Source organism: Nicotiana sylvestris, chromosome 1 (genome assembly GCF_000393655.2).
Source record: "Nicotiana sylvestris chromosome 1, ASM39365v2, whole genome shotgun sequence".
Classification (NCBI taxonomy): domain Eukaryota; kingdom Viridiplantae; phylum Streptophyta; class Magnoliopsida; order Solanales; family Solanaceae; genus Nicotiana; species Nicotiana sylvestris.
Genome location: NC_091057.1, coordinates 176,274,374 through 176,346,462, shown reverse-complemented (window position 1 = coordinate 176,346,462; position 72,089 = coordinate 176,274,374). Strand labels below are relative to the sequence as shown.

Below are 72,089 nucleotides of genomic sequence, written 5' to 3'. Positions count from 1 at the left end.
TATGGCCTTCATCAGCTCGCCATCCCTCTCTTTCAGCTCTTTGATTTTTTGCGCCAACTCTTTCTCTTTCTACTTAAGTCCGTCGCGAAACAGCTGAAAATTGCTATCCTGAGTGAAAACATCGGCCAACGCACGGTGCTTGGTGCGATACTCCTTGTACTTGGAGGCCACCTTCTTAAAAACGGTCGTCCTTCGTTCATCCCTCCAGTCGCGCTCGATCTCCATAATGAGAGTCTAACATGCAAAGGAAAGAAAGTCAACATAAGTAGGTTACGCATGCAAAACAAATTCTAACAGGAAAAGAAATACTTACTCGTAAAGCCATGCCAGAAATACTCTGCGTCACTCATCGCCTGAAGCGCCGCATTCTCAGAAGTGTTGCAGAAGGGGGCGAAGGCCGACGCTGCCTGCTCAGAGTTTTCCAAAAGATCGTAACCTACCGGAATGATTACGTGTCGGTTTAGGACCATTCGTCCTCACTTTCACGCGGGTGTTTCTCTCCAAAAAGTCCTGCACCTCTTCGGGATCGATGTCCGAACCTGAACCATCGTCCTCTAAGGGCATCGCCCCATCCACTCCGGCAGCCGATGACGCACCATCTTCAGCAGTCTGCACAGGTTCCCCCTTGGTACGTCCTCTCGACCCTAGGAGATCTCCCCGTCGTGATAGCATCCGCCATAAAAACAGTCCCTACGTCTAACATAGGTGAGGACACCCCTCTCAAAGCAACGACTTTCTTCTTTTCAACTCTGGTGGCGATGGCTTTCATAAGCTCCACCCTCCTCCTCTTCCTCGACGACGACTCCTCCCCATTATAGGACTCGTCTACGAGGTGGTAGACAGGCCGGGAAGAGATCTCGTCCCATTCATCGACATCCCGAGGAGGGGGGTCTCTTGTTGATAAAGTTTAAGTACGACCCCCGCGGGTGGACTCAGCCAAAGTAAATTGCATCCTTGCTGAGCAATAGCCTGGCAAAATGCCGACACTAGAGCTTTCTTCTTAGAAGCCCGTCAACCTGTCACCACAAAGAGGTCGTATCAATAAACGACGGTAGGCAGCCGAAGATCAAAACAAAAGAAACACTTACTAGATGGAACGTTCAGTCCAAAGCATTTGTAGAAAACCGCCCAATCTCGAATCCTCGCCATGTGAGGTAATACGCGAGCTACCGAGTACTCAATAACGACGATGGGAAAGGGTACACGCCTCTCAACTACACAAAAAAATCACAGATAAATAAAGATCATAAATGATGAAAGAAGACAACAAGTGTATGTCATCAACACCTACGATTATGATTCCACTGCTCAGGAAATCCAGCAAGGTCCGACATCAAGTGCTCTGTTTTGATAAAAAAGTACTTGTGTCAAAACTTTCGGCTTACCCTGTCGTCCATTCCAACTATCAGCCCCTTGGTCCCGTGATGTTGCAACTATATCATGGTGCCTCTGTGAAAGCTTGGTGAAAACATATGTAATAGGTGGCGGATGTCGACTTCACAACCATCCAACTTCGTGTACTTTATCAACATAAAAAAGGCTTCATACAAATATGGAGATAATTGCGCTGGGCAGACGTTGTAAAATCGACAGAACTCTTCCACCAGTGGAAGAAGAGGGAGAGTATAACCAATTATGAAAGGATAAACATAAAAAGCACAGTACCCAGGTCTATGGACCTCCACGATGTTGCCCCCGGCTGGGACCATCTCGATGTGAGGAGGAATATGGTATGTGGATCGGAGTTCATCTATATGAGATGGCCCGATTTCGGAGATCACCGAAATGGGAGAAGAAGCGGGTTCCTTGTGGAAATCGTTTCTGGATAGAGGGTTTCTGGGAAACATCTCTTCTTTGGAAGGAAAACTCTCACCCTCTTCAGTAACGAAATCCTCACCACCGGAAGGAGGGGCCACCGACAACGGAGTAGCGTCGGGAACTACGTCATGTAAGCGAAGGGTTCGGGACATCTCGACAACAAAAGGTGTGCTACTCAACCTAAAGAAAGAGGTGATGACTAAACAAGAAGGCGAGAAACGGAATCGCAGAAACAAAGCTGCTAACAAGAACTGATGAAAAAGATCGGAGGAAGCTGATGTACATCCAAGGAGAGAAATGGCGCAAACTTCTGAAAAAATGAAACCCTCATCTACTTATAGGGCTGGATGGCGCAAGAATCGAAGCGAAGGATTGTCAATGGCACTAAAACCAAAGAAACAAGCACATCGACACTATCTCGGGAAGATGAGTAATGATGACGCGCATGGCAGTGACGTCACATCACGGTAACCAGGCCAGTTATGACTCTGCTGGTAGTGTCGTTCTCTCGATCTTGGTCGACCCGACGTGATTTAATAGCCAAATTCTCCCATGACGAAAACGAATGGTGTCCGCTTATCGAGGACGTGCAGGGCTACGACCTCGACAAGCGGAGGGACTTACTGTATAGGTCCAAATTTGGTAACAACGGTAACGGAGAAGCAAGACGAAGGACGGGGTCGACCACGATATAACGACTGAATGTCATCCTCATAAAGGTCGACGCCAAAAGCGGGCAGCTGAGACATGACAGTAACGGTAACTTAGGTTCAGAAATGGACATAAAGAATATTCCTTGAGATATTCTCTATGTTGTACTTTTTAGGGTTTTGGGGGAATGTCCCTTATAAATAGGAAGAGATAAAGAACAAAAATGGGATCTGCCTTTTTGGGAACTAGAACAGATTGTAAAAGTTGAGAGAAGAATATACGAAAGAGTTGTCTTATTCGTTTTATTCAAGCACATGTTATTCAATTTTTATCCATAAATCTCAAGATCTCATATATATTTTGACCTCTTGCCTTTCCACGTCGTCGTCATCAGAGAAAGGAAACACACAATCACTGGGTGATAATTCCTTTACACTATAACCCTTGTCATTTCTTACATTTATTATACATTTATAATACTACATATTTTGTCAATCATATCATATTAAGGTCACTATTTAATGCTCCTGAACTCTACTCGTTATACAAGAGTTTGTTTTATTTGATCTAGAATTTATTAAGTTTAATTGAGATTCACCCTATTAACTTATTATTAATTGGTTTAGCATTTATTTGCTCAAACACTTCTCAGACATACAATTAAGATCAGTTATGAATTCCATTAATCACATTACTCCATTTGAACTCATCCTACCCTAATATTGTATAACATAAAAAGTAACAATAAAAATAAAAAGTACTCACTAGAAGTTACTTATGTTTTCTACTATTGATGTTCAAAATTAAACTTATTCATATTTGTATGACGCGTCATTAAAACTTCCTATCCCAAACAGCTAGCAGCTTAAAGTTTTGTACTTACAGCTAGCAGCTTACCCCTACCTCACAAAGATTCGGGTAATATTTGCGTATACACTACCCTCTCAAACCTCACAGTATGGGATAATTCTGGGTATGTTGTTGTTGTAAGTATCGATTTTCTTTTTCACCCAATAACCGTTGAAGTCATAATGTTAGTGTCACGACCCAAACCGAAGGGACACGACGGTCACCCGGTGCCTTACTCAACCGAGTACCAACGTAACATATCTTTCTTATCATGTTATCATGAGTAAATGAGCCAGAAAACCCGTCCTGAGATAACAAGAATAAAACATAAGGGAATAGTCAACATATGAAGACCCAACATGATATACAAACTAATATATGTGACATACGGGCCTATAAGGCCGACATGACCATTAGTAAACTCGAAACATAGGCCGACAAGGCCATACAATTATCCATACACCTGACATATGTCTACAAGCCTCTAAGAGTACATAAAATCATAAAGGTCGGGACAGGGCCCCGCCATATCAATCAATACATATCCAAAGCATACTGACCAAATAGGCAACTCCGGAGCAAGTGGAGTGCACCAACACCTTCGCTGAGCTGATAGCCTACTAGGAGGACTGTCAACCTATCAATCGGGACCTGCGGGCATGAAATGCAGCGTCCCCAGGCAAAAGGGACGTCAGTACGAATAAAGTACCGAGTATGTTAGGCAGGAAAGCATAAACAAGAACAGTAATGTAAAGAGAGAGATAGAGGAGATACAACCTGTAACATCAGAGTGCCTCTGGGGGTTACTGATATGAAATGCATAATACATATATATACATAAACTTTTTAAAACATTCGCCTCTGTGGGCATCATCATCATCATATCGTACCCGGCCTCAAAGAGGACTCGGTAAAAGCGTACCCGACCATCATAAGGTTCGGTAGAATCGTACCCGGCCACGTGGAGCTCGGTAAACCCAACTGATCAGTGGTTGCACAATAGGTGCCGTACCCGGCCGACTATAGAGCGGCTCGGTAGAGTAAAATAGATACTATATATAATGCATGCTAGACTCATGGAATCACATTCTAAATCTTTTGAAGTGACTTAAGAACACTATGGACATCCATACCCTCAATATGAACCTTAGTAGGATTCAAGGATCATACACGCTTGCTTAGAATAATTTTATAAGGAAAGAACAACATGGACAACCTTAGTTGCTAGGAGTAGATCCGTTATGAAGTAGCGTATTCATTTCACTTTAGATCATGCCAAAAGAAAGAAGAAAGTGTCTTAACATACCTTAAACCCGTTGAGTCCTTAATCCCTTCCAAGCAACTCTTCAAACAAGTCAACTCAATCTATCATAGTATAAGGAGATTCAAAATCAGTGCTGAGCAAAGGCTAAGTCTATAACTTAAGCTAGTAGCTCGTTTACGTAAATTTGGGCAGCATCTCCCTTGTAACAAGGGCCTCCTCCAATACCATATACCAACAACAATTACCAGAGCAATCCATCAATACATAATTATCAATATCAAGACACCATATAACAACAACAAGTCACAACTACATTACGACGAGCGGCAAGCTCCGATTGGAATCCGTATACCCCTTATCAATCCTTATAGACTTCTTACTTCAACATAAAAGTATCATTAACATGATAATGAAGTCATTAATCAATGATTCCAGCCTTAAACCATATATTTATAACAACGAAAATAATCCACAACTTCAACTATCCTCAATTAGCAACTTTATTCACTAGTTCATGTCTAGCCCATCCATTTAACTTAATCAACATCAAGATAACCTTAGGCACAAGCAAGATCACAATATACATACCTTATACAGTAACTTCAAGTCAAAATCCAAGTTATATTCAGTTTACAACAACCCTTAATAGCAATACAACACCATAGAAGTGACTTAAGCTAATCCAAGTATTATCTTGTAGTTTATCATCCTAACAACTTAACCAACATACAAGCAAGATTAAGCACAATTAGTAGGCTGTTATACTCACCTTAGACAAGCAGCAAAAACTTGGAATTTCATCCAAATACAGCCCACAACAATCCTCAATGACAACACAACCTCAAAGAGGTGTTGTTCTTCACTAGAACTAAGTTTTGATGTGGAAATATGGTGTAATCACTTTGGAATCACTTCAAAACCTTGTGGTATATGTTTAGGAGGGTTAGGAGAAGTTTGGAGACGAAGTTTAGTTGAAAAATGAGCAAAAATAGGCGTCCAAATCGTTTATAAATTGAAGTAGGTCAACCACCGCCTAAGTGGGTCCCATTGGGAGCTGCTTGCGCGGTCTCGTGAAAACGCGAATATCTCTCTACTCCGATGTCGTATTAACGAACGGTTTAATGCGTTAGAAACTAAACTCGTAGACCTTCAATTTGGTAGGTAGAACACCCCATGATTCCAAGTATATTTGGAGAAATTCTCAGATACATTTGACCTAAATTTCAGCAAATTTATGAATGTAACTTGTGATGACCTTTGCCAACTCTTGTTCCACAACTTGCTTGCCTTCAAAATGTAGAAAATGAATATCATACGACTAAAATAACTCATAGAATAACCTCCTTATCATGTTAATAACCCTAGTCTCACCCCAAAGTACATGTTATAACATTCGAAACTTGTCGACTTTCGACGAAACTTATTTTCTTCAATTGGTTTAGCTTCTAAGATTTCCAACCCTCTTGGTACTCGTTATTCATGATCTTAAATATTTGTAACCTCCAAGGTAACATGATTAACTTACTTTATTTGCTTCCAAATAGAATCTCATTTCCGAGCTTACATCAATGACTTACGATGTACTCTCACGTATGAAAACTTGGGGTGTAACAGTTAGTTCCTTTGCATTGCATGCCCAAATTGCGTAAAATAAACATTTTCCCGATTAAAAAAACAAACATGGCATTTCCATGTTCTCAACAGACTAACCAACTGAAGGGCAAAGAATGGCGGAGAGATGCATTTTAACTCTGATTTTTGCTTTACAATTCAAGTAGAAGTGAATTGAAAACTCTGGCAACTAACTGAACTGAACTCTTACTTAGGTTTCTTCTGCTTTTTGTTTTTGGCTGCAACTTCTTTTTTCCAGATTTTTCACATATGAGTCAGCTCCATTTCTTCTTCTTTCCCATGATGGCTCATGGTCACATGATTCCTACGCTTGATATGGCCAAGCTTGTCGCTTTGCGTGGTGTTAAGGCCACCATAATCACCACTCCTCTCAATGAATCTGTTTTCTCAAAAGCAATTCAAAGAAACAAGAATTTAGGAATCGAAATTGACATCCGTTTGATCAAATTCCAAGCTGTTGAACACGGCTTGCATGAAGAATGCGAGCGCCTCGATCTCATACCTTCCGATGACTTGCTCCTAAACTTCTTCAAGGCTACAGTTATGATGCAAGAACCACTAGAGCACCTTATTCAAGAATGTCGTCCCAATTGTCTTGTTTCTGATATATTCTTTCCTTGGACAATTGATACTGCAGCCAAATTTAACATTCCAAGATTGGCTATTCATGGCACAAGCTTCTTTGCCCTTTGTGCTGGGGAGAGCATCAGGCTTCATAAGCCTTTTATGAATGTCGCCTCTGATTCTGAATCTTTTGTTGTACCGAATTTACCTCACCAGATCAAGCTGACTAAATCACAGTTATCACCGTTTGATCGAATTGAGGAAGAGAAAAATATTCCCCTGATGGTAAAAACAGTCAGGGAATCGGGCTTGAAGGGCTATGGAGTTATCTTCAACAGCTTCTACGAGCTTGAACAAGATTATGTTGAACATTATACCAAGGTTCTAGGTAGAAAAGCTTGGGCTATTGGCCCGCTTTCATTGTGCAATAGGGACATTGAAGATAAAGCTGAAAGGGGGAAGCAATCCTCTATCGATAAACACGACTGCATGAAATGGCTTGATTCAAAAAAATCAAGTTCCATTATTTACATTTGCTTTGGGAGCATAGCAAATTTCACCACATTACAAATGCGAGAACTAGCTATGGGAATTGAAGCTTCTAGACAAGAATTTATTTGGGTTATTAGAAAAGACAAAGAGGTACAAGACAACGAAGATGAGTTGCCTAAAGGATTCGAAGAAAGAATGAAAGAAAAAGGATTAATAATAAGAGGATGGGCACCCCAAGTACTAATTCTTGATCACGAATCTGTGGGAGCTTTTGTTACACATTGTGGATGGAATTCTACGTTGGAAGGAATATCAGCAGGGGTGCCAATGGTGACATGGCCTGTATTTGCGGAACAATTCTGTAATGAAAAGTTGGTAACTGAAGTCTTGAGAACTGGGGTTGGCGTTGGTTCTGTGAAATGGCAAAAAACATATACCGAGGGAGTGAAAAAAGAAGAAATAGCAAAGGCAATAAGGAGGGTAATGGTGGGTGAAGAAGCAGAAGGATTCAGAAGCAGAGCTAAAGCGTACAAGGAAATGGCAAGGAAAGCTGTTGAAATAGGAGGATCATCTTGCTCTAATTTGACTACTTTGCTGGAAGATATAAGTATATTTAGTTCCACTAGTGATTAACGATTTATCCACTACTAGAATAAGGATGTTAGTACTTAGTCTGATTTTAAAAATCAGACTGAGTTCGAAGTTAAAGTTAATACTAGTTCCTTCCCGTGCCCAATTTATGAAATATAAGCTTTGTATAAAAAACAGGAAACTATAGAATATCAATTAGGCCCTTTAAGGCAACTGCTATGCTATGAGTTAAGTAAAGTGATTTTTTTTTTTTTTTTTTTTTATGAAACGACAACCTACTTTCTTTAAGACGTGAAGAAAAAAGCTGAAAACATAGGTCCACATCTTAGACGTGGATAATGACAATACAGACAAAATTGCAAACTAGTGGCTATGAAGTATGAAGAAAGTTGATACACTAGCTTAGGTCTATTGTACCACAAGACTGACAATTTTCCTCTATCCTCCTTACAGTGACAATTATCATCATCATCAGTCACCAAAATTCCACTTCTGACTAGCAACTAATTTAAAAATCCCGTGCTTGGGGATATTTGAGAAGGATGTTTGATTTCTTTCTTTAACAAATATAGAGAAGAAAGATTTGTAATTGCTATAATTTCTACTAATGAAATTGCACATAAAATGAATATCGAACTCGAATTTCGTAAGAAACTTGTAATATATAGGAAGTAATAATTTGATGCGAATGTTGATAATGAAATCTCAAAATCTTTCGAAGAGTTCTTTAGAGTTGATTACTTTTATACGTAATAGACAAGACTATTTTTTCACTTCAAAATAGATTTGAACAATTTGAAGCATATGAAAATATTTTTGGTTTTCTATTTGGCAGTAAAAACTAAGATCACTAGATGTTGGAAATTTAAAAAAATATTATCTTAATCTTGAATGTCCTTTAAAGCATAATAATTAATTTGATATTGATGGTTTAGATTTATTTTCTGAATTAAAAGTATTAAGGAAAATAGTACAATTAGAAGATAACAGTTTAATTGATAGACTTAATCAAATAAAAAAATTTAATTCTTTTGCAAATGCCTAAATTGCTTATGGAATCATGTTCATAACTTATGTTATTGCTTCACCTAAAAGAAGTTTTCAAAATTAAAAATGATAAAATCTTATCTAAGAACAATCATATCACAAGACAGGTTAAATGGATTAGTTATATTGTCAATTGAGAAATATGTATTAGGAGTTATTGATTATAAGAAAACTAGTCAAATATCCCGCGCTTCGCGCGGTTGTAAAAGATTAATGAATTTTGAAATAATCTTTATAATTTAATCAAGATATAAGATCTTATGAGTATCCATACAACTAAAATTCTATATCTTTGTGATGCGACAAATAAAATATTTTTATTAGATAAGACAACTTAGTTGACATGTTTTCATACAATTTTTTATTTTATTTTTTGAAATAAAAAAAAAGAACTTAAAAGGAAAATTTCACCTTTTGATACATATATATACGCGGTCCTAATACACGATTTTCAAAGTCTAATATATATTAAACGTAGATAATTATTTTGTTCCTTTTTTCCATCTCTTTCACTTGAAACAAAAACAAAAATCACAGCATTTTAGAATTTTTCAACAAACCGATCGTGGATGACATTTTGAAAATCGCATGATTAGTTTAGTTGACATATTTTATTATTTGTCACCTCAAACTTTTATTTCTTGTCTTAAATAAATGGCTTCCAATTAGCAAAAAAAGAGTTCTCAATCTTAATCTCCTCAACCATGATCTATCAACCTTGGCGCAAGTATAATGTTGTAATTGTAGTATCCATAACTTGTTAATTACTAAAACTCATCATCTGATCGTTTTTCTCATATACTCTCCCAGTCTTCCTTTTTTGTACTCAAGATTTCTATCTTTTACTGTGATCTTCACGTGCTCATTCCCAAGTATTGGCACCTCGTACTGGATCTTGTAGCTCTTGTCATCATCCTTATATCTACCTATAGGTTATGAGGGGTTCACGTTATTCTATTATTTATTTTGACAAATAGCATGAAAAAACACAATCTGATCACTAAACTTTTATTTTACGTTTGATAGTCATAGCATTGTAGCCCTTGTCAATGCTGATTTTCAAAAGATTTTTAGTGACCAGATCTTGTCATGAAACATCTCTTTTCTCTTTCAATATTTTTGGACGAACTGAAGGTAGTTAGTGGCGCGATTGTTACAATATATCAAAAGAAAGTTCTCTCAATGTAGTTAAGACGAACTAATTTGGGGACTGAAATTTCTCCTGAAACGAAAACCCCTTGTTTTATTTCCCGTCTAATGAACCATTCAGGTGAAATTTTTATTTAATTTGCTAATTCTATATGTGATTATGCATTTGTCGGATTTGGAATGAAACTTGGCTGGCTGCTTCTACCAACCATGCAACTACTTAATTGTTATGAAATAATCATCATCATGGCAAGAGTAAGATCGTGTATGTACCTGTTATAGAAGAAGAAACAGAACTCAAAACATATATAGAGAGGGATTTTATGAAAGGAAAATAGAGGAATTTCTAGGAAAGAGTACCCTCAAACAACCTATTGATGTTTTGTACATACTGTTACTTTCTTTTTTATTCATTTTCTTATTTTACTTTTTATCCCTCTTCCCAATGGTTACTCTTTGCATTTGCCTCATTCAATTTAATATTTTTGTCCTTACATTTCGTTTTCTTTCTTATAATTTGTCTCTTTATATTAAAATAAATATAACTTCTTAATGATTCCAAATGTTTAATAGAAAAAGAAGAACAGGAAGAAACATACAAAATAATCTCAGAATAAAAAGAAGAAGAAAAAAATGAAATGGGTAAACTGACTATTATAATTAACAACAGAAAGTAACAATGACCCACAAGATAGGAAGATGGAATTCACTTTAAAGTACTGAGCTCTAATTAACGTAGAACTATGAGAAGATAAGATAACAAACATAATCAAGTCAGTAATTTTCAAATTCAATTCACAAAATACGAACCTAAACATAGTTTCTAAGGAACAAAAGCAAAATATACTCCATTACGATCATAAAAAGCTGCATATTCAAAATGAGTTCTGAGTAAGCAGACCAAAATACTACAACTACAATTTGAAATATTAACGGAAATGGTAAATCTCTAAAGAAATAGCAATGTGATGATATGAATAATAAAAGATGGAATCTACTTCAATGGAATGGGTAACAGTCAGGTGTGGGAAAGAAGAGAAGCAGGAGATATATAGAGAGTTATTAGTAATATATTAAACGGTTGGAGGTTATGGACTTGAAAAGTCATAACCCCGTGTGAGTGTATGGTGTGAATTTTTTAAATAGTTAAAATGAAAAAATTGAAAGAAAATATTCAAAAAAATGAGAAAAAAGATAAAGAGAATTCCTATATTATAGAGATGTCACATCACTTTCCTCATGTCCTTCCTTTATATATATATATAGAGAAGATTATTAATAACTTTGTATCTAAGAAAAGTTAAAAAAATAATTTTCAAATAAATAATAAAAAAAATAAAAAGTTAAAGTCCCTCACAAAGTTTGGCTTTAGGCCACGAAATTCGTCGGGCCGCCCCTGTTCTCAACTGACTAACCAATTGAAGAGCCAAGAACAGATTGTCCGAACGCTCTCTTCATTCTTGTTTATGTAATTAATTTAGAAATGCGTTTAATGAGTCTGATTATGTGCTGTTCATGCATTCCAAGTAACTTGACTTTGCATAAACAAAATGCAAGGACTCTTTTTATTGGGCAAAGGATTGTGCCAATTGCCAAACTATGAGAAACGTGTGGCATACAAAAGGAAGATCACCATCCAAGCGTAGGGAAGTAAGCACTAACATATGTAGCTGCTAATGACAAAATGTATACAGGTACTTTTCAATTGCATGGCCTAGGACACGAAGGCACAGTTGAATTGCAAGTTCAAACCTTTATCTGACTTGTCATAATACAATGCATTGAAAGTTGCATCTCAAGAAACTCCACTCTCCACCGCTACCACTGATGTGGTGCAGGCTGCTTCTCCTTTAACCATGTTTGGGAATAAACCCCCTACCAAAATAATATTCACGGTAATAAAAGCGGAATAATAATGTAGCACCGAGATACGGTAATTAACAAGAATAAAAGAGTAACAATGATACCAAGATTTTTACATGGAAAACCCTTCTGAATAAGGGAAAAACCACGACCCCGAGAGGAGCAACTGATATCACTATAGTAAGGAATTTACATTTTGTAGGTCCGAGTAAAAATACTATAAAGACCACTACAATACTCAAAAGAAATAACCCTCTTTTGATATTTCACCTCACTACAATATCGCTCACACTTTTTATTTTCTTCACAAACTATTTTCTTATACCCTGTCTGCGAAACCTCACTCTTTCTTTCTAGCTCTCAGATATATTTTCCTCTGAGATTGTGATAAAAGAATGAGAGCCGAAGCTCTCATTTTATAGACAAAATATACCTACCAACCTTGACCTTTCAACTTCTGCAGCCTGTCATTTTTTACAGAAAAATGAGAAACGTGGGTTGTCTGCTTCTGCCAACTTTGAAAATGAAAAGAAGAGAAGAAAACAACTTCCTTAAAATGTGGGCTGGACCCCACAGATCTCCCCCTCCAGTCCCATTCACCCGAAGGAGGTAACTTCGCAGTTTCTAGTTTGAGTGTATGCGGACAAGTTCTTTGCATAGCTCAAACTTGTCTCTTGGTACCACTTTGGTTAGCATATCGGAAAGATTCTCACTTGTATGAATCTTTTTGACCTATAAAGATTCGTTCTCCACCTGCTTACGAATCCAATGATATCTCACATTTATGTGTTTTGTCCTTACATGGTACATAGAGTTCTTGCTAAGGTCTATTGCACTTTGACTGTCACAATAGACGACATACTTCTTCTGATGCAATCCAAGCTCTTGAAGGAATCGCTTGAGCCATATCATCTCCTTGCCAGTTTCTGTAGCGGCAATGTACTCTGCTTCAGTTGTTGAAAGTGCAACGCACTTCTGCAACTTAGACTGCCATGATATAGCTCCCCCTGAAAATGTAAATAAATATCCAGTAGTAGATTTTCTGTTGTCAATGTCACCTGCCATATCAGCATCTGTATAGCCCTTCAAGATTGGATCAGATCCTCCAAAGCACAAACAATCTCCCGTGGTACCTCTCAGGTACCTGAGTATCCACTTGACTGCTTCCCAATGTTCCTTTCCAGGATTTTCAAGAAACCTGCTGACAACACCAACTGCGTGAGCAATATCAGGTCTAGTACATACCATTGCATACATCAAGCTTCCGACTGCTGAAGAATAAGGAACTTTAGCCATGTTCCCTTTCTCCTCCACTGTTGTAGGACACATCTTCTTACTCAACTTTAGATGACCAGCAAGAGGTGTGCTGACTGGCTTAGCATTCTTCATGTTGAAGCGTTCTAGTACACGTTCAATGTACTTCTCCTGAGATAGCCACAACTTTCTACTTGTTCTCTCTCGAACTATCTTCATCCCTAGAATTTGTTGTGCTGGGCCCAAGTCCTTCATATCAAATGACTTGGACAGATCTCCTTTCAACTTTGCTATCAACCCCTTGTCTTTTCCTACAATTAACATGTCATCCACATACAACAACAATATAATAAAGTTATTCTCAGAAAATCTTTTGAAGTATACACATGGATCAGAATAGGTCTTTAGGTATGTTTGACTTTTCATGAATGAGTCAAACTTCATGTACCACTGCCTTGGTGCCTGCTTCAATCCATAAAGACTCTTATTCAATTTGCACACCATGTGTTTCTTTCCAGCTACTTCAAATCCTTCTGGCTGCTCCATATAAATCTCCTCTTCCAAATCTCCATGAAGAAATGCAGTTTTCACATCCAACTGCTCCACTTCAAGATCTAGGCTAGCTGCTAAGCTCAAAATTGTTCGAATAGAAGTCATTTTGACAACAGGTGAGAAAATTTCGTCAAAATCAATACCTTTCTTTTGTTCGAAGCCTTTAACCACCAATCGAGCTTTGTATCTGACCAGCTTGCCATTTCCATCTTTCTTGAGTTTAAAGACCCATTTGCATTTGAGTGGTCTTTTACCCTTTGGAAGTTCAACCAGCTTGTATGTGCCATTTTTCTGTAGAGATTCCATCTCTTCTTGCATAGCTTTCATCCACTGGTTCTTTTCTGGATGGGACAACACCTCCTTAAGACTTTCTGGCTCCCCCTCATCACTGATGAGGACATACTCTGTGGAAGGGTACCTGCATGACTCTACCCTTGGCCTCTCTGATCTCCTCAGAGGTTGAGGTTGTTCTTCTCCCTGAGTGGGGTGCTCCACTTCCTCGACACCTTCATCAAGTTGCTCCCCCTGCTCAATAACCTCACCAGGTTGCTCCCCCTGCTCGGCAACCTCGTCGGTCGTACTTTCTGCACTTGTGGGATTGTTAGAAGTAGAAGGAATAGTAACAAAGTTAGGAATTATACCATTCTTCGCCTTTTCTGACATATCAGCAGCAGTTCCAACTTCACTTTCTCGGAAGACTACATCTCTGCTTCTGATGACCTTCTTCTTTACAGGATCCCACAGTCTGTACCCGAACTCTTCATCTCCATATCCGATAAATATGCAGGGAACAGATTTATCATCCAGCTTTGTTCTCTGCTCTTTTGGTACATGTGCAAAAGCTCTGCAACCGAACACCTTCAGATGCGAGTAGGACACCTCCTTGTTGGTCCAAACTCTCTCTGGGATTTCAAACGCCAACGGAACTGATGGACTCCTATTGATCAGGTAACAGGCTGTCTGAACTGCTTCACCCCAGAATGACTTAGGCAGTTTAGCCATTCTGAGCATGCTTCTCACCTTCTCCACAATGGTGCGGTTCATCCTCTCGGCTACGCCATTGTGCTGTGGGGTTCCAGGAACTGTCTTTTCATGTCTGATCCCATGACTTGAACAATACTCTTCAAATTCCCTTGAAGTGTACTCACCTCCATTGTCACTTCGGAGACGCTTTAGCTTTCGACCCGTCTCCCTTTCTACTAGAGCATGAAACTTCTGGAAAACTTGAAACACCTGATCTTTGGTTTTCAAAATATAAACCCATAATTTTCGTGAAGCATCATCAATAAAAGTAACAAAATATTTGTTACCGCCCATTGATTCAATTTCCATTGGGCCGCAAACATCAGAATATACTAAATCAAGTATATTCAATTTTCTTTCAGACGATGTCTGAAATGAGACTCTATGCTGCTTACCAAATAAACAGTAGTCACAAGGTTTTACAGTTGTACCTTTGGCATAAGAAATGAGTGATTTCTTGGCAAGAATCTGCAATCCCTTCTCGCTCATATGACCCATTCTTTTGTGCCATAAATCTACAGAAATCTCATCTTGTGCCGCGTTCAATTCACCTTGGCATATTTCTGCATTTGTCCTGTACAACGTGCCACGAGCAACTCCCTTTGCAATCACCAATGATCCCTTAGTGAGTCTCCACTTTTGATTTGCAAAATAACTCTCGTATCCATCTCGGTCTAAAGCAATTCCCGAGATCAAGTTCATCCGCAAATCAGGTACATGCCGCACATCCTTTAGAACCAATGTGCATCCGACATTTGTCTTGATACAAATGTCACCAATCCCCGCAATCTTTGAGTAACTTGTGTTACCCATTTTCACTGTGCCGAAATCACCTGCTACATATCTGCAAAAAAGATCTCTTACCGGTGTGGCATGGTGAGATGCCGCTGTGTCAACCACCCATTCCGACTCTGGACCTGACAGGTGCATGCATTCCTCTTCCTCATTTATAAAGAGGACAACATTATCATTATTTTGCACCATGGCGGCTGTGTTGTCGTCATTCTTCTGGCCACTGGTTTCACCTTTGCCCTTCCTTGGATTTGGGCAATCTCTTTTGAAGTGACCTGGTTGATTACAGTTGTAGCAATTTCTGACTCTTGATTTGGATCGGTTCTTTGACTTCCCACGAGCTCCGGATCTACCATAGTTGTTCGAACTCCTTTGATAACTCCTGCCTCTACCTTCTGTGATGAGAGCCTGTCCTTGATTTTCAGGCTTCTTTCTCATCTTCTCATTGAGTAGAAGAGCCGATGTGACATCTTTCAACTCAATAGTAGTCTTACCGTGCAGGATGGTTGTTGCCAAAAAAGGAAGATCACCATCCAAGCGTAGGGAAGTAAGCACTAACATATGTAGCTGCTAATGACAAAATGTATACAGGTACTTTTCAATTGCATGGCCTAGGACACGAAGGCACAGTTGAATTGCAAGTTCAAACCTTTATCTGACTTGTCATAATACAATGCATTGAAAGTTGCATCTCAAGAAACTCCACTCTCCACCGCTACCACTGATGTGGTGCAGGCTGCTTCTCCTTTAACCATGTTTGGGAATAAACCCCCTACCAAAATAATATTCACGGTAATAAAAGCGGAATAATAATGTAGCACCGAGATACGGTAATTAACAAGAATAAAAGAGTAACAATGATACCAAGATTTTTACATGGAAAACCCTTCTGAATAAGGGAAAAACCACGACCCCGAGATGAGCAACTGATATCACTATAGTAAGGAATTTACACTTTGTAGGCCCGAATAAAAATACTACAAAGACCACTACAATACTCAAAAGAAATAACCCTCTTTTGATATTTCACCTCACTACAATATCGCTCACACTTTTTATTTTCTTCACAAACTATTTTCTTATACTCTATCTGCGAAACCTCACTCTTTCTTTCTAGCTCTCAGATATATTTTTCTCTGAGATTGTGATAAAAGAATGAGAGCCGAAGCTCTCATTTTATAGGCAAAATATGCCTACCAACCTTCACCTTTCAACTTCTGCAGCCTGTCATTTTTGACAGAAAAATGAGAAACGTGGGCTGCCTGCTTCTGCCAACTTTGAAAATGAAGAAGAAAGGAAGAAAACAACTTCCTTAAAATGTGGGCTGGACCCCACAAACCAGAGGTCTCGGATTCGAGTCATGTGTATGGAAACATCTTTGGTAGGGAGCGCTATCCCCGAATGGGGCACTACCTGATGGAAATCCGGATATAGTCGGGCTCCAATACGGGTACCAGACATGACCGGATGGGAAACCAAAAAAAACTCTCCACCACTGACCCTCCTTAGCCCATTTAAGATGTTGCATGTGCCTATTCGACCACCCTGCATGTGGTCTGTTTCCCCTGAAATGATTGATTAGTTCTTTTCCTGAAGAGAAGTGTTGTCTCATAATGTTTCAAAAGGAAAGTAGAAAAGTAGTGTACAAATTAAACTTCTCCAGTCTCCACAAATCCCACGTGCATATAATATACAGTGAAAAGCCCCTAGTGCATCAGTAACTCTTGCAATCTTCAGATAAAAGATTGAAAAGAACCAGATAGTGAGATAGGTTTACTCTGCTCTCTGTGTTTTGCTGCAACAACTCTCTTTCGTCCAAAATTTTCAACATGAGTCATCTCCATTTTTTCTTCTTTCCTCTGATGGCTCATGGCCACATGATTCCTACGCTTGATATGGCCAAGCTCGTCGCCTCTCATGGTGTTAAGGCCACCATAATCACCACACCTCTCAATGAATCAGTTTTCTCCAAAGCTATCCAAAGAAGCAAGCAAGTGGGAACTGAAATTGACATCCGCGTGATCAAATTTCAAGCTGTTGAGAACGGCTTGCCTGAAGGATGTGAGCGCCTTGATCTGATCCCTTCCGATGACTTGCTAAGCAACTTCGCCACGGCTACAACTATGATGCAAGAACCATTTGAGCAGCTTCTTCAAGAATGCCGTCCCGATTGTCTTGTTTCTGATATGTTCCTTCCTTGGACTTCTGATAGTGCAGATAAATTTAACATTCCAAGATTGGTTTTTCATGGCACAAGCTACTTTGCACTTTGTGCCGCTGATAGCATCAGGCATTATATGCCTTTCAAGAATGTCTCCTCTGATTCGGAAACTTTTGCTGTACCGAATTTGCCTAACCAGATCAAGCTGACCAGAACACAGTTATCCCCATTTGATCTAATCGAGGAAGAGGAAAGTATGTCCCCGAAGATAAAAGCACTCAGAGAATCAGGCATGAAGGGCTACGGAATTGTCTTCAATAGCTTCTATGAGCTTGAACCAGATTACGCTGAACATTACACCAAGGTTCTGGGTAGAAAAACATGGGCTATTGGCCCACTTTCACTGTGCAACAGGGACAGTGATGATAAAGCTGAAAGAGGGAAGAAAAACTCTATTGACAAACGCTAGTGCATGAAATGGCTTGATTCGAAGAAACCAAGTTCCGTCGTTTACGTTTGTTTCGGAAGCGTAGCGAATTTCACTGCATTACAACTGCACGAACTCGCAATGGGAATTGAAGCTTCCGGACAAGAATTCATTTGGGTTGTTAGAACAGAACTAGACAACGAAGATTGGCTGCCTGAAGGATTCGAGGAAAGAATGAAAGAAAAAGGTTTAATCATAAGAGGATGGGCACCCCAAGTACTAATTCTTGATCATGAAGCTGTGGGAGCTTTTGTCACTCATTGTGGATGGAATTCAACGCTGGAAGCAATATCGGCAGGGGTGCCAATGGTGACATGGCCTGTGTTTGGGGAGCAATTCTTCAACGAAAAGTTAGTGACTGAGGTTTTGAGAATTGGGGTTGGCGTTGGTTCGGTTCAATGGAAGAGAATAGATAGCGAGGGAGTGAAAAGAGAAGCAATATCTAAGGCAATAAAACAGGTCATGGAGAGTGAAGAAGCAGAGGGATTCAGAAACAGAGCCGAAGAGTACAAGGAGATGGCAAGGCAGGCAGTTGAAGAAGGAGGATCATCCTACTCTGGATTAACTACTTTGCTACAAGACATAAGTACATATAATTCGATAAGTAATTAAGTAACGAATTTATTCCTATCAATCCACTAGTAGAAGTCCAAATAGATAAGACCACCAATCAAGAGCCAAAAAAGAAAACATTTATAAGATGTCCATCATCTTTGTAGTTTTTGGTGCACTTTTTTAATATGCCTATTTAATCGTTATTGTTTCCTTCACTTAATCGTTGTTTCACTTTTTCTATATGCTTATTCAATCGGATAAACCTTAAAGTTCTCTCAAACTACAGGATTTTTGCTCATATCTTGATGAACATAACAATATGAGAAGAAGAAACATCAGATTTAAGAAGCCTTACGTGTTAAGTATATTTATATAATGTGTACACTAAGTGCAAGTATCTTCACAGCAAATCAAACCATAAACTCTAGTGTCAAACTCCTGCTGCACAATAAATGCAGCAGTGGAAGGTCGAGTTGCCAAACTCCTGTGTTTCCTTATAGCGTGTACATTACGTAGAATATTACAACTACAAGCTTGAAAACTAACAAATGGTACATGGAGCATCGGGGTACCATCCATATGGGAGCCCCAGCTTACAGCAAAACATTCGATACACGGAGTTCATGTTGAGTTTTTGTTTAAGATAAAATAGTCTTAAAATTAGAGTGAATGGGAAATGGGATTTGGATTCGGATTTGGTCAAATGATCGATCGATTGATTAATTTTTTGGACCAAATTTATTTGTTAATAGTGAATATTAACGTGATATAATCCGTGTTTGTAACGGATGTTTTCCAATCCGTGTATTGTGTTGCAACACTAAGCAACAATGCAGCCTAGTGCACCTCCCACAATGGTGCAAGTGCTCCTCCCACCAAGCAAGTGTATATACCACCATGTAAGTGCTTTCTCCATGATCTAGTGCTTGTTGCACCATGGAAGGGGCGGATTTCTCTCAAATAACTGCTATAAATAGAGCATAAGTTGGAGAGAAAGAAGAACACATCGGAAAAAACACTTGAAACACTCTGTATACACTTAATATACACTCTGTATACACTGGATATACACTCTGCATATACTGGATATACACTCTGTATACACTGCGTATACACTGGAAAAACGAATTGCAATTTGATATTCTCTTCAGTAAGAATTCAACATTGGCTATACTTTGCATTCCTTCCTCTCAGAATTTCCATTCGACTTCTGAGTTGTCCTCCTTATTCTGCATTGTTTTTAACTACAAACAAAGCATCCATAAGTGTGATTTGTTGCCGAACTTTGTGTTCGTTGAAACACTGGGGTTTGAAGTACCGCTACACCAGTGTGTAATTCGTTCTATCCTGGGAGGAAATAATCTATAACCTTGGGTACTAGGAGGGGATTAAATTCCTTAAGGAAACACTGTGAATTCAGTGGGCTCGAATTAATTTCTGTTTTTTATTTATATTTACGTTTATAAGCTAACGTTCTAATTTCCAGAATCATTATTTACAAGTACAGAGGAACAACAATCTTAAGGAATTTAAGAATTTAATAATTTAATTTCTGTATTTGTGTTACTTTTATTATTCTGGAAACTATAACCTTTGTGGTTTTTTGTGTACTCCCGTTTGGAGAGTAAAGCCTTCGTGGCGGTTTGTTGGAGATTAAAATCTACGTGATTTTTACTCCAGTTTTAAAGCCTTCGTGGCATTTTGTTGGAGATTAAAATCTACGTGATTTTTCACTCCAGTTTTAAACGTTTATTAAACGTTTGATTGTGTCATTTTTACAGTAAAAATGGCGAATGACGGAAATCAAGCTGTTCCGATGATGACTGCCAACGCATCGACAAGTCGAACTCCGGCGTTGGCACCGGCAGAGAAACCCGGAAAATTTTCCGGGATGGATTTCAAGCGCTGGCAGCAAAAGATGTTCTTCTACTTGACTACGTTATGTCTACAGAAGTTCATCAAGGAAGATGTTCCTGATCTTCCAGATGAAACTCCAGAGAATGATAGCTTTCTCGTGATTGAGGCGTGGAAGCATTCTGACTTCTTGTGCAGGAATTATATTCTTAGCGGACTGGAGGATAATCTGTATAATGTATACAGTGGCGTGGAGACGTCAAAAGAATTGTGGAATGCACTTGAAAAGAAGTACAAAACTGAAGATGCCGGGATGAAGAAATTCGTCGCCGCAAAATTTTTGGACTACAAAATGGTAGATAGCAAGTCTGTTATTACCCAAGTCCAGGAATTGCAAGTGATTATTCATGATCTACTTGCTGAAGGTATGTTTCAAATAAATACTGATATTGAAAGTAAATTTTTTAGTAATTTTACTAACGGAATTTTCATTGAAGGTCTTGTCATCAATGAAGCATTCCAAGTAGCAGCAATAATTGAGAAGTTGCCTCCATTGTGGAAGGACTTCAAAAATTATTTGAAACACAAACGAAAGGAGATGTCCCTTGAAGATCTCATTGTTCGATTGAGAATCGAAGAGGACAACAAAGCTGCTGAGAGAAGAGGCCGTGGAAATTCAACAATAATGGGAGCAAATATTGTTGAAGATAACAAAAAGAGAAAGAAGGCTTCTGGTCCGAAATACAACCCAAGCAAGAAGCGGTTCAGTGGAAACTGCTACAACTGTGGGAAAACCGGACACAAATCTACGGAGTGTCGTGCTCGGAAGAAAGACAAGCAAAGGGGTCAAGCAAACATGGTAGAAAAGCATGATGATGTTGATGACTTGTGCGCCATGCTTTCTGAATGCAACCTGGTAGGAAACCCAAAGGAGTGGTGGATTGATTCTGGAGCCACTCGCCATGTTTGTGCTGTGAGGGAAGCATTTTCTACATATGCTTCTGCTGGACCCGAAGAGACGCTCTCTATGGGAAATGCTGCTACAGCAAAAATTGAAGGATACGGTAAGATATTTCTCAAGATGACTTCTGGCAAGGTCATGACTTTGAACAACGTCCTTCATGTTCCCGAGATTAGGAAGAACTTAGTCTCTACTGGACTTCTTGTAAAGCACGGTTTCAAGTGCGTTTTTGTATCTGACAAGGTAGTGATTAGTAAGAATGAAATGTTTGTAGGAAAAGGTTACCTTACTGAGGGCCTTTTCAAGCTGAATGTAATAGTTGTTGAAACTAATAATAAAACTTCAGCTTCTTCTTACTTACTTGAGTCAAATGATTTATGGCATGTACGTTTAGGTCATGTCAATTATAAAACCTTGCGAAAAATGATAAACTTGGAAGTATTGCCTAAGTTTGAATGCGAAAAATCAAAATGTCAAATATGTGTGGAATCTAAGTATGTTAAACATCCTTATAAGTCGGTTGAAAGGAATTCAAATCCTTTAGACTTAATTCACACAGATATTTGTGACATGAAGTCAATACCATCTCGCGGTGGAAAGAAGTATTTCATAACTTTTATTGACGATAGTACTCGATATTGCTATGTTTACTTACTTAATAGTAAAGATGAAGCAATAGACGCATTCAAGCAATACAAAAATGAAGTTGAAACGCAACTTAACAAGAAAATCAAAATGATAAGAAGTGATAGGGGTGGTGAATATGAATCTCCTTTTGAACAAATATGTTTAGAATATGGAATTATTCATCAAACAACAGCCCCTTACACGCCCCAATCCAATGGGATTGCGGAAAGAAAGAATCGTTCATTAAAGGAGATGATGAACGCATTGTTGATAAGTTCTGGTTTGCCACAGAACTTGTGGGGGAAGCCATTCTTACGGCCAGCCGAATACTAAATCGAGTACCCCATAGTAAAACACAATCCATTCCATATGAAAAATGGAAAGGAAGGAAGCCCAACTTGAATTATTTTAAAGTGTGGGGGTGTTTGGCAAAGGTGCAAGTTCCTAAACCCAAAAGGGTAAAAATAGGACCGAAAACAGTTGATTGTGTTTTCATAGGATATGCAACTAATAGTAAAGCATATCGATTTCTGGTTCATAAATCAGAAAATCCCGACATTCATAATAATACGGTTATAGAATCAGATAATGCTGAGTTCTTTGAAAATATATATCCGTATAAAAAGGAATGCGAGTCGATTGGTGAAGTATCTAAACGACCTCGGGAAGAAACAAAAGAAAGTACATTTAATCAGGGGGATCCAAGACGTAGTAAACGTCAAAGAACGTCTACTTCGTTTGGACCAGATTTTGTGACTTTCTTATTGGAAAATGAGCCTCGAACATTTAAAGAAGCTCACAAGATGCAGCAGGTGAATATGTTGCAGACTCGTATAATAATTATATATGGTATAGATAGTTCTTATTTGTGTATAACAAAAATAATATGTGGATACTTTCTTATTTGCTTAAGCAGGTAAAAATTTTCCACTAGCATACACTGTTGTAGATTCTAAAAATGATGCTTCCTGGGAATGATTTTTTGAAATGTTTAGACATGCTTTTGGGGAAAGGGAAAGGATGTGCATTGTATCGGATCGTCATGCAAGCATATTGAGGGGTACTTCGATTGTGTATCCAGAGGTATCTTACTGTGTATGCATCTTTCATCTTTGGAATAACATAAAAAAGCAGTTCAAGAAGAACCATGACCGGCTGAGGGAAGTATTTTTTGCAATGGCCAGAGCATACAAAATTGAAGATTTTAATCGCCTCATGGAAGATATGGACATCATTGATAAGAGGGTAAGGGGTTACCTATTCCAAGTTGGTTATGAAAAGTGGTCTATAGTGCATTTCACTGTTAATAGATCCATGATGATGACTTCAAATATTGTCGAGTCACTCAATGCAAGGAACAGAGAGGCAAGAGAGCTACCAATCATGAGTTTGCTAGATTACATGATGAATTTGGTTATGAAATGGAATAATACGAATAGAATGACTGCAATGAGTATATTTATTGATATAGGACAAAAATATCATGAAGTACTGAAGGAAAATAGCTATTTGTCGCAGAAGATGACGGTAAATATTCTTTTATCATGTCTTACTTCATATGCCGGAGTAACATACTTTGACAAAAATGCAATAATACTTGTCATATCCAGGTTTTAGTTTTACTAATAATATCTATTTAAATTTAGGTAAAGCCTTCAACCGATTATGTATATGTAGTAATGGATGCTGAACAAAGGCGGAACATAGTCTACATGCAAAAAAGAGAATGCTCGTGCAAACGATTTCAAGTAGATGAGATTCCTTGTCCACATGCTATGGCGGTATTGGACTACACACACATGGAAGTACCCAAATATTGTTCTGCCTATTACACCAAGGAATACTTCAAGAAGACATATGAAGTGTCAGTTAATCCACTTCCTGATGAAACTACATGGGACTTTCCAACAAAGGTGTTAGATAATGTGGTCCTACCACCGATAGTGAAGGGCAAACCAGGAAGACCGACGAAGTCGCGACGCAAGGGACTTTATGAATATCTGTATACTAAAACTGTTACATGTGGACTGTGTGGAAAATAAGGACATAATAGAAGAACATGTAGGAATACTCAAGACAACTAGTAGATGTTGCTACAGTGATTTAGTATTTTGTAAAAAAAATTCTTCTGAATATTGCAATTAGAATATTGAAAAAATAATGAGATTTGCAATCAGGTTCTCTCTGATGTATGAATTAAGATACTACTTTTTGTCATAATGAAAGTATTGGTAGAAGTTTTATTTCACATACTATTATGGATGTCACTATACAAAATAATATATAAAATAGATGACAATATACAAAAAAGACTATTACTATACAAAAATATACAAAATAGACTGTCACTATACAATTTATATGTAATATTTTGTTCCTATACAAAAAAAAATAGAAAATAAACTATAGTTATACAAAACATATACAAAATAGATGTCATTATATAAACACTATATAAAAAAGAGGGATTACCAATTAAATATACAAAATAGAAATTGTATATATATACAATTACATACAATAGACTCTAACTATCCAAAAAATATACAGATAGATATACAAAACTACAGTTAACAGTATCTTACACTTACGCTACAGTTAATGATGCCACGGTGCTTAAGATTGTAAAGTTAACTGGCCCAATGCAACAGGACAGGTTATAAACGCTTTCTTATCACCTATTCACTGGCATAATATGAAAACAGCAAAACCGTAACATTACAAGCAACATATATTTCTTGCATGCCTTTTCAATTTGCTGTCAAAATGCAATAGATGTTTCAACATTAGCATTTCAAACATATTGTTCAAAGACATCCCAAACAAAAAGCATAAAATGTGATATAAGTATGCAACTGTATCCTATCATAGACAATATAAAAACCAAACTACTTCCATCTTAAAATTACATGTGAAATTTCTGTTAACTATCCCAAACTATTCATCTTGCCCTTCAACTTGCCCTTTTTCTTGATATCCTTCGAAGTCTCGTCATCGCCAACATGCGTCTTGCCCTTTTTTCTTGTTATCCTTCAAAGACTTGTCATCAACAATGGAATGCGACTTGCTCTTTTTTTTGTTATCCTTTTTTATCTGATCCTTCAATCTACCAGTAGACTCATCATCACTAGCTGCTTGTCCTCTTTGTTTCTTCACTCCATAATCCCATAGCAATATACCATATCGATTCCGTATTCCGTCAATATCAATAGATTTAGGAATACTGCTGCCTTGAATGATGTACTCAGCAAATACAGCAACATAAACACCACAATCACTACATACAAGGTAGCACATAAACATTGAATAAAAGTTAGGATAATATCCAAATAGGAATTCATATACAAAAAATGAATAAGAATCAGAAATATTCAATAATAATTTACATGTTATCTTGCGTTGGCAACCCATCAACGACATGAATCTCAAAAGGATCATTGGCGGGGATTCCCATAGGATTCTCCTTTGTGTCCCCAAAACCAATACGATGAAGGAAATATGGGAGCAACACTGAGTATGGCTTAACTGGTCTCCGAACTGCACTATTCTGTCGCGCGCCACTCATGGAATCATATACATAAATGTGCAGATCTTTGAATGACAATCTCGCCAATATCCAGTGCCAATTATCAGACAGATTTATAGGGAAAAGGATTTCATCAACAGTAGACCAAGGAACATTACATCTTAAAAAATACCCAAGTATATACTCAACAATTGGATCTGTTTCAGTAATCAAATTCATATCTCTATTTTTCTCCAAAAATTCCTTGTACAAATTCGAAATCAAACAGTTAAACCAACAGGCAGTCATTGTCAATCTTATTGGAACATCAACACCGTACTTCCCTTTCTTTCTCAAATAGTAAAAAATTACATCAATATGCTGAAATGTGAAGAATATACACAGTCAAAAAATTACAGTATGAGAAAACTAAAAATGTATATCACCAGTTTATATTTTACAGTTAAAGTGTTGACGTACTGAATCACACAAGGGTAGGCCGGGATATGCAAATGTGAAGAACCATTTTTTTTCTCCAATATCATCAACTCCAAATTCAAAGATTTTATTTAGCTTATTGCCAGCCTCTGTATAAACACTGTCCCTGATGAATCATGATAAAAAGATATGGTTCATAACACAGAATAAACAAGAACAAAAAAAGAAATAAGACAAAACTGAAACATAAAACTTACGGCGCATTAGTCCTTAAGCCTCTATTGATGAAAGTGTTCCACTTACACAATACTTTGAAATCAACAAGATTGTCAACATTTCCCTCAAAAGGATACTTTATAGTCAAGATGGGCTTCTTTGACTTAGTTGGCTTATTTTCAACAACTTGGATGGTGCCACCAGAGTCAAATTTATGAATGGTGACTTCATGACCCCTGCTGGTTTCCTTTCTCTAGGTTCATTTCAGGTGTGTCATGATCAACAACAACTATATGATCTTCCTGCATAGTAGCAATATTTTTCTCCACTCCTAAACAATCACCATATACAATATTTTGATTGAAATACTTTTGAGTGATTGCAGTTATTTGAGCCTCAACATCATTACTCCAGCTATTGTCCTCACCACCTTCCTCACAACTATTTTTACCAAGTTGTACAGAATCATCCACCAAACTCCCCATATTAGAAGTATTTTTGTCACAAAACTGTTGGGTGATTGCAGTGATTTCAGGCTCGGCATCCTCAATCCAGGCTTCGTCATCACCAACTCCTTCACTACTTTTACCATCATGTATAGAATCATTCACCACACCCTCCATAACATCAATAGTTTGCTCTAGACTTACCTCATTGTCAACATTTTTCTTTACAACTTTTTCAATGCCAATATTTTTCTCCATAACTTCCTCACTACCAAAAATTCTCTGAAAATTCCTTATCATGATGGTTGTCATTTTTTTGATTACCCTGTTCAGAAAAAATATACAACAAGTTGTAAAATTGTAGTAAAAAGTAAAAATAACAAATAAGCGTAGTCATGAGAATACCTTTGAAGCATTGCGTATACCTAGAGCTTTAAAAACCTTTTTAAATGAGGAAATCATTAAGTTCTTCAAAGATGAAACCTTGTCGTTTACCTATAAAAGGAAAAGTGAAACCGAATATCAATTAAGTTGTCAGAACTGCTCAAAGACAAAATAGAGTTGTACCTTCTTGATTTCACTTCTCATAAGTTTCAGCTCTTTCTCGCTTGAATTCAAGTTACTGGACTGTGGATTCGGATTCTCATTGTTGATAGATTGTGATTCTGGCTTATTTTTGGAGTGCTTCTTAGCATTTGTTTTAACTTCAGCCACGACTCCAGATTCAATATGAATCTCATTTTTATCATCACAAACCGGGACAAAGTTATCCAATTGAAGCCTTGTTTGTTCATCATTTGTTGGGGAAATGTTACCAAACACCAACTACAAATAAATAAATAAAAGTTAGCAATCACCAAATGTATCAGAAATGTATAATGCATGTATCAGAAATGTATAATGCATGTATCAGAAATATATATCTTTTACCTGCTCCTGACTTAAAAGAAAAAACTCTTTCCTTAACCTCTTAAATGTCACCTTCTTCTTTACTTTCCAGTTAAGTATACGTGGCATAAGATTTCCAATCTGGCAACCGAGGTTTTTGCGAGTATAGGGGCAACATTCATAAAACCAACACTGGAATGCCAAAGGCAAACCACCATATCGGTACATCTCTCTCCTACTACGAACCTTATCCTTTATTGAACATAACGTAGTATTAAAACCACTTTTCCCCAAGGGAAAGTCTCAAAATCACCAGATTCAACCAACAGAAAATCATTCTTTGTTATCAAATCATCATTCGTAGTAGAAAACAGGAAACTGTGAATGAAATACAACACTGCAATCTTTAATGCATCCTCATCAGATTTCCTCATCTTGTTTAAGAAACAGTTAGTTAACGATTTCTTAGACACTTTCGACATGCTTGGAAAGTACAATTCCATCAACGACTTGACTGGACAGATTCATAATCCTTATTGGGATCACCATTACACTTTAAACCTGTAATAATACAAAACTCTGCAAGTCCAAAGCGCAACTTGGTGCTATTCACTTTAATCCATAACTCATTATCTTTAGTTGGCACTACTTCCCTAAGCAATAGTGAATGGATAAGTTGGTTCTGTATAAAAAATTCGGGCAAGTCCACAAAATAACCAAAACATGTTCTTCTAAACATCTCAATCTGCTGATCATCCAAATTATTTTTCAAATGTTCCACTATAATGTAGTTTGTATGCACACTGATACGGGTACTATAATGATCAGCCAAAGGAACATAGTAATCCCAAAGCTGCAAACAACGCAAAAATATAAATATATATAAGCTTCATAACAATCACAAATACACACTTTAAACATTACTTATACAATATGTGGATAGATGATACACTTTATATACAAAAGTTGCACATTACTTATTGACTTGATACACATTATATACAATATAAAAAAGAATGATACATTTTATATACAAATCTGGAACATAACTGCCATATTGGTTAAATTTCTACATATTAAAATAAACTAGGCGCATACAAGTCAAAGTTATATTATTAGAAAATACCTTCAAATCAGATGAGCTAGAACATTTTTGATCAACATGAACTATTCTTTTTTTTGATGGAACATCATCCCCATCACTTTTAGCCTTCCTTTTAGAACATTTACCCTTATCATTCACAACATCCTTTTTCGCTATTTTAATCTTTCTTTTGGAACTTGTACCTTTTTCAACAACTACATGCTGAGCAGTGTGTGACCTCGTTACTCTATCGCTGGGAGTCCCGCTATGAGAACGAGTCCTTCTATCAACAGGAGTATTTTGCTTTCCTTCACTAGGGGTATTTTGCATTGCTTCAACAGATTTAAGGGTTGCATGCCCCAAATCGCACCCAAATTCTGGTAAATCTTCAAAATCGTCATCGTCATTGCTAATGAAATTAGGGTTATATTTCACTAATTTACCGGCTAATTTCAGAGAATTTGGAGATGCCTTCATCTTCTTTTTTTTCTTCAAAGACTTCTTTTCCCCCATTATAGAGATGACTATGAACAAAAATCGGAAAACCTACTGAAATTTTGACTTACATTGAAACCAAGAGTAAAAATGCAGAAGCTGTGTTTGAGGAGAAAGGTGGTTTGAGAGAGCCAAGTTAAACGAGTGAATTCAAAAGCGTGGGTGGTTTATGGATTATGGGCTAGTAGATGTAATAAGATTGGGCCGAAGGGACATTTCGGGTCCAAGGGAAAAACTTTGGGCTATTAAAATTTTGAAGGGTTATACAGGGTAGTTTTCCAAAAGGAAGTAAGATCCAGCCCTTCGTATTGGATTTGATCGAACCTATTGCTATGTATGCATATGTAAAAAAACGTAATGTAGATATATTAAGTTGTATCGACTCTGAATTGCACATCCTGATTTGCTTCTAATGCAATCCACTCAAGTCTGAGCAACAAGTCAACCATACATGTGCTTGACAGCAATCCAAAATATTAAACAATTCAAACTCACCACTCTAACCTCGGCAAGACAGAAAAAATAGACACGATGACAAGAAAAAGCCTAAGATCAACCCCATCTAGACATAAAAAATCTTATAACTATAGATAATTTACTTTTCTTGCATATCACTCAAATTTCAACAAAGAAAAGGGTCAGCAATGGCAACCTACATACCTTTGACAAGTAAATGCTGCATGAGATACATTAAGCCAAAATCAGAACAAACTTTTCTTAAACCTTGAACCCTTACAAATCCTCGTTAGTCTATAAAAATAGGATGAGCTAAGGCTAGAAATACAACTACTCATATCTTCTTTCAACTCCTGTTCTCTTTATTCTTTTCTCCCTCATCAGCTGGTAAAGCATTGTTTTACTTATACCTTAGCTACAATGAATAAAAGAACTGATCAACTTCATGCATACTTTTTCCCAGTGATGGCTCCAGGCCACATGATACCACTAGTGGACATGGCCAGGCAATTTGCTCGGCGTGGTGTGAAGGCAACCCTTGTCACCACTCCTCTCAACGCACCTAAATTCTCCAAAACAATCCAAAGAGAAAGAGAGTTGGGCAGTGATATTAGCATCCGAACAATCGAGTTCCCTTGCAAAGAAGCTGGATTGCCAGATGGCTGTGAAAACTTAGCTTCTACTACTAGTACAGAAATGACCCAGAAATTCATCAAAGCCCTGTACTTGTTTCAACAACCAATTGAACAATTCCTAGAAGAAGATCATCCAGATTGTCTAATAGCAAGCACTCTCTTCCCTTGGACTGTTGACGTTGCAGCCAAGCTGGGAATTCCAAGACTAGTTTTCAGTGGCACCGGTTTACTTCCTATTTGTGCTTATCACAGTTTGATGGAATACAAACCTCACTTGAAGGTCGAATCTGACACAGAAGAGTTCATCATCCCTGGCCTTCCTCACACAATAAAGATGTCAAGACAACAGCTCTCTGACCATATAAAGGATGAAACAGAAAACCCAATGACTGAAATAATTAAAGATGTTATGAGAGCAGAAATGACTAGTTATGGAGCTATTGTAAACAGCTTTTATGAGGTGGAACCAAATTATGTAAAACATTACAGGGAAGTGGTAGGGAAAAAAGCATGGCACATTGGTCCAGTTTCACTCTGCAATAAGGACAATGAAGATAAAGCTCAAAGAGGACAAGAAATCTGCTTTTCTGAGCATCAGTGTTTAGATTGGCTCAATTCCAAGAAACCAAAATCGGTCGTTTACATCTGTTTCGGCAGCATGTCGTTCTTTTCATCGGCTCAGTTGCTTGAGATAGCAATGGCTCTTGAAGCTTCAGACCAGCAATTTATTTGGGTGGTGAAGCAAAATACAAAAAATGAAGAGCAGAATGAGTGGATGCCAGAAGGATTTGAGGAAAAGCTGAAGGGACGAGGTCTGATAATAAAAGGATGGGCACCGCAGGTGCTGATCCTTGATCATGAAGCAATTGGAGGTTTTGTCACTCACTGCGGATGGAACTCGTCGCTGGAAGGAGTAACTGCTGGAGTTCCAATGGTTACGTGGCCACTGTCAGCTGAGCAATTTTTTAATGAAAAGCTGCTCGTAGAGATTTTAAAGATAGGAGTTCCAGTAGGTGCTCAGGCCTGGTCGCAAAGAACAGACAGCAGAGTCCCCATAAACAGGGAAAACATACAGAGAGCAATGACCAAACTGATGGTTGGTTCGGAAGCTGAGGAAATGCGAAGCCGTGCAGCTGCCTTAGGAAAATTGGCTAAAATGGCTGTGGAGAAAGGTGGATCCTCTGACAACAACTTGGTTTCCTTGCTAGAAGAATTGAGGAAGAAGCAAAGCAACTCCAACTGATGGGAATTTGTCCATATGTGATCAAACTAGACTGCTAATAAAAATGAGTAGGTGTTGTAATGTGATATTTTGTGTAACTATTTGTATGTTTGTCTATGCATGTTTATTTGTTAAATTAATAAAAAAATACAAAAATAGGCATCTTTTACATTTTTAGCATTTAATGTCCAAATGAACAATTTTATGCTTAATTATTACTTAATTGTGCGTTAATTGTTATAGAAAGTTAATTTGCGCTTTTATAACTTAATTTAGTTCTTAATAATAATTTAAGTACTTTTATAATTTAGTTTTAGAAAAATAAAAGAAGAAAAAAGAACAAAAATACAAAGAAAAATCGGATTGGGTCACTTCTTCAATTTCAAACCACAGGCCCAAATAATTGCCCAACTTTCCCCATGACCCGGTCCGTTTCAAACCGGGTCGATCCGGTCCGCTCCATTAACCCAACACCCCCTCTTCATTTTTGTCCAACACAAAACAAAACCAAAAAAATAAAAAAAAATAAAAGGTGAATTATCACTATTAATAGTTTTGTTTTTTGTTTTTTTTATATATAAAAAAATCCGAAAATATTTTATTTTATTTTTTTTATTTTATTTTAAAATATATATATATATATATGATTTTAAAAAAATAAAAAATAAAAAAATAAAAAAAAGTAAAAGAATGTAGAAAATTTAAAAAAAGTAAAAAGTTTTAAAAAATTTAAAAGTAAAATAAGGTTGGAATTAAAAAATAAATATAAAGGTATCTGAAAATTTAAAAAATTTAAAGTAATTGAAAGTAGCATTTTTAAAAGAAAAAGAAAAGATAGTGGTTTGTTTTTTAAAGAAAAGTTAAATAAAGTGAGATTCTCTTTTAAAAAAATAAAAAGTGGGATTTTAAATAAGATAAAGTAATTAAAGTTGGAATTTTAAAAATAAAAGTAAATAAAGGTGGGATTTATTTTTCTAAAAAAATAAAAGCAATTTGTAAGTGGGATTTCTTTTAATTAAAAAAATAATAAAATAATAAAAAACAAATCTGAAAATTTCGAAAATTTTGCTATAAATAGAAGAGAAAATTTAGGAAGAAGGGTGGAAAAAAAGAGAGGAAAAACTAGATAGAGAGAAGAAAAAAAGAGGGGGCGGAGTGAGAAGTATACACCCGATATACATTCTGGATACACTGAATATACAGGGGCAGAATTCATTTTGGAGAGTTTTGAAGTTGAAAAAGAATAGTTACTGCTTCATTGCCTCGCTTAAGATCTGAAATAGTCAGAACCTTCCTGCCTTTTACTTCTTCTCTATACTTGGAGTCGTTTATAGTCTCCTGGGTTTTCTGCTATTCCTACTGTACTGGTTTGCGGTGTTGCTGAATCTGTTGTTGCTGTGTTATTACTGCTGCTGACTTCTCCTTCTTTTGTTCTTGTACTGCTGTTTCCAGGTACACATTTGTACAATCTCGGCTTGAAGCAAAAAATGAAATATTAATCAGGCTTTGTTCCTGTTGAATTCCTCCTGTTTAGATTTGTGGTTGAATATAATTTTTCTTTCTTCGTATAAAGATGTAGTTGAATGATTAATGAATAATGAGGTTGCATATGTATACTTTCTTCATCTAATAATGTTAGTTTAAATTAATCGGAGAATAATTAATCTGTTTTGATATTATGGTCAATCTCATGTTCTAGTATTATTGAATAACAGAATATAAAATGAAAGCAGTTTTTCTTTGTACAAACTCGATCGCAATTTTCCATTCGCATTAGCCGTAAACTAATAACTAATAAGTTACGTTTTTCAGCATGTAAATAATTAAGAGATTTTCTTTTAGTTTAGAGACGAACTTAGACCCAGGTTTTGAACATAGAATAACGTGACTTCATGCCGGATCCCTAGTAGGAACGCTTATTTGCATCACGTTGCATTTGACTTAGGGGACTCAACACAGGGGTTGGGTCCGTCTAGGACTAGCAACCTGATATGAAAAGACCATCCTGATGCATCCTATTTGTTTTCCGTGCATTTATTTTGTCTCGCTGACCGGTGTTTGAATATTATGAATATTGTGAAATCGAAAAATAGCGGTTAGGGAATTGATTGTTTATTTTGAAAAAAAAACAAATACTGTCAAAACTCTGCCGATATTTTGAGAAAATGAAAAAATGTCTTATTAGTTGTTTTATTAAAAGGAAAAATAGAAAAAAAATCATCATTGTTCTGTTTTGTTTTTCAAAAAAAAAAAAAAAAGTTTGTTTTGCCATGAAAATGAAAATGAAAAAGAGTCTTATTTTTTAAAAAAATATTTTTTTATTATTACTTAGTTGTTTATGAAAATGCAACAAATAAAAAAAAAGAAAAAAAGAAAAGAGTCTTTCATTATTTGTCGCAAGTATATATACATGTATATATATATATATATATATATATATATATATATATATATATATATATATATATAAATCCAAAAGTTTTTTTTATTTTTTTCAAAAATATATAAATATATATATATATATATATATGTCTTTACTTGTTGCAAAAATAATTGTCTTACCAAAAAGTCTAGAAAGGTTTTTAGACCCCCAATTTTCAAAAACAAAAAAAATCCAAAAATATTTTCCATTATGGACTTCTTTAGAAAGTCTTTCTAATTGTTTTTTAAAAAATAATAATAATAATAAAAAAAAATCCGAAAATATTTTGATTCTTCTTTCAAAATTGAAAAGAAAATTCAAAATTCAAAAAACATTTTGAGAAGCATTTCTTTTATTAAAGGTAAAATTCCGAAAAATATTTTCTTCTTTTCTTCAGAATAAAAAAAACGAAAATTCAAAAAAAATATATCTTAGAAGTCTTTCTTTTAAAAAAAAATAAAATCAATCAAAAAAATACTTCCTTTCTTCTTTTAAAGTAGTTCTTTCGCAAAATTAAAAAAAAAAAGTTAGTTCATCTACTTATTCTTGATTGCCCGAACTACGCGGGTTTGATTCTCACCGGGTGTGAGATACGTAGGCAACCCTCATCGGGTCCAACCCCACCTTTTTGCTAAAATAGCCAAAAGCCAATAAATAAATAAAAACGTGTCAAAATTTTAATTTTGCCATAAATAAGTCGGGTGGTGTCCAACCTCCCCTTTTGCTAAAAATATCCAAAAATATATGTCAAATTTTAATTTTGTCATAAAGAAGTCGGGTGACGCTGTTTTATCAAGACATAGCCGAATGTTCCCGAAAGGGACGCCGGAAGGCTGACTTTGTATAAACAGCCACCTTTTGGGTCATTTTTTAAGATTTGGTCCAGTTGACCCACACAGCCTTAAAAAATTTCGTCCCAGAGACGTTGAAAGGCCGTGTTTGCAATATTGAGTTTGCTAATTCGAAAAACGATAAAAAGAGTCAGGTGATACTGTTTTGTCATAAATAGCCAAATGTTCCCGAAAGAGACGCCGGAAGGCTAACTTTGTATAAAAAACCACCTTTGGGTCATTTTTTAAGATTTGGTCCAGTTGACCAACACAGCCTTAAAAATCTTCGTCCCCGAGACGTTGAAAGACCGTGTTTGCAATATTGAGTTTGCTAATTTGAAAAACGATAAAAAGAGTCATTAAATAAGTCAGGTGATGCTGTTTTGTCATAAATAGCCAAATGTTCCCGAAAGAGACGCCGGAAGGCTGACTTTGCATAAACAGCCACCTTTGGGTCATTTTTTATATTTGGTCTAGTTGACCCGCACAGCCTTGAAAAATCTTCGTCCATGAGACGCTGAAGGGCCGTGTTTGCAACACCATTTTTTTTTTGTAATTTGGAAAAAAAACAAAGAGTCAGCGGTCAGGTGAATACCGTTTGAATTTTGTCATGATAAGCCGAGCCAGATTCGGCCGCGTCCTAAACCCTTCTTGCCGAAATAGCCTTAGAGTATATTTCAGTTGTCGAAAGGTTATTTTCGTAAAAGAACGGACAGGTTTGTAAAGTGTCATAAAATAATCCTCCCCGACCTCAAAATTCATGTGAAATTTGGAATGGGCCACATTTGCAAAAATAGCTGTTTGGCTGCATTTGGAAAACGGGGAAAGGAACTGGCCGTTTGTTTTTGGAGTTTGTAAATCTTTTAATGAGAATATGTGGGTTGTTTGATTTTTATCCAGTTTGTAGGTCATCTTCAAACCTTTGAAACCCAGTTTGTTTTAATATGAAAATTGAAAAAATGTTTAGTATTGTTTATCTTTTATTGGTCCGAACTACGCAAGGTCTGATTCATGCGGGGTCATGATACGTAGGCAATCTCCATAAGATTCGACCACAACAAAAAAAAATGAAAAAAATCAAAAAGGAAAAATGAAAAAAAAAATCGAAAAAAGAGACAGAAAAATGAAAAAAAAAAGAAGGAAAAAAAACATCGAAAAAAAGAGAAAAAGAAAAAAGATGTTGTTAATAATGAGGACCGACTTAGTCCATTCTAACCTGTTTGTTTTGCAAAGAAAGTTAAGGTGGTTGGTTTGTGGTAAGCCGGACGATGACACTCAGATTCCTTTACTTGCACCCCATGATACACACTCTACTGGGATCAGGCCTGATAACAGAAGCACTTGAATCCTATTGGGAACTTGTTGACGAAGATGGATGATACTGAAGCTGATAATGGTCTTGGCAGTATTGATGCGAAGCTCAGTGGCTAAGATGTCAGTTTTGATAAAGTGGGAGGACGCTCCGTTCTTTGGTTAACAAGAGAGAAGCTTGTGGTGGCTTATTTTGTTGTCATTTCTGTTTGTTCAGATTATTAGGATTGTAATTCGGATTTTGTTTTGTGTCAATATTTTTCCGCTTATCTTTCCATTTTTTGTCATAGCGGTTTGTTTAAGTTTTGCCCAGGTTGTTTAGGATTTTATTCCGGTTTGTTTTTGTCTTTTCAAACCATTTCACCGGTAATCTAAATGGAAAATCCGGTCTTCTATTATTTCCAGTTTTCTTTTGTTTAGTCCTTTTATCATTTTTATTCAATGCCGATTCTAGTGACATGACATGCGCACCCAGTTTGGGCCTAATCTTAAAAGTTAATCATAAACCCCTGGGAAGGTGATCAAAGCGTTTAAAGGGAGTAAGAACGGTTCAAGATTATTTGGAGCCCGAGTCATGTGGAACTAGGGCAAGTAAAACACAAATAAAACCGTTAAAAGCAAGATTCGCCAAATTGGCATGAGGGTTATTCATGATAATAAGAGTGTCGCCCAACGGTGTTTTAGAATTGACAAATGAAAAAGCAAATATGAATATGATTGTCAAGTCCAGCACCATCGGAAGAGACTATAAATCTATGATCAATTGTGTTGTTTGCACTTGGCATGTTTTGAAGACTGGAATGACGAAGGCATTTTGTTCTGCTACCTAAACACTTTATCCCTCGTTACCCCTTTTGAGCCTTGTTTATTTTCTTTCATACCCCTCATTCGGAATCGGTAACAACAAGTTAGAGACGCAAAACATGGAAAAGAAAGAAAAGAAAAACAACAAAACGAAAAAAGAGAAAAGAAAAAAAAAGAAGAGAAAAATGATAACAAAAAAACAAAAACAAAAGAAAGTCAAATGAAAAAGAGGAATTGGGAACTACGTTTGACCTGATTCCTCAAAGAGGATACGTAGGCGCTTCACGGCTCGGTCATAGTTTTGAAAAAAATGAAAAAAAAATCAATCAATTAAAATATCCCCAAGCAAGAAACTGGGGCAAATGTTGCATTTGTTGTAAATAAATCTAATTCCGAAGGTTGTAACTAATAACCCAAAAATTAATGCATTTTTGAGCCTTTAATACCTTTTTTTTCTAGCCCTATCCAAAACCCACATTACGGTCCAAAGAAAGACCTTCTGATCAGTCTTCAAAAGATGCCAAGTCAGACAAATGAGAGTCTCACCGGTGAGCATAACATTCTGTTCCACAGCAGAAAGGACTCTAATCTCCAACAGAAAGAGTCATACCGGCAACACTCCAAAATCCCAGCTGAAAAGTGATACAAATGAGAGAGTCTTATCGGTGAAAACCTTCACAGGCACCATAAGGTGATGAAAGCTGAGAGAAAAACCAAAATGAGAGAGGCTTGATGGTGAAAACCCTTCGGGCACTACAAGTCGAATAAGATTGAGAATCAGATGGGGAATTACCAATGAAGATCTTGAAAGATGATTGACGGTAGAGGATAGGCCACATGTGCATGTCATGACCATTAGAGTCGGTGTCTGCGTTTGATAGGTTTTATTTATAGTTCCTTTTGTTAAAGAGTCATTTTTTTCCCTTTGTCTTTTTATTCTATTCCCTTTATCTTTTCCTTTCATAGAAAAATCCCCAATAGAGTCTGTTTGGTCAGATCAACTGTGACTTGACTTCAAAATATGCCATCAGCTTTCCAATTATGCCAGATGAGATCTGACTAGTACATCCAAATGGTATAGTCAGCAAGGAACAAACGCGAGGCCAGTGTCAAAAGATATCCCCAGCAAAAGGGAATCGACAAAAGGATTGACAAGTGTCAAGAGGGATACCCTTGCCGAAATCAAAGGTTATAAACCTCAAGGTCGAGGCCCGTGGACAAATCAAGGAGAGAAATGGACATGGTGTGGGAAATTCATACTAGACTAAAAGGTCAGGGAAATGCCAGTTTCCGAGCTATGCCACAGAAGAAGAGGGATATCCCCAGCAAATAGCATCATCCCCAACCAGTGGCGGAGCACAGAACAAGGAAGGAGAAAGGGAAAAACCATCCCAGCAGGAGTATCACAACCAACCACCATGTTTTAAACTAACAAATTTTGTTTGATTTCAAACAGGTAAAGGAAATGGCATTGATGCCAGAAATCCGCAAGGGATATTGTCAAACTGGGGCAGAAAATTTTCTTTTCATTTAGAAAATTTTCTGAAAGTTAGATACCCATTTGGGGAAGGATAAAGATAACACAAATCTCAAGGGAAGTGGTCTTTGAACTAGTGTTGCCCCCAACATAATAAGTTCCAATGGAGGAAGTTGTTCCCCAGCGGACAACAAAGGAAACTTGAGCTCAGTGAAGCACTAGTTCTGAAGGAATCAGAATCCCTCAGCAGTGTTATCCTCGACAGCGTTATCCCCCGCTGATAACATTTTACCCCAAACAGGTAAGTAAATAATTCCCCAACAGTGCTATCCCTAGCAGGTTTGAGGAGTCCAACACAAGTTTGGTGAAAATCGGTATCCTCAGCGTTTCCTTTCAGGGTTAAGGCAAGACTAGTCTTCAAAGGAAGAAGCTAATAAAAATAAAATAAAAAATAAAAAAAGAATAAGATATTTTCAAGTCTTAAGGATATTTTGGGTTCATCCGCCCTCGAATAGGATATTTTGGGTTCATCCGCCCTCGAATAGGATATTTTGGGTTCATCCGCCCTCGAATAGGATATTTTGGGTTCATCCGCCCTCGAATAAGATATTTTGGGTTCATCCGCCCTCGAATAGGATATTTTGGGTTCATCCGCCCTCGAATAGGATATTTTGGGTTCATCCGCCCTCGAATAGGATATTTTGGGTTCATCCGCCCTCGAATAGGATCTTTTGGGTTCATCCGCCCTCGAATAGGATATTTTGGGTTCATCCGCCCTCGAATAGGATCTTTTGGGTTCCATCCGCCCTCGAATAGGATCTTTTGGGTTCATCCGCCCTCGAATAGGATCTTTTGGGTTCATCCGCCCTCGAATAGGATCTTTTGGGTTCATCCGCCCTCGAATAGGATCTTTTGGGTTCATCCGCCCTCGAATAGGATATTTTGGGTTCATCCGCCCTCGAATAGGATCTTTTGGGTTCATCCGCCCTCGAATAGGATCTTTTGGGTTCATCCGCCCTCGAATAGGATCTTTTGGGTTCATCCGCCCTCGAATAGGATATTTTGGGTTCATCCGCCCTCGAATAGGATATTTTGGGTTCATCCGCCCTCGAATAGGATATTTTGGGTTCATCCGCCCTCGAATAGGATCTTTTGGGTTCATCCGCCCTCGAATAGGATATTTTGGGTTCATCCGCCCTCGAATAGGATCTTTTGGGTTCATCCGCCCTCGAATAGGATATTTTGGGTTCATCCGCCCTCGAATAGGATATTTTGGGTTCGTCAGCCCTCGAATAGGATATTTTGGGTTCATCCGCCCTCGAATAGGATCTTTTGGGTTCATCCGCCCTCGAATAGGATCTTTTGGGTTCATCCGCCCTCGAATAGGATCTTTTGGGTTCATCCGCCCTCGAATAGGATATTTTGGGTTCATCCGCCCTCGAATAGGATATTTTGGGTTCATCCGCCCTCGAATAGGATCTTTTGGGTTCCATCCGCCCTCGAATAGGATCTTTTGGGTTCATCCGCCCTCGAATAGGATCTTTTGGGTTCATCCGCCCTCGAATAGGATCTTTTGGGTTCATCCGCCCTCGAATAGGATATTTTGGGTTCATCCGCCCTCGAATAGGATCTTTTGGGTTCATCCGCCCTCGAATAGGATATTTTGGGTTCATCCGCCCTCGAATAGGATCTTTTGGGTTCATCCGCCCTCGAATAGGATATTTTGGGTTCGTCCGCCCTCGAATAGGATATTTTGGGTTCGTCCGCCCTCGAATAGGATATTTTGGGTTCGTCCGCCCTCGAATAGGATATTTTGGGTTCGTCCGCCCTCGAATAGGATATTTTGGGTTCATCCGCCCTCGAATAGGATATTTTGGGTTCATCCGCCCTCGAATAGGATTTTATTTTCAAAGTTATTGTTGAAACCAGGCGCCCACCTGAATAACGAGAGGAATACTTTTCTTGTCTGTCCATTGCATATTTTAGGTGCCCACCTGTATAACAAGGGGATTCATTCCATGCCTTTACCAATAGGAGACGCACTTCCTAGGTCAAGTTTTACCAATAGGAGACGCACTTCCTAAGTTTTACCCATATGAGATGCATTTCTTCCTAAAAGTTTAGTTTCACCCATAGGAGATGCATTTCCTCCTAAGTTTAGTTTTATCCATAGGAGACGCATTTCCTCCTAAGTTAGTTTTTACCCATAAGAGATGCATTTCCTCCTAAGTTAATTTTAGAGTTCTACCCATAGGAGATGCATTTCCTCCTAAGTTTGTTTTAGTTTTACCCATAGGAGAGGCATTTCCTCCTAAGTTGTTGTTAAAATCAGGAGCCCACCTGAAGAAAGGAATGGCGTTTACTTTAAAATTGTTGTTAAAATCAGGAGCCCGCCTGAAGAAAGGAATGGCGTTTACTTTAAAAAGTTGTTGTTAAAATCAGGAGCCCGCCTGAAGAGAGGAATGACGTTTACTGTTAAAAGTTGTTGTTGAAATCAGGAGCCCGCCTGAAGAAAGGAGTGGCGTTTATTTTTAAAGATGTTTTAACCTCGCCAACCTAAAGAAAGGAATGTCATTTTATTTTCAAAGTTGTTGAAATCAGGAGCCCGCCTGAAGAGAGGAATGTCGTTTATTTTAAAAGTTGTTTTTGAAACCAGGCGCCCACCTGAATAACGAGTGGAATACTTTCCTAAAGTTTATTTTACCCATAGGAGATGCATTTCCTCCTAAGTTTGTTTTAGTTTCACCCATAGGAGATGCATTTCCTCCTAAGTTTGTTTTACCCATAGGAGATGCATTTCCTCCTAAGTTTAGTTTTCACCCATAGGAGATGCATTTCCTCCTAAGTTTGTTTTACCCATAGGAGATGCATTTCCTCCTAAGTTTAGTTTTTCCCATAGGAGAGGCATTTCCTCCTAGGTTAGTATTGAAGTTGGGAGCCCGCCCATATAACAGAGGCATACATTTCTGTCCTTTCACATTATGTTCTAGGTCGCCCACTAGTAAAATGCGGGAATACTTTTCAGCTCTAGGTCGCCCACCAGTAAAATGCGGGAATACTTTTCAGTTCTAGGTCGCCCACCAGTAAAATGCGGGAATACTTTCAGTTCTAGGTCGCCCACCAGTAAAATGCGGGAATACTTTTCAGTTCTAGGTCGCCCACCAGTAAAATGCGGGAATACTTTCAGTTCTAGGTCGCCCACCAGTAAAATGCGGGAATACTTTTCAGCTCTAGGTCGCCCACCAGTAAAATGCGGGAATACTTTTCAGCTCTAGGTCGCCCACCAGTAAAATGCGGGAATACTTTTCAGCTCTAGGTCGCCCACCAGTAAAATGCGGGAATACTTTCTGTTCTAGGTCGCCCACCAGTAAAATGCGGGAATACTTTCTGTTCTAGGTCGCCCACCAGTAAAATACGGGAATACTTTCAGTTCTAGGTCGCCCACCAGTAAAATGCGGGAATACTTTTCAGTTCTAGGTCGCCCACCAGTAAAATGCGGGAATACTTTTCAGCTCTAGGTCGCCCACCAGTAAAATGCGGGAATACTTTCAGTTCTAGGTCGCCCACCAGTAAAATGCGGGAATACTTTCAGTTCTAGGTCGCCCACCAGTAAAATGCGGGAATACTTTCTGTTCTAAGTCGCCCACCAGTAAAATGCGGGAATACATTCTGTTCTAGGTCGTCCACCAGTAAAATGCGGGAATACATTATGTTCTAGGTCGCCCACCAGTAAAATGCGGGAATACTTTCTGTTCTAGGTCGCCCACCAGTAAAATGCGGGAATACTTTCTGTTCTAGGTCGCCCACTAGTAAAATGCAGGAATACATTTTGTTCTAGGTCGCCCACCAGTAAAATGCGGGAATACATTATGTTCTAGGTTGCCCACCAGTAAAATGCGGGAATACTTTCTGTTCTAGGCCGCCCACCAGTAAAATGCGGGAATATTTTCTGTTCTAGGTCGCCCACCAGTAAAATGCGGGAATACTTTCTGTTCTAGGTCGCCCACCAGTAAAATGCGGGAATACTTTTCAGCTCTAGGTCGCCCACCAGTAAAATGCGGGAATACTTTCAGTTCTAGGTCGCCCACCAGTAAAATGCGGGAATACTTTTCAGCTCTAGGTCGCCCACTAGTAAAATGCGGGAATACTTTCAGTTCTAGGTCGCACACCAGTATAATGCGGGAATACATTTATTGTCTCTTCATTTCTATTCTAGGTCGCCCACCAGTATAATGCGGGAATACATTTCTGTCTTTTCATTTCTGTTCTAGGTCGCCCACCAGTATAATGCGGGCATACATTTCATAATTTTGCATTTAAGCAACTTTTTAGTCTTGTACTACAGATTTTGGAATTAGTAACCCCACCAGAAGGCGGAAGGTTACAACAGGAATCCCCAGCAGTAAACAATAAAATCCCCAGCACCGGGAAGTAGAAGGTTGCAACAAGAGGTCCCAGCACAAATTCAGGCGCATGAGTCAAAAGGAAGAAAGGACGCGTCTTGAAAGAAGCAGCTGGTGAACATTAAATCATGCCCAGCATAACAAGTCTGATGAAGAGAGTCGTACCCACCAGAGGAACAACCGAAAAGCTTGATGAAGAAAGCCATGTCCCTAGCGGACCAAGCAAAATGATGAAAACTAGTATTCAGAAAAGCAAAGGGCCAGTATCATTCCCAAGTTCAAGGAAGAAAAGCATCGGAGGAAGCACAAGCCAACAAGAAAGCAAGGCAACAAGAACAAATTTCAGCCTAGCCTAGCTTCTTGTTTTCTTTTAAACACGGTGTAACAAGGAGATCGGTAAGCAGTGATAACATCATGCAACAACAGTAACATCGCAGTCCCACGGTAGTCCTAGCTACCAAAAACTTCCTGAACTACATTGACCTGATTCCTGTTTAGCCCGGGATATGTAGGAAACCTTTGAAGCAAAGGTTCGATCAAATCTTTTTCAAAAAAAAAAAAAAAATGCTTCACACGGAGTACTCGGTGTCGCATCTCCTATTTCCGCCCCCGTGAGGGGCGTAGGGAGTTTTCTCCAATTAAAGGACAGTCGAAACGGGATTTGTTTATTTGTTTCAGAGTCGCCACTTGGGAATTTTAAGGCGTCCCAAGTCACCAATTTTAATCCCGAATCGAGGAAAAGAATGACTCTGTATTATAGTCTGCGAACCAGAAATCCGGATAAGGAATTCTGTTAACCCGGGAGAAGGTGTTAGGCATTCCCGAATTCCGTGGTTCTAGCACGGTCGCTCAACTGTTATATTCGGCTTGATTATTTTGATTTGTTAAATACATTTTTATTGCATGATTTTATTGTTACCGCTTCTATTTAGATTGTTTATAATTAAAGAACCTTCTTCGAATCGAATCACGCGTACGTGTATTCGTTTTATATATTATATATTTTTTAATGTGAAAAATCGTGTCACGCGTACGTATACACAATGATATTGATAATATAATAATTATTATTTTATTTTTTCGAATTTTTTTATTATATAAAAAAAAGACTTATGTTCGAAATTGTGCTAAAAATAAAATTAAGAACGTTCGTCGCTCTTGTATAATTAAATATTGAACCGCACATCTCGAGTTATATGAAATTAATATTGATATTCTCCGAAGAGCCCCCTTTTTATTAAATGTTCGTTCGAAGTTGCGCGAACGCATAATCCGAATTGCTTTTAGAAATATAATCAGGTTACGCGAACGCATCCCTAATCACGCAAAATATTCTTAATAGTAGTATAGATTTTCCATAAATTGTTGAATGTTAACCGCAAATTATATTTTTTGCGTAAGAATTATATTTCTCCAAGCCATTCAAATTTAAAAGGGTAAAAATAAACGTGGGATTAATAATACCATTTTTTCGTAAATACAATATATGCATACCCAAAAAATGAATTGCATATAAAACTAGGAAAGAGAATTAATTTGATGAACAAACTAATAGTTTTCGAAGAAATTATATCTCCTTCTCATCTACTTGTTTTTAGTCCAAAGTTATAATGGTTTGGTTAATGTTTGCAATGGAAGATAAGAGTCAAGTTGATAAGAAAAAAAAATATTACAAACTGATTCAATAAAATTGCTTTATATACAACGTAGTTGTTCGTCGGAACCATTCATAATATTTTAACGTCGTAACAAGCTAATCAATTCGTCGGAACCATTCATAATATTTTAATGTCGTAACAAGCTAATCAATTCACCTTTCTTATGGTTATACATATACCCGTTATCTTACCATATATGAAAAAATACAATCAACATCATTTTAACCTTATTCAACAACAGAGGTTAGAATGTAGTTTTCTTGATATTTCTATTCTACTTTACATTTAGCTAACAATGTTACGGGATGTAATCAATGGCCCATTTTTATGTCATATTCCCTATTTTGACAATTCAATCATGACTTCACTTAATGAAAATTCCGAAATAGATGATATTATTACAACGCTTAAACGAACTTTAAGAGGTAACAATTATCTTATATTCATTACGCCAAACGTACTACTATATTAATCAACTGAAACAAAAACCAAATTTTTAACTAATGAACTTGAACGAATGGAAAACAGAATTATAATTCCCGAACTTCATTAATTTGTCATGTTGAAGCTTTTCGTGACATGAATTTACAGATATGTACCTGATATTGGAAGCAAAAGAAAATGAAGATGAGAATCAGCAGCAGTAATAACAGTACAGCAGCAACAACTGCCCAGCAATAGTAACAACCCATTAACAGACCGGTGGAGTAGTAATCCCAAAAACAAAAGCTTTAAGCTTTAAATGAAACAACAACCATTAATACTAATTTCAAACAAAGAAAGAAAGCAGTAGATTTTTAGTTTTATTTTTATTTTGAAAGCTTAAATATTTTTTGGAATTTTTCTCTCTTCAATTGTCTGTCCGTTTTTTCTCTATATCTGTGTGTGTATTTTTTCTCTCGTATCTCTTTCTATTCTGTTTTTTTTCTATGTCTTCAAGACTTCACATATATAACACATCCCATAAACCTTTTAATTAATTAAAATCAATACTTTTTCTCTACCCAACCCATTATCTTTCCACTCATCCCCATTACATTAAATAAACATATCACACCACCCCATTATATTTTGTCCCCCATGCTTCATTTAAAATAATGCAAGATTCCCCCTTTAAATTAAATCTTGTCCCCCCTTTATATTAAACAACTATATCACAACCCACCCCATTTCATTTTGTCCCCCATGCTTCAAATAAACAATTTCAAAATGTACAATTCCTAAACTACCCCTCACGACCTTACTGAAATTACCAAACTACCCCTGAACGTACTACAAATTTACCAAACTACCCATCAGCTATAACACATCAATTAATCAAACTTAACCAAAATATAGACAATATGATCAATTTCTAACAATGTTCAAACAACAATATGAACACGGATGAACATCATAACAACAATATCACATGAACACGATTTTAACAACATTTCAACAACAAATCACATGAACACAAATTGAACAACAAAGAACAACTAAAATTTGATTGAACAATATTTTAGCAACAAACAATCCTATTTTCGGATTCAACAACAACAAACAAAGTATGAAGATTTCTAAATTCAATCATATTGAACTTAAAATCAATTCTAACAACATTACAACCAACAATTCCTATATTAAACTTTATGAGACAAATTCAAGAAATAATCACAAATGGTAAACAAGAAATCAAGCTATACAAATTTCGGATTCAAGAACAATCAAACAAAGTATGAACATGAATTAAATCTATTTTAAACAACAAACATGATGGATTTAAACGATTAAACCAACATATTTCTCTAACACAACTAAATTCTTTAAACAAATAACAAGATCGACGAAGAAACAATTATGAACTTAAACTTGAACTTAACAATATTAACAATTTCTAACAATACATAAACACATGAAACAAATTGAAGAAATAGTTAATTAAATTTCAATTTGAATCTAACAAACATCAAACTAACAAATACTTACTTAAACAATAATACAAACATGAAATAAACATGAAAACAACTAATTAAACTTCTATTTTGAAATCTGAAAATTAATTTAACAAACAACATGAACACACTAGAAAATTATTTCAAAGATGAACAACGAACAAAACAAGGATTAAATCATTTAACGATTTTGGATCCGGAAAATATCAAACAAAATATGAACAAAAATAAAACTCAAAAACAACTAACCGGAGATGAATCAACGACGAACTTTGATTGTAAACAAATCTGTCCAAGCCTCGACCAAAGCTCGAACGAAGGACGACGAAGACGAAGAAGAAGTAGAAGCAGCGGCGGAGGAAGGAGGAGCAGCGGCAGCGTCGCGGACAGCCATGGCTGCTCGTCGCAGCTGGACACGGGCAGCAGCTGGTCGTCTACTGCTGCTGCGTTCAGCAGCTTATGGAGAAAATGGAGCAGCAGTTCGGGAAGCCATGGACGACGCAGAGGCAGCAAGAAAAAGCAACAAACATGGCGATGGGTTGACGCTCGTGACTATGGTCGTGCTGGCTGGGGTTCGATGACGAGGAACGCAGCCATGGCTGCTAGAGAAGCAGTGGTCGTCCATGGATGTCGATCTCAAGCTTGAGCTCGACGAAGAAGATGAAAGCAAACGCGGGCAGCCATGGCGCAAAAACAAAAACGACAATGGTGAAGCTTGAGGGCAGCCATGGTTATGTGGTGAAGGGGTGGTTGTGGTGGAGATGGTGAAGTAGACATTGATGGAGCTTGTCTTTCTTGAGGAAGAAGAAGAAGAAGAAAGATAAGAAGGGGGGGCGGTAGTTTAGTGTTTAGGTTAGGGTTTTCTTGATTTTGTTTTTGTTTTGTTTTTTTGTAAAATGTAAGACAAAGGGGTTTGGGTATTTTGGGTTATGGACTGGGTCGACCCAGTTCGAAATGGACTGGGTCGTAGGGAAGATTGGGCCATTTTTTGGGCCTGTGGCTTGAAATTGAAGAAGAGGTCCAATTCCGACTTTCTTTATATTTTCGCTCTCTTTTCTTCTTTTATTTTTCTAAAACTAAATTATAAAAATACTTAAACTATTATTAAGAACTAAATTAAGTTATAAAAGCGCAAATTAACTCCCAATAACAATTAACGCACAATTAAGTATTAATTAAGCATAAAATTGTATATTTGGACATTAAATGCTAAAAATGCAAACGATGCCTATTTTTGTAATTTTTAATTTTTGTAAAACAATTTTAATTACTAACAATTGTAGAATTAAATCCTACATGCAAAATGCGACATATTTTTGTATTTTTTATTAATTTAGCGAATAAACACGCACAGACAAATACAAATAATTCTTCAAAATATCACAAAATTGTACACCAAAGAAAAATCATTTTATTTTTGAATTTTTTGGGAGTAATTCTCATATTGGGCAAAAATCACGTGCTTACACTCGGATGGGCAAAAATCGCTCGCTTTATCTTTGCACGAAAACCCTTCGTGTCTTCGGGCAAAGAGGGGCAGCTGTAAGCACGTGATTTTTGCCCTATATGAGAATTACTCCCAGAAAATTCAAAAAAATAAAATAGTTTTTCTTGGTGTGCAATTTTTGTGATATTTTGTGTAACTATTTGTATGTTTGTCTATGCATGTTTATTTGTTAAATTAATAAAAAAATACAAAAATAGGCATCTTTTGCATTTTTAGCATTTAATGTCCAAATGAACAATTTTATGCTTAATTATTACTTAATTGTGCGTTAATTGTTATTGGAAGTTAATTTGCGCTTTTATAACTTAATTTAGTTCTTAATAATAATTTAAGTACTTTTATAATTTAGTTTTAGAAAAATAAAAGAAGAAAAGAGAACAAAAATACAAAGAAAAATCGGATTGGGCCACTTCTTCAATTTCAAACCACAGGCCCAAATAATTGCCCAACTTTCCCCATGACCCGGTCCGTTTCAAACCGGGTCGATCCGGTCCGCTCCATTAACCCAACACCCCTTCTTCATTTTTGTCCAACACAAAACAAAACCAAAAAAATAAAAAATAAAAAGTGAATTATCACTATTAATAGTTTTATTTTTTGTTTTTTTTATATATAAAAAATCCGAAAATATTTTTTTTTTAAAATATAGTAATTTCGGAAATGATTTTAAAAAAATAAAAAATAAAAAAATAAAAAAAAGTAAAAGAATGTAGAAAATTTAAAAAAAGTAAAAAGTTTTAAAAAATTTAAAAGTAAAATAAGGTTGGAATTAAAAAATAAATATAAAGGTATCTGAAAATTTAAAAAATTTAAAGTAATTGAAAGTAGCATTTTTAAAAGAAAAAGAAAAGATAGTGGTTTGTTTTTTAAAGAAAAGTTAAATAAAGTGAGATTCTCTTTTAAAAAAATAAAAAGTGGGATTTTAAATAAGATAAAGTAATTAAAGTTGGAATTTTAAAAATAAAAGTAAATAAAGGTGGGATTTCTTTTTCTAAAAAAATAAAAGCAATTTGTAAGTGGGATTTCTTTTAATTAAAAAAATAATAAAATAATAAAAAAACAAATCTGAAAATTTCGAAAATTTTGCTATAAATAGAAGAGAAAATTTAGGAAGAAGGGGTGGAAAAAAAAGAGGAAAAACTAGATAGAGAGAAGAAAAAAAGAGGGGGCGGAGTGAGAAGTATACACCCGATATACATTCTGGATACACTGAATATACAGGGGCAGAATTCATTTTGGAGAGTTTTGAAGTTGAAAAAGAATAGTTACTGCTTCATTGCCTCGCTTAAGATCTGAAATAGTCAGAACCTTCCTGCCTTTTACTTCTTCTCTATACTTGGAGTCGTTTATAGTCTCCTGGGTTTTCTGCTATTCCTACTGTACTGGTTTGCGGTGTTGCTGAATCTGCTGTTGCTGTGTTATTACTGCTGCTGACTTCTCCTTCTTTTGTTCTTGTACTGCTGTTTCCAGGTACACATTTGTACAATCTCGGCTTGAAGCAAAAAATGAAATATTAATCAGGCTTTGTTCCTGTTGAATTCCTCCTGTTTAGATTTGTGGTTGAATATAATTTTTCTTTCTTCGTATAAAGATGTAGTTGAATGATTAATGAATAATGAGGTTGCATATGTATACTTTCTTCATCTAATAATGTTAGTTTAAATTAATCGGAGAATAATTAATCTGTTTTGATATTATGGTCAATCTCATGTTCTAGTATTATTGAATAACAGAATATAAAATGAAAGCAGTTTTTCTTTGTACAAACTCGATCGCAATTTTCCATTCGCATTAGCCGTAAACTAATAACTAATAAGTTACGTTTTTCAGCATGTAAATAATTAAGAGATTTTCTTTTATTTTAGAGACGAACTTAATAGAAAATATAGTCATTGTAGGTTTATCCTTTAAAAATAAAAATGAGACGAGCCTCGCCAAATAAAACGTATAGATTGCGGGGCCCTCACAAAATGTATGGTTTAATTAGAATTCGGAAGGACCGTTTAGCGAATTTCACGGTCTTCCCCAAAATAATAACGCGATAGTCTCTTTAGGCGCGTGTTTAATATTTTACTTTCTTAAGCCTGGGTGTGCATTTCATGCGACCCGAATCCAAATCCCAAAACATCAAATAAAACGTGTTCCGGATTGTGGGTGCATTTCATGTGACGCAGTCCAAAGACGTGTTTTAAGCGATGTTCACATTTCTTTTAAAAACAATAATAATAAAGCGGTTAAAAGATAAAATTTGCACATAAGTTCATATTTGTATAAAATCAGATAATCAAGCCGAATATAACAGTTGAGCGACTGTGCTAGAACCACGGAACTCGGGAATGCCTAACACCTTCTCCCGGGTTAACAGAATTCCTTATCCGGATTTCTGGTACACAGACTGTAATATGGAGTCATTCTTTTCCTCGATTCGGGATTAAAATTGGTGACTTGGGACACCCTAAATCTCCCAAGTGGCGACTCTGAAATAAATAAACCAATCCCGTCTCGATTGTCCTTTAATTGGAAAAACTCCCTTGCACCCTCGCAGGTGCGGAAAAAGGAGGTGTGACAGGTGTATCTACCAGACATCTTTGTATTTGTGTAAACTGTATTGGAAAAAACTGAATTTATATTAAAAATGATGTGGCATGACACGTGGATTAGTTGAATGGTCAAAGAACATCAATTGACTAAGAGGCACGGTGAAAACAGCCACGGGGAGAAGAATTTAAATAAGCACGAGACGACGTATAGATACGAGTCTCGTACCAATTTAAATTATTTACAGCCAACGGATTAGAAGGCATTGAAAGCAAGGATCAGATGACAGAAAGGAGTCCAAATTCATTATTAAATGTCTGATACGTTATAAAGTTGGTATTTAATAGGAATGATTGTATAACGGCTTATTTAATGTCATTTATTGCTCATGATTATATCATTAAAGCTGAGGCTTTATTCCTTTACCTAGAATGATCTATAAAAGGAAGAAGTATCATCATTTGTAAGGACACGGAATACTATTGAGAATTCATTGAAATACTTATCTATTTACCTTCTACCATTGTTCTCAAAAGTATTTTATTTTTTGTCTCCTGATTATCAGTAACCCGAATTTCTCTTTTAGCTTTGACCAAGGACTAAGATTTTTGGTGAAACAAATTGGTTCCGTTACCGGAAATCTGATAATCTTTCCTTTTAAGCTATATCTTATCTATTATCATCACCATGTCAAACAATAACGCCGACAACAACAGTAACAACACATTGGGAAACCATGAGAATCAAATACATCAAAATCAAGATATCGTGGTTCCCTCTCCTTTAAATTCACCACGTCAATCTCGTGAAGGCACTCCTGTTACTGAATCCCGTGCTGATCAACAAGAGCAATCTGAACATTTTGAAGGAGTTACAACTGAAGCTTTGCAAAAGCTAATCGATGCACAAGTCGGCAAAGCTCTTCAGGCACTTGTTAGTCGATTGCCTGCTGCGCCACCTACACCAACTCCTAATAATAATACATTGGAGAACCCCCGTTCTGGTCTTGATAATTCTGGAAACGGAGCAACCCCCAGTGAACCACAAGAAGGGGGACCAGGTAATTTAAATAATTCATATTTGCAAAATTTAGTACTAACCTTGCAGAAACAGCTGAAGGAACAAAATGAGCGAATAGAACAAATCCCTGGAGTTCCACCTGTAATAAAAGGAGTAGACATGGACAAATACTCACAACAACCATGGAAGCCTAGTGCTGCTCCCCTTCCAATTCCGAAAAAATTCAAAATGCCTGACATCCCGAAATATGATGGTACTACAGACCCACGTGACCACGTGACTGCATTTACAACCGGCGTGAAAGGCAACGACTTGACCAAACAAGAAATTGAATCAGTATTGGTCAAGAAATTTGGAGAAACACTCACCAAGGGTGCATTAACCTGGTATTCTCTTTTATCTGAAAATTCTATTAATTCTTTTGTTGAGCTTGCAGATTCTTTTATTAAAGCACATTCGGGAGCACAAAAAGTTGAGAAAAGGATGGAAGATATTTTCAAAATCAAACAAGGGGATTCGGAGTTGCTTAGAAACTTCGTTGATAGATTCCAACGTGAAAGAATGACTCTACCTCGTGTGCCAGACAATTGGGCTGCTATAGCTTTTGCAAGTAATTTAAATGACAAAAGTTCTGAAGCCACGAGACGACTCAAAGAAAGTCTTCGAGAATTTCCTGCAACCACATGGAATGATGTTTACAACAGGTATAGCACGAAGCTGCGAATCGAAGAAGATACCGTACCTAAGCTCCATCATGAAGAAAGGGGCGGTACCCGAAGGTCAGATTCCGGAAAAAGATCAGGTAAAAACATGTACGATCCATATATGGGACCCGCAGGAAAGGACCCACGGTCGAAGCAAGATAACCAGCAATACGATCAAAAGTCAAGGAACCGTGATTCTGGCTCTTCTTCAAAGTTCAGGAATGATCGGGATAGACAAGAATCACGTGATGATGACAGGAGTTTAAAGGCACGATTCGGTGGATATAATTTTAATGTCTCTACCTCCGAGCTCGTAGCTGTTTTAAGAAGCATGGGAGATAAGGTACGGTGGCCGAAAGAAATGCGGTCAAATCCAAGTAGACGCAATCCGGATCATTGGTGCGAATTTCACAACGATCACGGGCACAAAACTTCAGAATGCAGATTCCTGCAAAGTGAAGTAGATCATTTATTGAAGCAAGGATACCTCACTGAGTTATTTAGTGAGAAAGGAAAACAAGCTTATATGAAAAACAGACAAGAACCACCACAACCTCCTTCACCCAAGAGGACAGTGAATGTCATAAGCGGGGGAGAAGATATTCATGGCATAACTTACACAGCTTCCAACAAGGTTTCTAAGGTAACGATTACACACGGGAAACGGGTGCGGCAGGTCCTTGACAATGAAAGCATTTCGTTCGATGACGCAGATAATGAAGGAGTGACAAATCCACATAATGATGCACTGGTAATATCTTTACTTGTATATAATACTAATGTAAAGCGAGTTTTGATTGATCCAGGAAGTTCTGTAAATATTATATTACTAAGGATACTGCGGGAAATGCAAGCTGAAGACAAAATGTTACCCAAGGCGCACACCTTGTCAGGCTTCGACAATTCAAGTGTAGTAACAAAAGGTGAGGTAATACTAACAACTTTTGCTATGGGTGTTGTGAAGGAAACTAAATTTCAGGTAGTTGATATGGAAATGGCCTACAATATGATCATGGGAAGGCCATGGATACACGATATGGATGCTATCCCATCAACCCTGCATCAGGTTATCAAATTCCCATCACCATGGGGAATTTGTCAAATTCGTGGGGATCAGCAGATGGCCAGAAATGTCAACGCTGTAACAAGTACGAGCGCCATAAATAAAACAAAATAGCAATTACAGGAAACAGTTGAAAGTAAAAAAGATCAAACTTCAACTGAACAAGAGAAAACAGATTTGGACTCAAGGCCTGACACAATTCAAGAACCTGAAGAGAATGAAAGCATCAAAACGACGATTGAAGAGCTTGATGCAGTGATGTTATTTGATCAACAGCCTGAACGGAAGGTTTATATCGGGGCTAATTTAAACACGAACATGCGAGGTATGATAATCGAATTTTTAAAAGCTAACTTAGATTGCTTTGCTTGGTCCCACGCTGATATGACAGGGATACCACCAAATGTGATGACTCACAAACTCAACGAGGACCCTTCTTTCACACCAATAAAGCAAAAGAAACGGAAACAAGGTGCTTTTTCAAGAACCAGGTGATTCAGGATGAAGTCCAAAAATTATTAAAAATCGGATCAATCCGTGAGGTAAAATATCCAACTTGGTTAGCTAATACGGTGGTTGTACCCAAGAAAAATGGTAAGTGGCGTGTTTGTGTAGATTATACTGATTTAAATAAAGCATGTCCAAAAGATTCCTTTCCCTTACCACATATAGATCAACTAATTGATGCGACCGCAGGTCATGAACTTTTAAGTTTTTTAGATGCATACTCAGGATATAATCAAATCAAAATGGATCCTGGTGATGAAGAAAAAACTTCTTTCATCACAGACAGGGGGACTTATTGTTATAAAGTAATGCCCTTTGGTCTCAAAAATGCTGGGGCAACCTATCAAAGGTTGGTCACCAAAATGTTCCAAGAACATTTAGGGAAAACAATGGAGGTATATATAGACGATATGCTCGTCAAAACCCAGCAATCTCATGATCATATTTCTCATCTATCTATTACTTTTGAAATTTTGCGAAAATTTAATATGAAACTCAACCCAGAAAAATGTGCATTTGGAGTTGCATCAGGTAAGTTTTTGGGTTTTCTTGTTTCTAACCGTGGTATTGAAGTGAATCCTTCTCAGATCAAAGCAATAGAAGAAATCCCGGATATCCTTACTAATAAAAAGGAAGTACAACGATTAACGGGAAGAATTGCAGCTTTGGGGAGATTTATTTCCAAATCCTCAGAAAGGTGTTTTAAGTTTTTCTCTGCACTTAAAAAGCAAGATCATTTTGAATGGAATGAAGATTGTCAGCAAGCCCTTAGAAATTTGAAAACTTATTTGTCAAAACCACCGTTGTTGGCAAAACCGAAGGTAGGGGAAAAACTTCTCATTTATCTGGCCGTATCTGAAGTCGCGGTAAGTGCTGTTTTAGTCCGCGAGGACCAAGGTAAACAATCTCCTATTTATTACGTAAGTAAGTCCTTATTGGAAGCTGAGACACGATACCCACAGCTAGAAAAATTAGCATTAGCTTTGGTCATGGCATCTAGAAAGTTAAGACCTTATTTTCAATGTCATCCCATTGTTGTAGTTACTGCTTTTCCGCTTCGAAATATTTTGCATAAACATGAACTTTCAGGAAGATTAGCAAAATGGGCTATAGAACTAAGTGAATATGAAGTTATTTATCAACCCAGGACCGCTATAAAGTCTCAAGTACTAGCTGATTTCGTGGCTGATTTTAGCCAGGGGATGCATTTAGAAGCAGAAAAAGAATTATTAGTTTTTAATGGTGCGAACCCGGGGACTTGGGTTTTATACACTGACGGTTCATCTAATGTAAAAGGGGCAGGCTTAGGAATAGTCCTCGTACCACCTGCGGGTGAGACCATTAGACAGGCTATAAAATGTCATTCTATAACTAACAATGAAGCAGAATATGAAGCTGTAATTGCAGGTTTAGAATTGGCACGAGAACTCGGCATAACACAGATTATAATCAAGAGTGATTCTCAACTCGTGGTTAATCAGATGCTGGGGACTTACACAGCCAGAGAGTCACGAATGCAAGAATACCTCGCAAAGGTACGGGAGTTAGTAAAGCAATTCCAAACTTGGAAAGTAATGCAAGTCCCAAGAGATGAGAATGTAGAGGCAGATGCTTTAGCAAACCTTGCATCTGCAGCAGACGTGGCAAACAATACAGATGCTTCAGTCATACATCTATTTCATTCCGTTCTTGAACCTGACAAAAACGAGGTAAATTTTAATCATCTAACATGGGATTGGAGAAATGAAATTGTTGCCTTTTTACAGCACGGAACCGTGCCTAATGACAAAGGAAAGGCTTACGCGCTTCGCAAAAAAGCTGCACGATATTGTTTATATCAAGGTAATCTTTATCGAAAGATGTTCGGCGGACCACTAGCAAGGTGTCTCGGCCCTTCTCAAACCGAATATGTCATGAGAGAAGTACATGAAGGACATTGTGGGAATCACGCAGGAGGACGGTCACTGGTAAGAACGTTAATTCGCACAGGATATTATTGGCCTAAGATGGAAGAAGAGGCAACCAGTTTCGTGTCCAAATGTGATAAATGTCAAAGGTACGGCAATAATATGCACAGACCAGCTGAGTTACTACATCCTGTTTTAGCCCCTTGGCCCTTTATGAAATGGGGAATGGATATCGTAGGTCCACTTCCACAAGCAAAAGGTCAGGTAAAATTTCTACTTGTACTTACAGATTATTTCACTAAATGGGTAGAAGCAGGGGCATTTAAACAGGTACGAGAAAAAGAAGTTAAAGACTTCATATGGCGAAATATAATATGCCGCTTTGGAGTACCAAAGGAGATCGTATGTGACAATGGACCACAATTCATTGGAGCACAAGTTACAGAATTTCTTCGAAGTTGGCAGATCAAAAGAATAACATCTACGCCATATCATCCAGTGGGGAATGGACAAGCGGAATCAACTAACAAAGTTATTATCAATAACTTGAAAAAGAGGTTACAAGATTCAAAAGGTAATTGGCCTGAGGTGTTACCCGGAGTACTATGGGCTTATCGTACAACGACCAAAACAGGCACTGGAGAAATACCATTTTCGATGGTTTATGGTACAGAAGCCTTAATACCAGTTGAAATAGGTGAGCCAAGCACACGGTACGATCAGGCAACGGAGGAATCCAATAATGAGGAGATGCGGGTTAGCCTAGATTTACTTGAAGGAAGAAGAGAAGTTGCTTTGATAAGGATGGCAACACAAAAGCAAGTAATAGAACGATATTACAACAGGAAAGCACGCCTCAGATTTTTCAAAATTGGGGACTTCGTGCTTAAAAAGGTGTTCCAATCTGCAAAAGCTGTTAACTCAGGAAAGCTAAGTCCAACATGGGAAGGACCATACAAAGTCCGTGGCATTGCGGGAAAAGGAGCATACCAGTTGGAAACAATGGATGGTAAAGTTTTACCCTCACATTGGAATGCTGTCCACTTAAAAGATATTACTTTTAAGAAAGTACCTACGGTCAGGTATCATCATGTAAAAATTCTTCTCTTGGTTTATTAATATTTTACTAATGATTTTAGATGCTAGGCTAAATATCCTAACTCGTGCCAAATGATGAGTCACAACCTGCAAGGCAAAATGGAGTATGCTTAAATTCCTAGCCCAGGGTTACAATTAATCTGATGGAAATACACACGAGTTAGGCAGTCTTCATCTATAATCACACCGTCGAGTCCCGTATATCTTTCTGTTTCAGGAAAAGGGCCAAAGTAAAAGAAATAAACAAGTGCTCGAGGCTTCATACTTCACCGCTCAAACACTTGGGGGACTACATAATATACACAGATAGGTGCAAAGAAATAGATACGAGTATCGAATAAAAATCGGCCACAAAGAAGCAAGTGTTGAGAAGAAGTTACGAAGTCTTCAGCATTCATGAGAACAACAGAGTCATCTCTCAAACTCATAAACAAAGTCACCTCTCAAACCCTTCTTAACATGTAAAGATAGGGTCATGACTATGTACTGAAACAGGTTATAAAAAAAACCTTGTTTAGTTTATGTTATTTACAAATCTGTTACAAGAAAAACAGTTACGAGAAAAGTTGTAGATGTATTGTAATACATGTAACAGTCAAACACTTGTTAAAAGTTTATGAATGAAAACTTGCCAAAGTTGTTTCATACAAAACGTGTGTTTTCCTATTACTTTCATCGTATTTTAACACCATTATGAAGTTGAGACGTCTTCTTCATTAAGTGTCGATAAAATAAAAGGGCCCTCTTTTATAAGCCTCATGTCAATAAGTCATGGGAAGAATCATAAAGCATTTTCAAAGGATAAAAATGCTAAACTATTCTATAAGTCCTAAATAAGTAAAGAAAAGGCAAGAGTAGAACACATTGAAGTACTAATAAAACTTCTTGATATAATTAAAAAGACTAAGTAGAAACTTAGTCAATAAAAGTTTATACAAGTGCCCCATTATGGTAACTGGGGACTTTCACCAAAAAATCCTTTAAAAAAACTAAGGGATAAAACCATCATTCAATTGAGAGGGTTGTCACGGAAGCTTCAACTTCCACAGACTGGGTTGTAGAAGTTTCACCCTCTGAAGCTGGAATAGCAACATTTTCAGGAACTTCAAGGGCAGGAGAAGGAGTATCAGTAGACTGTTGGCTTTTCTCGATGGTATCTATGACTTTGGCCAGTTCAGACTGCAAGTCAAAACCCTCTTGAGCAGCTTCCGTCAAAGCATCACGACGAGAATTCAGAAAAGCCCAACTCACTTCTATGTTAAAATTTTCCTCTAGAAGTCCATATTCCTTTTCCCACATAGCAAGATCGTTTTTTAAAATTTGATTTTCAGCTAAATGGGAATCAAGGGAAGCTTCAAGAGAAGCATGAGAACTCTTCAAGGCTTGAATCTCGTCAGAAGAAGTCTGTAAGTCAGCCTGAGCTTGAGTCAAGCTTTGCACTAACTCTCCTGCATATTCTTCCTTTTTAGCCAAAAGTGCCTTCAGCTCTCTAACTTCTTCACTAGCTCTGGATAATTGTTCTGACAAAGAGCATTCCAAAAGCTCTTTGTCTCTTTTCAATTGGCTTGAAGAGGCTTTGACTGTTGCCAGTTCAGAAGTTAAACCACGGTTTTGCTGCTCTAGGAGGTTTTTATCTTCTTGCAACTCTTCTATAGTCCCTTGAGCATTTTCGAACTGCTCCTTCCAGTTGGTTGCTTCAAGTTGGGCTCCCCTAGCTATTTCCTCAGCCTCGTGGACAGACTTTTCAGACTCACGAGCTTTTCTTTCCAGTAAGGAAATTCTTCTCATTAATTCCGTGCTAATAAGGTTAGCCTACAGAGGTAAGTCATGGAAATGAGAAATTGAAGATAATTTAAAAAGAAAAAAAAGAAAAAAAAACTTGTTGGTAGAAATATCTTCAAAGTAGAATGAACTACGTCATTCATCAAAGTTAAGTAGCTATGGCTCACCATCTTCTTCTTCTCGATATCTCCAATTAGAGGTTCGAGCCAAACATCGGCTCTGCCGGTCTTCCTCAGGAGGCTATGATTGGCAGGAACCTCCAAAGTAACACTTCTCATTGTCATATTTCCGCTGCTAGAACCTGTCTCTGTATGATGAACAGAGGGAAGAGGAGCAGCGGAAGGAATAGAGGGAAAAGATGTAGAAACCAACACCGGAGCAGAAGCAGGTGCGGTTGAAGCAGCCAAGGGAACAGATATAGGAGCAGTAGAAATTGGCAAACAAACGGAAGTTGTTAAAGCTGGTAAAGAAACACTTACGACTGGCAGAGGAATGGAGGAAATAGGAACAAATGAGGAAAGAGGAGCTTCATCAAAAACAGGTCCGAGCTCGCCACTCCCGAAACCACTATCAAAAAGGTGCTGAATTGACTCATTATTATCTCTTGGTTCGACATCCTCATCAGATTGAATCAAAACAGGCTCGGTGGCGGAGGTACGAGCATGAGTGTTTTCAATTTCATTATCAATGATTATTCGTCTCCTGGCCCTTGGCCTGGTAATTAGGGAGGTACCCTCCTCTTCTTCTTCTTCAGAACTTTCCTTTGTAGCTTTTCTTTTAGGCAGCAAGGCTCGAGCCTTATCTAAATCCAGAGCAGCATTCGCAGACATGCGAATGGCCATAGCTACTTCAGCTGTCATTCCTCTAATGCCAAATCCTGATTAAAGAATGGATATACATGATTAAAGTTGAGGAAAAAGTGCTTAACATGTAAAACAAAATTTTGTAAAAGAGGGGATACCGTGTGTTTTGACTTTCCAGCCATGTAAAGAAGAAATTGATTTCCAAGTTCTCTGCTCCCTAGTAGCAATCTTCAAAAGTGAGTCTACCCAACCACGAAAGTTGGGAATAGGTTCCACATCTCCCATGGTTGCTACAAAAAACCAAGAAGGGACGAGGTTAAAAACAACATTCTTTTGAAATTCTCAAAAGTAGGTACGGTAAATAAGAGGAAACTTACGTTCAAAATTCCACTTCTCAGGAAAGGGAATATTTGTTTCGCCAATCAAATCCACTGTACGGACAACAACGTAACGGATATACCATCCACGATCTTTGTCATCCTCAGGGTTTACCAAAACTTTTTTGCTCCTTGCAGTTAAGGTGAAAACCCCATGGCGTATTAAGTTGGGATGGTATAGATGAATGAGATGAGAAAAGGTGAAATTGACATTGGCCTTGGATGATAAATATCTCAAACAAGCCACTGTTCTCCACACCAATGGACCAATTTGGGCCAAACAAATTGTAAAGAAACGACAAAAATCGAGAATAACTGGGTCAATCGGAGGATTAAAACCTAAAGTGAAGGGGTAAGTGTAAACAGAAGAATACCCATTTCTAAAAGAGGAAATTCTTTGATTTGGGGAAGGAATTGACATTCGGAGACTATCCTTCCAGTTACAATCTCTTCTTATGGTGGGGATTGTAAGCTCGGTTACTAATGTTGGGTAAGTATCGGCTCTTTCTAAATTTTTAATTTGTTTTTGAAGAGACGTTTTGTCACTTTCAAAAGACAAATCGCCGGGAACTATATCATCAACTGAGGGTTCTTGAGAAGTATCAAGAATTTCCCTACTTTTAGAAGAAGGGGCTTTTGGGACAAAACTCCTTGAAAAAGAACCAGAGGAGCCGCCTCGCGTAGATTCTAACCCTGTTCGAAGCCTACTTCCTCCGCCTCTTCTGTGTCTAACAGGGGCGTTGGGGAACTGATCTAGAATTGGAACTTTTTTACGGTTAGGGTTTGAAGAAGACATTGTTAAGAAGAAAGTATGTGCTGAAGATTTGTGAAGAAGACAAAGGAAGACAAAGTTATGTGTAAAATGGGAACCGTCAACTTTTTAAGTATAATGATGAAAAGCCTATAATAAAGGCAGCTATCACTTCGTAAATAGTGAGAATGAAGAAGTCTCGAAGAAGGGTATGAATAGCGGAATCAATTATAAAATGACACATGGACAGAACATTAAATGGAAAAGACTGCTGAGACGTTAGTACTGTCATGAGCATTAATTGTGGCAAAAGTTCTTTTTACATGAAGATCCACTTCCCAATTATTTAATTGATAAAAAAATGGAAAGTGGGGGACTATCTGTATTGGAAAAAAACTGAATTTATATTAAAAATGATGTGGCATGACACGTGGATTAGTTGAATGGTCAAAGAACAGCAATTGACTAAGAGGCACGGTGAAAACAGCCACGGGAAGAAGAATTTAAATAAGCACGAGACGACGTATAGATACGAGTCTCGTACCAATTTAAATTATTTACAGCCAACGGATTAGAAGGCATTGAAAGCAAGGATCAGATGACAGAAAGGAGTCCAAATTCATTATTAAATGTCTGATATGTTATAAAGTTGATATTTAATAGGAATGATTGTATAACGGCTTATTTAATGTCATTTATTGCTCATGATTATATCATTAAAGCTGAGGCTTTATTCCTTTACTAGAATGATCTATAAAAGGAAGAAGTATCATCATTTGTAAGGATACGGAATATTATTGAGAATTCATTGAAATACTTATCTATTTACCTTCTACCATTGTTCTCAAAAGTATTTTATTTTTTGTCTCCTAATTATCAGTAACCCGAATTTCTCTTTTAGCTTTGACCAAGCACTCAGATTTTTGGTGAAACATAAACACAGTTCAAGAGAATTCAACATTATGAGCAGGAAGGAAGACATAAGCAAGAAGAAAAGGAAAATATGGATATGATAAATTCTTCAGCATCAAATGAAATATTTTAAAGAATCTGTTCCATTTCATTTAAATCAATTCCAGGAATAACAAAAAGTGTGTTTAATTATTCAATTATGTATACCATTTTAAGTATGCAAATTCCTGTGCGTAGACCACCAGAGCTATGATTGTTGCAAAAATATCCTACCAAATGCTAATTGATGGACTCTAAAGAAGGAACTGTTTTAGAAACCAATATAGAAATTCAAGATATACTGAAAAGACTGATACTCTTATACGAAGAACACTTGTTTCTACGTATACTTCGTCGATTGCAACTACTGAAAACATTGCAGCTTCTCCTTATATCAGAATAGAAGAGCGTAAGTAATCAAATAACAAACCACTATCACAGGAAGACTCTTAATTCTTATGGGGCTAAAATCTCATGATTTACCTATGTGTGAAAAAGAAATTTGAAGTCCAACTCAATCAATATTTTGTGAACATGTTTTTGGTTTTCTGGAGGTAATAAAATTATTTTGAATTTCTATGGTTCCAAAGTAATAACTATGAGAACAATGAAGAAAGAAGCAGAGCCAGGGAATTAGATATTTTCAAAAGTCCTAGTATGAATCATCTAAACCTGTCGTTCTGAAACAACGTCTTATCATGTGATTGGCTAATACAAAATGGAAGTTTAATTCTATGCGGTAATGGTATCAAAATTATTTACACAAATATTTCACTTATTAGGTAATTACAATTAAATCTCTTAATAAGTATTAAATGGTAATCTGGAAAAAATGATAACGGACATTCTATTATTATTACTTAAGATTCACCGGGTAGTGTAAAAGAAACCTTACACTGTCACTATATATAACTTAAATCAACAACAACAACAACCTATATATATATAACTTAAATCCTAAGTAATATAATCATTTCTTAGTTTTATTGTATGTATTGTTAACGCCGTCCTTAGTTGTTCCTAGATTAATTTATAGAAAAGGAAAGTAAGAGGAAACGGCAGGACGAAAGCAAGTCATACTAAAACTTTGTAGCATGAGTCAGCATATATAAAAGTCTTCAAAAACTTGCAGAGAAGGTGAAAGAAAGAAAGAAAGATCCCACCAATGTATGTGCAACAAGTCAGCAATAGATGTGCTTAAAACCAGTCCAGAATTAATTTGCCAATTCAAATTCAAGACTATCCTCCACATTATAATAAGATAACCACAGGTCTAATTTACTTTTCTTGCATCAAAATTGTCTAAGTACAAAAGGTCAACAATGGCAACTTACATACCTTGGATTTCACAAGTACTGGTCCCATGAAGACATTATCAAAATCAGAGGCGTCGAAAAATCACCATTTGTCTATAAAAACATGATGAGAAAAGAAGGTTAAATATACAACACCTCCTATTTTCTTTCAGCTACTGTTCATTCTTTCCTCTTCAGCTGATAAAGCTTTTTTTCTTATCTATTCCTTGGCTACCATGGATAGAAAAACTGATCAACTTCACATGTACTTTCTGCCGATGATGGCTCCTGGCCACATGATACCACTAGTGGACATAGCCAGGCAATTCGCTAGGCACGGGGCGAAGATAACCATTATCACGACTCCTCTCAACGCGTCTACATTCTCCAAAGCAATCCAAAGAGACAGAGAGTTGGGCAGTGATATTAGCATCCGTACGACCGAGTTTCCTTGCAAAGAAGCTGGATTGCCAGATGGCTGTGAAAACATAGCTTCTACTACTAGTACAGAGATGTATCTGAAATTCATCATGGGCCTATCCCTATTTCAACAACCATTTGAACAATTCCTAGAAGAAGATCATCCAGATTGTCTAGTAGCAGCCCCTCAATTTTCATGGGCTGTTGATGTTGCAGCCAAGCTGGGGATTCCAAGAATATTTTTCAATGGCACTGGTTTTTTTCCTCTTTGTGCTTTACATAGTTTGATGGAACACACACCTCATTTGAAGGTTGAATCGGAGACGGAAGAGTTCATCATCCCTGGCCTTCCTGACACAATAAAGATGTCAAGGCAACAACTTCCAGACCATTTAAAATATGAAACAGAAAGCATAATAACTGAAATTGTTAGGAATATTATGAGAGCAGAAATGACTAGCTATGGAGCTATCGTAAACAGCTTTTATGAGCTGGAACCATATTATGTAAAACACTGGGAACTGGAAGGGAGAAAAGCATGGCACATCGGTCCAGTTTCACTCTACAACAAAGACAATGAAGATAAAGCCCAAAGAGGACATGGCACCTCCTTTTGTGAGCATCAGTGTTTGGATTGGCTCAATACCAAGGAACCAAAATCAGTCATTTATATATGTTTCGGCAGTATGTCTGTCTTTTCATCCGCTCAGTTGCTTGAGATAGCAATGGCTCTTGAAGCTTCAGACCAGCAATTTGTTTGGGCGACGCAAGATACAATCAATGAGCAGACGTGGTTGCCAGAAGGATTTGAGGAAAAGCTGAAGGGACGAGGACTGATAATCAAAGGATGGGTGCCCCAGGTGTTAATCCTTGATCATGAAGCCATTGGAGGTTTTGTGACTCACTGCGGGTGGAACTCGTTGCTGGAGGGAGTAACTGCTGGAGTGCCAATGGTCACGTGGCCACTGTCAGCGGAACAATTTTTTAATGAAAAGCTGCCCACGGAGATTTTAAAGATAGGAGTTCCAGTAGGTGCTCAGGCTTGGTCTTACAGAACAGATAGTACAGTCCCAATAAACAGGGAAAACATACAGAGAGCAATCACCAAACTGATGGTTGGTCAGGAAGCTGAGGAGATGAGAAGCCGTGCAGCTGCCTTAGGAAATTTGGCTAAAATGGCAGTGGAGAAAGGTGGATCCTCTGACAACAGCTTGGGTTCCTTACTAGAAGAATTGAGGAAGAGGAAAAGCAGCTCCAACTGATAGGAGTTTGTTTATATGTGATAAAACAAGACCACCATAAAAATAAGTAGGTGTATCCACTAGACATCTTTGTATTCGTGAAAACTCAGCTCAACAGAAATCAACCTTATGAACATGAAGGAAGACATAAGCAAGAAGAAAAGAATATGGAAATGATAAATCCGTCATCATTAGATGAACACCGGAGAAAAATTTGTTTTTCCCATCACATTAACATCAATTCGAATAAGTGTGTGTTACTAGTCTATTAAATTCAATTAATGTAATACCATATTACCATTTTTGAGCGTGCAAAATTCTTAGGAATAGACCAGTCCTATTATTGTTGCAAAATATCATAGCAAATGCTAGTTGGTGGCCTCAAAAGATGGACCTGATTTAGAAACAAAAATAAAAATTCAAGTCATACCCAAAAGACTGATTCTCTTGTATGAATAACACCTTTGCCTTATGCTTGATTAGAAGAGTGCAAGTTATCAAATAACAAGTCACTATCGCAGGAAAATTGTTAAATCTCTTATGGGGCTAATGTCTAATGATATAGCAGATTTGGTGATATCTTCTGTGTCTTGTTAGGAATCGAGACAAAGCTACGTGCAGTTCAGTTATATTAGAAAATTCTATCTAATAAACTTTATTCTCAAAGTGTTAGCCAAGGCCAGAGGGTGGAAACCTAATGTTTCTGGTTTTAAACATGAAAAGGACAACAAACTTTATTTATCTGTGATGAACAATAAGAGCCCACATTAACTCAACTTAGCACATACTACCTTGACACAACTGATATTCTCTGGCTTATGATCTGATGTGAATTGAGACACTGATATGATCAGAATTCTTCATTTAACAATCAGACCTGAGGCCATAATTCGGGATTACAGAAGTTCTATAAACACAATATACAATTAACCCAACAAGGCCAACTACAAAAGTTTTACCGATCCATCAACTATGCCTCAATTCCAATCAACTACCAATTACCAACTCAGCCAAGTGAAATAACAATGGCGCTAAATGACTCAAGACTACAATATGTAATGGTGGTGACAAATGAAAACATTAATGGGACATGAAATGAAGAGTGGTTGCGAGAAGGCTTAGAACAGAAGTACTAATCCTTGAGCAGGGTTAATCGATCAAAGGTTGGGGGCGTAAGTACTAATCCTTGAGCCAAAAGAAGGAAAACTTTTCTTCCTTTTTCAAAGATTTTAAAGTTATTAAGCCAAGAGCAACTACTGTTTCAATGATTTAAAGTTATTTAAGTTATGCTTCAAACGGAAATAGGAGGAGTAAAGATTAGGAAATCAATAGAGATCATGAAATAAGTCAGCAAATAATTGGGCCTCGGGGTAGCTTAGGTAAGAACTGAAAGAAGATCCATTGATAAAACTTTACTCTGTGACTGTTTGCAACAAACTAGAATAACAAAGTCCCCATGATTGCCAGGCCTGGACTTAAATTCTTTAAACACTTAAGTTCCATAGAAAGAACTAGAGCAACTTGCGCGTAAAATTGATGAACATCATGAAGCATCCTCGGACCATATATGTCAGGTTCATACTGCTAATATGGGGCTTTGGAACAAGAAAAGGCCTAATACTGTCCTTACAGCTACTTAGATTAAGTGATTCTGATCCAGTCTTATATGAGACCAAAAACAAATCACTGCTTAAGTGGAAAGATTACATCTACAGAGGATACCTTAAGGGTAAATCAACACATTTTTATCTGAGAAAAATAAAAGAAATACAAGGGTAAGAACTGTAGGAATATATACCACAGTGGAAGCAATAACAGAATCTTATTCACGTGTAATCTAAACAACTAACACGTATGGAGATTTTAGGATTACCTCTTGAAGCGTAAACACAACAAATCTATGTCGTTCTCCAGTTCCTCAGTTGAAAACACACTAGCAGATTTCCACAGTCTTCTACTGTGTTACCCAAACAATAACCGAAAATAGAGAATTTTGGGTGGGCAAAATTCTAGTAGAAACCGCAGTCAGAATCATGTAAAAAAACGTCCAGCCCTTATATCCATATATATAGCTGCGTTTTTTAGGTCAAAACCGTTTTCAAAACCTGTTAGGTTTCCTTCTCCCACTAAGGGACGGTTTCCACGTTTTCTTTCCCACTAAGTAACAGTTTCCACTATTTTCTATTATTTAGGCACAGTAGGGACCACAGAATTTAATTAACAAGGCTTCCTATTATGATATTAATTTCGAAATTCTGAAACTAATTTCCATCATAATAAATTACGAATTATTCCACTAAAAATTCGTAATTGCACTCCTTAGTTCAATTTCGAAATTCTTCCATAAAACCTTATTTAACTCCCCATGTTAAGATTCAGATACTAATCAATCAAATTAAATTACTGACTATTTAATTTATTGATTACTTCCTTTAGACTTACACTTAACTTATTTCATGTGTCGGATACAAAATCCACCGGCCGGGTTTACACATGAAAACTTATAAGCTTTCATAAAGGAGTATCATCAATCTCAAAATTGAGACATGGATTCCATCAACTAATTATTACTTCGCCAATGTATATCATTGTTATCCAATTTACCAGGCTTATTGACTCGCGAAAGAATCTCGCCTTTTAATAAATCAAAACAAGTGACATACACAGCTAATAATAATTATATCAGGATTAAGAGTATAAGTACATTAAATGGACTAGAGAAATTATTTTATAAAGTCAGTATAAAATACTCATCTCTACTTAATCCGTTCAATACATACAAAATGTATTAGCACAAGAAGTTGGAATTAAACCATTCTCATAATCAAGATAAATTATATTTAATCTTGTGCTACAATCATTCCGATGATTTGTCCAATTCCATCATTAGATTGTGAACATTAACTTTTATGTCTTACAAGAACCGATGATTTAATCTTCCGTGTATAAGCTAAACTCTATACACTAAATCATCTACTATGTAAGCAATGGACGCACAAACCAACACATGATCTATTTAAAATGAAACTTTATTGAATTTAAACAAGTAAATAAATAATTGTTCATAAAGAATACTATAACAATACGCATGGCTTATAGTATATTCTAACAATCTCCCACTTAGACTAATAACCATGCGTCTACAATTTTGACACCCATTCCTTCTACATGCTTATCAAAAGTCTTCTGTGGTAAGCTCTTAGTAAACGGATCTGCCAAGTTGTTCTCTGACGCAGTCTTGGTGACCACTACATCCCCTCTCTGCACTATATCACGAATTAAATGATATTTATGCTCAATGTGCTTTGCCCTCTTATGGCTTCGTGGCTCCTTTGAATTTGCAACCGCACCACTATTATCACGGTAAAGCGTAATTGGCGCTTGAATCGAAGGAACCACACCCAACTCTCTCAGGAAGTTACCGAGCCAAACTGCCTCTTTGGCTGCCTCAGAGGCTGCCACATATTCGGCTTCCATGGTGGAATCAGCAACACAAGTTTGCTTGATACTCCTCCAACTTATGGCTCCACCTCCAAGAGTAAACACATTACCTGAGGTAGACTTTCTAGAATCTCTGTCTGATTGGAAATCCGAATCAGTATACCCAATAGGTACCAGGTCATCCGATTGGTAGATCAACATGTAATCCCTAGTCCTTTTCAGGTACTTGATTATATGTTTAACCGCCGTCCAATGCTCTTTCCCAGGATTAGACTGAAATCTGCTAACAACGCCAACGGCAAAGCAGATATCAGGCCTAGTGCATAACATAGCATACATGAGGCTCCCCACAGCTGATGCATAAGGGACCGCCTTCATCTTTTCTATCTCTTCATCAGTCTTAGGAGACTGATCTTTAGATAGAGAAATTCCATGTCTGAAAGGAAGGAATCCTTTCTTGGAATCATGCATGCTAAACCTGGAGAGTATTGTATCAATATAAAGACCTTGGGACAAGCCTAATATCCTTTTCTTGCGATCTCGCAAGAGTTTGATCCCAAGGATATGAGCCGCTTCTCCCAAATCTTTCATATCAAAATGTGTGGACAACCACTGCTTAACTGAATTCAACATGCCCACATTATTTCCTATGAGCAGTATGTCATCTACATATAAGATCAAAAATGCCACTTTGTCCCCATCCCACTTTTTGTATACACAAGATTCGTTAAGACACTGATCAAAACCAAAAGTTTTAATCGCCTTATCAAAACAAGTGTTCCATGCCCTAGATGCCTGTTTTAGTCCATAAATGGACCTTTTAAGCTTACACAACATGTGCTCTTTGCCACTTTCCATAAAACCGTCTGGTTGCATCATATAGATGCACTCATCAAGACTTCCATTAAGGAAAGCTGTCTTGACATCCATTTGCCAAATCTCATAATCATAATGAGCAGCAATGGATAAGAGAATCCTTATAGACTTAAGCATGGCTACCGGCGAGAAGGTTTCCTCATAGTCAATCCCTTCTTTCTGAGTAAACCCTTTCGCTACAAGCCTTGCTTTAAAAGTTTGTACTTTTCCGTCTACACCTCTCTTTTTCTTATAGATCCACTTGCATCCAATGGGTTTAACCCCATCAGTTGGTTCTACAAGATCCCAAACCTGATTAGAGTACATAGACTCCATCTCTGATTTCATAGCAGCAACCCACTTATCGGCATCCTTATCATGTAGTGCTTGGTCGTAATTGACAGGTTCGGAGGTAGGCTCCTCAGGGATCCTATCATATGATTCTCCCAAGAGCGTGTAACGAACTGGCTGTCTTATTTCTCTCCCACTATGACTACGCACTACATCAGTTGCAACTACATCACGTTGATTTTGTGGTTGAACCACAACATCATCAGGAACCTGAGTCTCCATGCTATCCACAGGGATATCAACGACTTCTTCCTGTTGTGCAGTCTGCTCAACATGACTCCCACTACTTTGTGGTAGTATGACTGCGGGCACTTGTTCTTGTGGTACATTAAGTCTATTGACATTTCTCCCACTACTAAAGTGCAATGGTATGTCAAAATCGACTTCCGGGGTTTGGATATGGTCGTTTTGATTTTCAGATGACTGAGTTTCCATTCCTTTGCTAAGTTCCTGTAAAACGAGTTTACTTCTAGGAACATGGTTCATCAAATAGTCCTCTTCTAGAAACTTGGCATTTGTGCTAACAATTACCTTTTTCTCTTTAGGACAATAGAATAAACCACCTTTCGTCCCTTTTGGATAACCTATAAACACGCATACATCCGTTCTTGCCTCCAATTTATCCGTTTTCCCCTTTAGCACATGTGCCGGACAACCCCAAACTCGAATATGCCGCAGACTAGGCTTGCGCCCAGTCCACAATTCTGTAGGGGTCAAGGGTACTGACTTTGAAGGAACTAAGTTCAGAACATAATTCGCCGTTTCTAAGGCATGTCCCCAAAAAGACGAAGGCAAATCGGAATAACTCATCATTGATCTAACCATTTCCATAAGAGTCCTATTTCTTCTTTCAGCTACACCATTTTGTTGTGGAGTTCCAGGTGCAGATAATTGAGATGTAATTCCACATTCTGATAAATAACCAATGAAGTCCGTAGAGAGGTACTCCCCACCACGATCAGATCGTAGTGTTCTTGATATGTTTATTATGTCGCTTTTCAGTCTCAGTCTTGAATTCTTTGAACTTTTCAAAACATTCAGACTTTCGACGCAACAAATAAATATATCCATATTTTGAGTAATCATCTGTGAAAGTCACAAAATACTCAAAACCACCTCTTGCTTGGACATTCATTGGACCACACAAATCAGAATGAATTAATTCTAATTTATCACTTGCCCGATTTCCTTTTGAGGGGAAATTTCGTTTTGTCATTTTCCCTTCTAAACAAGATTCACAAGTTGGTAGTGCCTCCACTTTCAATGAACTTAAAGGTCCATCCTTGACCAACCCGGAAATTCTGTTCAGATTTATATGACCCAAACGCAAGTGCCATAAATATGTTTCACTCAATTCAGAAGAGCGTTTTCTCTTACTTGGTAAATCAACATTATTCAGTTCTTTAGGTGGTAATGGTTTAGGAATAGAGTCAACAACAAAAAGACCATTAATCAATGTAGCCGAAGAGAGATAACGCTTATTATGAGTAATAACACATTTATCAACGTCATGACAATTAAAATCATAACCATCTCTCATAACGCTAGAAACCGAAATTAAATTCCTTCTAACAGAAGGTACATATAATGTGTCTTTTAAAGCTAAAACTCTACCACTACCAAACGAAATACTAATATTTCATAATGCTAAAGTTGGGGCTGCTGAACCGTCTGCTTGATAAACATTGATTTCTCCTTTACTTAGCTGCCGCGTTACCTGAAACCCCTGCAAATAAGTGCAGATATGATTAGTGGCTCCCGAATATACACACCATGTCATGGTAGAAAGAGCCGCTAAAAATGTTTCAACGACAAGTAGATGTAAATCATCTAGTTTATTTTTCAGCTTGGTCAGATAAGTTGGACACTGCTTCTTATGATGCCCGGGCTGCTTGCAGTGATAACACTTGCCCTTAGCCTTTTTCACACCAGCAGTCGCGCTACCAACAGAGGGTTTTTGAGCCTTTTTCTTTTTCTGCCCGCCTCTCGGCTTAGAAGAAGAACCTGCCTCAAAATTCAATGCCACGGGAGGAGCTTGGGACTTGATAATAGTCTCTGCCGACTGCAGCTCATTCAACAATTTCGCAAGGGACAAATCCATTTTGTTCATGTTATAATTCAGGCGAAATTGCTGAAAACTGTCAGGCAAAGTCTGCAGGATCATTTCAACCTGCGTGTCCTTATCAATGTTAGCTCCAAGGACCTCCAGTTCATTCAGAAGACTCATCATCTTCAGAACATGGTCCCTGACCGATGAACCTTCAACCATTTTGGTATTCAGAAGGGCTTTCATGGCAGTCTGCTTAGCCGCACGATTCTGATCTCCGAACATTTCTTTGAGATTTTTCAGAATGTCATAAGCAGACTCCATCGACTGATGCTGATGTTGCAGAACATTCGACATGGATGCCAAAATGTAACATCGCGCCATCTCATCAGCCTTAATCCATTTCTGGTAAGCCTTCTGTTCATCATCTGTGGCATCATCTCCAGGTTTTTCTGGACACACCTCATCGAGCACAAATTTGTACTCTTCAGCAATTAGAACAATATCCAAATTTCGTTTCCAATCAACATAATTTGGACCCTCAAGTTTGTTTTGGGTAAGAATGGCAGTAAGGGGATTAAAAGCAGTCATTGTTAATCTGGGAGATATTAAATATTTAAATAGATCAAATCAGTTTGTATTATGAACATTAAAATTCAAAACACATTATATATATATACAATCTATGCACCTTGAACAACAAATTTCGATGGGAAAGAAGCTATTCTTGCAATATATATATATATATATATATATATATATATATATATATATATATATATATATATATATATAATGACAAATTTTCACTCCATAAACTTAAACATGTCATACTCAGATGGAGAGTAAACTATTAATTTAAGCCAAGTGAATATCAACATTCAACATATATTAGTCTCATTGAACCAACATGCATACTCAGATGGAGAGTAAATACAAATAATCAATGACTAGTATAACATAGTGATTATTCATAATATTGTTATCCGATATGGAAGAAGACCTACGTCAACGTGTAAAA

At 37.3% G+C, this 72,089-nt stretch overlaps 7 protein-coding genes across 7 annotated transcripts; 6 read left to right on the top strand and 1 right to left on the bottom strand.

Moving 5' to 3' along the window:
* The first annotated feature begins 6,026 nt into the window (after positions 1–6,026).
* Positions 6,027–8,074, top strand: LOC104223101 (scopoletin glucosyltransferase-like). Its single transcript, XM_009774457.2, has one exon. The coding sequence runs from the start codon at positions 6,464–6,466 to the stop codon at positions 7,901–7,903; it is 1,440 nt and encodes a 479-aa protein (XP_009772759.1). The 5' UTR covers positions 6,027–6,463; the 3' UTR covers positions 7,904–8,074.
* Positions 8,075–17,134: 9,060 nt separating this feature from the next.
* Positions 17,135–18,959, top strand: LOC104225703 (scopoletin glucosyltransferase-like). Its single transcript, XM_070171503.1, has one exon. The coding sequence runs from the start codon at positions 17,371–17,373 to the stop codon at positions 18,169–18,171; it is 801 nt and encodes a 266-aa protein (XP_070027604.1). The 5' UTR covers positions 17,135–17,370; the 3' UTR covers positions 18,172–18,959.
* On the top strand, positions 18,271–18,801 carry LOC138877176 (scopoletin glucosyltransferase-like). Its single transcript, XM_070156765.1, has one exon. The coding sequence runs from the start codon at positions 18,271–18,273 to the stop codon at positions 18,799–18,801; it is 531 nt and encodes a 176-aa protein (XP_070012866.1).
* A 4,214-nt stretch (positions 18,960–23,173) lies between the features above and the next one.
* On the top strand, positions 23,174–24,228 carry LOC104245761 (uncharacterized). The gene is made up of 2 exons (XM_009801421.2): positions 23,174–23,713; positions 23,833–24,228. The coding sequence occupies exons 1-2, from the start codon at positions 23,174–23,176 to the stop codon at positions 24,226–24,228; spliced, it is 936 nt and encodes a 311-aa protein (XP_009799723.2).
* A 949-nt stretch (positions 24,229–25,177) lies between these two features.
* LOC138877171 (uncharacterized) lies at positions 25,178–28,113 on the bottom strand. The gene is made up of 8 exons (XM_070156760.1): positions 27,961–28,113; positions 27,722–27,871; positions 27,359–27,616; positions 27,197–27,286; positions 26,580–27,073; positions 26,172–26,295; positions 25,573–26,072; positions 25,178–25,463 (listed from the first exon to the last, which is right to left on the bottom strand). The coding sequence occupies exons 1-8, from the start codon at positions 28,111–28,113 to the stop codon at positions 25,178–25,180; spliced, it is 2,055 nt and encodes a 684-aa protein (XP_070012861.1).
* A 1,854-nt stretch (positions 28,114–29,967) lies between these two features.
* Positions 29,968–31,748, top strand: LOC104228996 (scopoletin glucosyltransferase-like). Its single transcript, XM_009781560.2, has one exon. It carries the CDS (start codon positions 30,135–30,137, stop codon positions 31,590–31,592), a length of 1,458 nt encoding a protein of 485 aa, XP_009779862.1. The 5' UTR covers positions 29,968–30,134; the 3' UTR covers positions 31,593–31,748.
* A 31,107-nt stretch (positions 31,749–62,855) lies between these two features.
* Positions 62,856–64,676, top strand: LOC104239722 (scopoletin glucosyltransferase-like). The gene has a single exon (XM_009794440.2). It carries the CDS (start codon positions 62,950–62,952, stop codon positions 64,393–64,395), a length of 1,446 nt encoding a protein of 481 aa, XP_009792742.1. The 5' UTR covers positions 62,856–62,949; the 3' UTR covers positions 64,396–64,676.
* The last annotated feature ends 7,413 nt before the right edge of the window (positions 64,677–72,089 follow it).

What these genes read in the sequence shown, in the direction of transcription:
- LOC138877171 (XM_070156760.1), bottom strand. Translation starts at nt 28,113, where the DNA reads ATGAGGAAATCTGATGAGGATGCATTAAAGATTGCAGTGTTGTATTTC. An exon ending in TGAGAAGTGAAATCAAGAAG is followed by an intron (nt 27,287 to 27,358) that starts GTACAACTCTAT and finishes TTCCTTTTATAG; the next exon opens with GTAAACGACAAGGTTTCATC. An exon ending in GAGAAAGGAAACCAGCAGGG is followed by an intron (nt 26,296 to 26,579) that starts GTCATGAAGTCA and finishes ATGATTCATCAG; the next exon opens with GGACAGTGTTTATACAGAGG.
- LOC138877176 (XM_070156765.1), top strand. Translation starts at nt 18,271, where the DNA reads ATGGGAATTGAAGCTTCCGGACAAGAATTCATTTGGGTTGTTAGAACA.
- LOC104245761 (XM_009801421.2), top strand. Translation starts at nt 23,174, where the DNA reads ATGTTTAGACATGCTTTTGGGGAAAGGGAAAGGATGTGCATTGTATCG. An exon ending in ATTTGTCGCAGAAGATGACG is followed by an intron (nt 23,714 to 23,832) that starts GTAAATATTCTT and finishes ATTTAAATTTAG; the next exon opens with GTAAAGCCTTCAACCGATTA.
- LOC104223101 (XM_009774457.2), top strand. Translation starts at nt 6,464, where the DNA reads ATGAGTCAGCTCCATTTCTTCTTCTTTCCCATGATGGCTCATGGTCAC.
- LOC104228996 (XM_009781560.2), top strand. Translation starts at nt 30,135, where the DNA reads ATGAATAAAAGAACTGATCAACTTCATGCATACTTTTTCCCAGTGATG.
- LOC104239722 (XM_009794440.2), top strand. Translation starts at nt 62,950, where the DNA reads ATGGATAGAAAAACTGATCAACTTCACATGTACTTTCTGCCGATGATG.
- LOC104225703 (XM_070171503.1), top strand. Translation starts at nt 17,371, where the DNA reads ATGAGTCATCTCCATTTTTTCTTCTTTCCTCTGATGGCTCATGGCCAC.